At 37.5% G+C, this 72089-nt stretch overlaps 1 protein-coding gene and 1 long non-coding RNA gene across 2 annotated transcripts in view; both read right to left on the bottom strand.

The window, feature by feature from the left end:
* The window catches only part of LOC129266680 (uncharacterized), a 5963-nt gene extending 838 nt beyond the window's left edge, over positions 1-5125 (bottom strand). Inside the window, exons 1-3 of the long non-coding RNA XR_010293911.1 lie at positions 5003-5125; positions 2815-2990; positions 1-1743 (exon numbers count right to left, since the gene is read on the bottom strand). The exon at positions 1-1743 is cut by the window's left edge and continues 838 nt beyond it. This is a non-coding gene — a long non-coding RNA (uncharacterized LOC129266680). The remainder of the gene's footprint in view (positions 1744-2814; positions 2991-5002) is intronic.
* Positions 5126-42218: 37093 nt separating this feature from the next.
* On the bottom strand, positions 42219-57372 carry LOC129263730 (prenylcysteine oxidase 1-like). Its single transcript, XM_064101046.1, has 5 exons — positions 57185-57372; positions 52662-52868; positions 51070-51250; positions 49768-49979; positions 42219-46165 (listed from the first exon to the last, which is right to left on the bottom strand). The coding sequence occupies exons 1-5, from the start codon at positions 57312-57314 to the stop codon at positions 45372-45374; spliced, it is 1524 nt and encodes a 507-aa protein (XP_063957116.1). The 5' UTR covers positions 57315-57372; the 3' UTR covers positions 42219-45371.
* Positions 57373-72089: the final 14717 nt, after the last annotated feature.

Genomic DNA, 72089 nt, shown 5'->3' with positions numbered 1-72089 from the left:
GATGATCACTAACACAGAAAAGCATATGTGGGACAGGACAGTGTATTATGATTGATTTGAAAAATACCTGACATTTGATAGAATTACATGCTTATTTTGCTCATTTCTCAATAATTACACATTTTCTTCCCGAGCTATTTGGCACACATCTTTTAAATATACATACACTTTGCTGGTAATTGTGTTGGATTCTGTTCGAACTCATTTTAAGATAGTTACTACTAGAGGTGGGTTATTAACTTAAGGCAACTATGTAATGTAGGAAAAAATATACTGTATGTAAAAAAAAAATACCTGAGTTGCAAAGTTTTCAGGATTTATGGAAGCTTGCATTTGGGTGAAAGAATCATACATTAATAAGTCTGATGAAATTAGTTTGTGGAACTGTTGTATTACACTATCACTTAGAAGGAAAAGACAGTAGTTACAGCAAACAATTATTTCTTGAGGAAATCTATAAAATCAAAGTTAATTGTCAATATATTGTACATAATCTACATCTGGTACATTAATGTAAACTTGTATCTCTGTAAAATCATGAATTTTTAAACTTAAATCGATAATTCTCATGATCGCTATAAACACAGAAAAGCGTTTGTGGGACAGTGTATTATAATCGATTCGAAAAATACCTGACATTTGATAGAATTACATGCTTATTTTGCTCATTTCTCAGCAATTGTGCATTTTCTTCCCTACATGTAGCTACGTAGGCTTTTTATGTGAGCTCAGAGATTTCATACCAGATTTCCTATGCTTGATAAAGTTCTTATGATAGTCTGTGTATCAGCATAGCATGTGTTCAGTGTTTTGAACCCACTGGAAATTGTGCATCATATCTTTATGTATGGAAGTCATTTTGCGTCTGCGGTCTCCATGGTTTTTTTCAGGATCTATGTGTTGACTAGACCAGTCCCATATTGATATTTTCGTGCTGTGTCACTTTGGAAGGCCGTCTCTAATTGGTTGACTGGTGAGTTGGCAGATGCACAGCCCATCCCACTTTTCAATTATATCATTACGTAATCTCTAACAACATGTCTAAGATATCCACCAGATCAAGAGGCCACTTGCACTCGGCTAACGCATGTACACAATCCTCTGCTTCATCATTAACTGGATCTAAACAAAGCCCAGCATACCGAGATCATATTGATACAGTCGTTCAAAGAGCGGTGGCCGTGGCAATGGAACGCGAGAGCCAAAAACTCAATGATGACATGGATAAGCGCGAAAATAAATTGCGTGGAATTCTTGATGAAAAGCTCACTAGTCTACACGTTCTTGAAATATCTATCGATACCAAATTGAAGCAACTCCGTGATTTCGAAAAATCGGTTTCTGATAACATGACTAACACCATAATGCTTTGTCAAATAGGCTTGACCACATCGAGCAGTACTCCTGTCGCAATAATATCCGTATCCGTATGAGATTGTTCGAAATGTAGCAAAGCAGATTGGTATCGATCTTACTCCATGTGACATCGATCGATCCCATCACCTTCACCGACCAACTAGCAGTCATGATGTTCAACCCCAAGGATCATACCCCGGCGTGGCCCTGTAATGCCAACTTAGCAGCTCCACCAATCAATGTGAAATTCACTTCATACAGGCCGAAACGAACGATAATGAAAAATAGAAAATGCTCAGGAACAGATGACTGGGTGCAGGCAGGCAAGGCAGTTCAGGTGGGATGAAAATTTATTGGCAGGACACCTTCCGTTTCAAATTACAGCATCTGCAAAAATAACAGAAGAGGAGAAACATAAAAACCTTTTCTACATAAACGATTTATTAATCTTCATTAAAAACTAGATGGTTTCAATATTAATTTCCAATTTATTTCAAATGATTAAAAAACGATGTGGGTTTGTTACATAATTTATACTTCAAATATTAACATGTAAAGTCAAGTCGGGGGGGGGCATGATGCCCTCAAGACCTTTAACCATCTCTGTATAAGGAAGGAAATTTTAGAATCAATTTATTTGACACATAAAACATATTACTTTTTTATAATTACGATTTTAATTCATGTGTTTTAAATGGTTATGGGGTAACCAGGACTGAGAATTCAAACTCCGAGGCCAAAATACAGCCATTCCCTATGCCTGATTTGGCTTAAATTCAGGTCAAGGATCAATTAAATATATATTTTGCAAAAAAATCCGACAAATTTTGAGTTGGAATTAGTTTTCTGGCATCGCGAGATTGACCAATGCAAAATATTATTAGCGCCAATTTACCATCTAAACTTGTCATTGAAATTAGAACGTCCAAACCGATCCACTACGTCAGCCTGGAATCTAGTACCAGTACTAGCACAATCAATCAGCTATGTATGTGCACCAATTCTGTATTTCTTGCATACGTACGTCACTCGAGTTAAAGTTCATGTCATTGCGTTATTAGCGAGGGAATTGTAAGAAAGGGATCCTTCAAAATTTTCACCTTCCTACGATTAACATTTTTAAAGCCTTTGTATGCATTTAGAGTACAAAAGCTTACAAATTGGACAAATTAAATGTTTGCCCCAAAATTATTGTGGGAAAGGTGGATTCTCTAGGGAAATCCATCTTAGTGTACAAAGTTCTACAGGCAACTGAGACTTGTCTAGGCTCCGTGAATGAAAATACAATGAAAAAATGATAAAAATATCAGAGTCCTCGAAGTACAGTCAGGACCACTGACAGATTATAAGGTGCCCCGAGTTTGTACACACCCAAATCTGTGTGATTCTGATAATAGAGATTCCCAATGATCCCAAAGAAAAAATAAGCTTTACATCTGAAATAGCCTTCTTACTTACCTACTGCCCGATGCCTCCTAGCATGTAGGGCAGCAACGAAGGATCTCCACTCCTGGCATCCGGCGATTCTGGGCCTTCTTCTGGAAACTCCCCCAGGCCAGGTCATATTCACCGACTTCATCTCCTCCTCATGTGTGACACCGGGACAGGTGGTTTTGTGTCTCCCTCTCTTTCTCCTGAAATGTCAAACAGATCTATTCATTAAAAATCTTACTCAAAATGGTGCTTTTGGTAGAAAAATAATGAATATAGGGCATTTCATGTAACGGCCTTAACCCTTATTAAACTGGGGGGGGGTCAAATTGACCCCCCCTCAACAAATTTCATCACTACGCTGTCGCACAAAATTTTTGATCGCGCCGCTCACTGACTTTTTACTTTCAAGTCTCGCGCAAATTTTGAGACCAAATTTGTGAGGCCCGGGTACGCGGTTACGACATTATAAAGGGGAAATCAGACCCAAAATTGCTCATAAACATGATTTCATGTACAAATTCATTGCAAATTGTGTATTTAGCCAAAATTCATGAATTTATCATTATTTCTACTTTTACTGATTAAACTTAATTAATTTTGCCTTGTTTATGATTATAATTAAGTCTGGAACAATTTCCATCGAAAATACAATAAAAAACAAAAAAGTAAAAAAACAAAGAAATACATAAGAAATAAACAAAACAATAAAATACATTGGAAATCGGTCTTGGTACCAGAATTTTTTTCATTCACAATTGTTAGGAATGCTGCCTATAAAGAATATTTTCACCTAAAAAATAGCATTCTAGGAGCTTTATTCAGAGCCAAAAGTATGATTTCATGAATAAAGTAGCATAATTAATTCAATATAAAATAAAAATATATGAATTCAGTGAAATTTACCAATGCAACTACGTAGATTACGTCATTATCTACCATCATGCAAATTTTTGTTGTGATCGGGCAATCCGCGGCTGAGCCTGAGATCTTATATAAGGGAGGGGGGGCAATAATGCCCCCCCCCCCCCCCGGGGAATGACAAGAATCAAAATACCCCAGGAGATTAAATTGTCAGTATGGTTGGAACTACCCCTTATCGACCACCTAATCTTCTCAGCATCGTATCTGCGAAAATATTCATCAATTTTACCCAGTTTTAGTCCCATTTGTGCAGAAAATTGAGCAGATCAGATTCCCATGTTTCGCTCGGCGACTCCGATTCAATCCGCGTATATATCGACGAACAACGAATACGACGATTTTACATTTGCTCATTTGCACCCGTCTTTTGAAACCGACCACCCGCGATACACTAAGTTTACGGCCGATTCTTGTCGCGGTGGCGAAATATTTTTACTCTTCCAAATCAGTTCTATGATGTCAACATATGCTAAATGATCGTCTCACTACTTCCACTGCGAGCTCCGGCACATGATTCGACGATTGACGACGGATATTTGTTCTAAAGCCGTTTCCTATCGGATTTCTTGGTTTTTCAGCGGGAATTGGGTCTGGTCAATACAATTTTGATTAATTCTACTAAATTTTTACTTTTTGTTGCTTCTTTTTTTCTCGTAAGATCGATTCTTACCGTTTCTATGGACACTGCGCCTACTCTCCCGCGCGTATCGTTTGTAATACGCAATAATTTTAACGCGCGCAAGGTGGTCGGTTTCAAAAGAGGTGGTCGATATGTGGTAGTCTCACCATATATCATCGAGGATCTACATGTAGATCTGGTACAGTTACATAAACTGAACTTTGTGAAATATTCAAATCTACGCTGAAAAATGTTCACACTGAAGATCACCAACACATATAAGAGCACGTGGGACAGTGTATTAAACTATTATTGCTCTGAATGTCGGCCCGACGCTTGAACCGAATCCTGTGCTTTTTTTGCTGATTTCTCAGCAATTACACTATTTCTTCCAGAATCCTTTGGCACATTATAGACAGACACTTTGGTGGTCATTTCATTGGATTCTGTACGAACTCATTTTGATATCGTTACCACAACTGGCATTTACCTTTTAGTGTGCAGGCTTGGTTGGGCCTATAGTCTATACAGCATGCCGGCGCTCGGGGCAGCCACCCCGGCCGGGCAGTGTCAGTGCACAAGATCTAAAGCCAAACAGGCAAGCTAGCTACGGTACGTGGCTGCAAGCCGCGCTCCGAAAAGAAAATCTTAGAAAATGGTTATCTAACTTACTGATTGGTCTACTGCGAATGCCTTCGAAGTCGTTGTCCAAATCTGACCCGTGTTCTTAAAGTAGTAGAACTATTATTAACGGCCATCTTCGTCGCACATAATTCTCGATTCAAAATTAGGCTGCAACATAACACAACATAATAACGGCGAAAAACGGGCGCATGCATACCTTTTTCAAATAATTGCGACTTGCCAGTTGCATGCAGTGCAGCGCGCATGCGCAGGCCCGACGCCCGGCGAATTAAATCATTAATTTTTTATAGGGGGGGGGGGTGAGCTAACTAGTTAGGGGGTTTGCATGACACCGGGGGCATAACACCAATTACGAAAAAAAAGTTTTATAATAGCTAAAAACTTCTTTGACATATAAAGCTTCCTCTTGTTTGGTTTGGTTGGCAACTAGTTAAGAAATGATTATTTTTGCCACTGCTTTTGAAGCTTTTTTTCTTTGAAGAATGATATACTTTACCTAAAAAAGAAAAAAATTCTGTACTATTTTTTTTTAGCTTAACTTTTCCTTATCTAAGTAGAAATAGCCTTGCTAACATGGCAAGGTTGAAAAATTGCAAAATAGTATGTGGCTTTGAAATTAAACTTGTAAATTTCCTCGTCGTTGATTGGTAAATAATTGATGTCATAATCACGTCATAATGTGGTCATATGAAAACGCAAATTTCTTTGTCGTTGTTTGGTAAATAATTGATGTCATAATCACGTCATAATATGGTCGTATGAAAACGCTTCTTTCGTTGTTTGGTAAATAAATGATGTCATAATCACGTCATAATGTGGTCATATAAAAATGCAAATTTATTTGTCGCAGATTGGTCAATAAATGACGTCGTAATCACGTCATAATCTGGTCATATAAGAAAGCAAATTTACTTGTCGTAAAGTTGGTCAGTAAATGACGTCAGAATCACGTCATAATCTGGTCATATAAGAAAGCAAAGTTACTTGTCGTAAATTGGTCAGTAAATGACGTCGTAATCACGTCATAATCTGGTCAAATAAAAATGCAAAAGAAAGTTGCCATTCTAAGTCGTCAAAATGACGTCGTAAGAACGTCATAAATACGACGACATGACGAGTATTACCACTTTACGATCAGTTAATGACGTCATTACGACCGTGTCTGCTATCAGGGAAGTCTTAATATGATAAAGCTTTACAATGCATGGCTTAAAGGCATTGGTTAACATTGTGTTCAGTTTAAAAAATCTGAGTTGCATGTTCTCACGTGTATGCTAACATGTCTATGGGAATATAGAAATGAAACAGAGCAAACAATGCTTTAAAGTGTTATCATTTAGAGAAGCACTCCAAAAAAAGAATTAAAAAAAAAATTACCTGTATATAAGTGGATTATTGTGTCAAATAGTACAATACACAATGTTCAAAAGACTACTTGACCACTATTATTGGTGTAAAACAGTTTAAATATAGTTTAAAACTTGTTAAGTGTGACCATTATTTTTCGTTGGAAAAAATAAAAAAAATCTGATTTAAATCATAAAAATCCGATTTAAATCATAAAAATCCGATTTTTTTTATTTTTTTTTAAAAATCAAAAAAATTGACAACCCTGGTTTACAGCCCAGACCACATGTGCCAGGTGCCATCACACTTTGTCAAAAAAAGAAAATAATGTTCACACGCTTTTAAATAGTGAAATGCGATCAACGCTTATATACACACCACATAAGTCCAGGATGGTATTCTGAAAACGTTCTTACCTCAAACATGTTCTTATTATACGCCACGATCTCAAATTTATATTCTGAAAACGTTTTCTATCTTTTACTCTCTTTTCTGGCTATACTTCTTCTTCTTCTTCTTCCTCCGTTAGCTTCGGAGATCAGCAGAGAGATCCTGCACAAAATGGTATATGTAGCTTAGTATGTATTGTAAGAGAGGTCAGTCAGAGAAGGTAGACGTATTCAGCAGAGAGGACTAGGATTCAAGTGTAGAAGATCTAAACATATGGATTTTCAGCAAGAAATTGAGGGCAAGTGTCGTAAAAGATTTTACAGTGTTTGCAGAGAGGTCTTGGTTTGGGAGGAGAATTTGCAGGGCAAATGCTAGAGGGTCATCCATGTGGAGACTGGCACTCATCCCCAAATCAGGCAGCATCTTGTTGGCATTTGCCATAAAGGCGACTCGCTGAGAATGTAGATGGCTACAAGAGGAGATAAAGTGAAGGGTGTCTTCATCACCATCTTTGCATAGCAGGCAGGAGGCAGTTTGGGATTTGCCAATTTTTGAGAGACGCTTCTGGGTCGGGTATGTTTGGGTGAGGAGCTGAGCTCTGATAATCTGTGCCTTACGGAGATGAGGGGCTAATCCTTCTGGAAATAGCAGAGAAGATGGTGGGAGACTGTCAATATCTTTCCAAAAGGACAGCGATGACTTAGATGCAATGGCATTGGTAGTGTCCTGCAGCACTTTTGAATAGATGGACTTCCTACATATGGCTTTCCACTTGTAATATGGGATCGGGTGTTCAATTAGGCAGAGAAGGGTTGGTAGGTTGTACTTGAAGAGAAGGAGGTTCCAGGATTTCACGAGGGGTACACCGCGGATAGAAGCATGTACAAATGCCCTCTTCTCAAAGCGGTCTTCAGATAATGATGTTAGCTGACCTATGATGAGGAGGCTATCCAGTTCTACTTGTGACATGAGGGGGGTAATGCCCGTGAGAAGAAACACTGATTCATTCGCTGCACTCTGAGGGATTCCCAAAATCTTCTTAAATAACTGGTTTTGGGCGATGTTTATGCGGTTAGCCTGGTGGGATGTTAAGGAGACGATAGAGGAGCCATATAACATCCTGGGGACACAGAATACTGTCCACAGCTTCGCACAGAGGTGTGGAGATAGGCCCGATGTATACGCTCCGACACCATGGAGGGAGTAAAAGGTCCTAAGTCCTCTTGCAATGATGTCTATGGTAGGGTCAGATCGCATTGAAGACTTGGTGATACCTAGGTGGGGCTGTTGTAAAACCTTATTGATGGACTGACCCTCAGCCAGCATCCATGAAGATTGTTGCCTTTTGTCAAGAGAGGTGTACTTCTCATTGAAGACAACAACAGCACTTTTAGAGGGGTTGATGGAGTATTGCCACCTCTTGGTGTACTCATGGGTGACGGATAGCATCTCTTGTAGCTCAACAGCAGAGGAGGCAAGTAGGGCTACATCATCTGCGAGAACGATTATACCTGTATACCTCCCCTGAAAACTGCATCCTAGACCTTTCTCTTTGAGGGTCTTTATCAGGTTGTCGATAAAGAGTGTGTATAGGGATGGTGAGAGTATGGCACCCTGTCTCACACCTTTTTCCAGTAGAATTGAATTAGATGCTCTTCCTTCCCAAAGAACCTTGCTATTAGCATCTTTGTAAGATTATGCAAGGAGGGCCACAATTGAAGGATGAACAGTGGTGTCACGTATCTTCTTGAAGAGGCCATCATGCCACACACAATCAAATGCCTTTTGTGCATCTAGGAAAGCAACGTAGGTAGAGTTCTTGTAGCTACTGTTGATCTCGATGGACAGTTGCAGGCATGCTGAGGTCAAGATGCAGGACCTACCTTTTTGAAAGCCAAACTGGAGTTCATCAGGGATGTTCGAGTCTCGAAGAGAGCTTTCCAGATGGGGTTTCAGAAGCAGTTCAAGTACTTTGGAGAAGGTTGGAGTGAGGGAGATTCCACGATAGCTTGATGGGTCATTGGTTGGCTTACCCTTGCCTTTATGTATTGGTAACACAAGGGCTTGCTTCATAGGCTCGGGGATATGTGTCAAATCCATGCACGCGTTGAACAGAAGAAGGAGGAGACTACGACAGATTGGGCCGGAATGGATGACATGTTCTGGCATAATGTTATCAACCCCACTTGCTTTGCCCTTCTTCAGAGAGCAGATGGCAGTATCGAGGTCACGGGAAGTGAAGAAGATAGGGCAGACATCTTCCTTTGATTGGACAAGGGTACTTGAGTTATCTAATGGAGTATCCCGTGTCCTTGGAGAGCTGTTGTTGTAATCCTTCAAAGGTACTGCCCCCAGGTTCCTAAAGTGCTCCTCGAAACCTGCAATGATGTTTTTGCCATTGTATGTAATGCCTCCAATGTCCAATGATTGTGTACTCTGCATAGACTTCCCTTTCCTACGGTTTTCCTTAACCAGCCTAAAGAACAGAGAGGGGTTGCTGTTGGAGTTGGCAAATTCTATTGCTTTGTGTGTCCGATGACGAAGAATAGCCCTGGACTGCCTTAGGCTCCTGCGAAAAAGCTTCTTAGATCTGATGTATGCTATCCACTCAGGTCTTGGGTACATGGGTCTGTGTGCAGCCTTCCAAGCTATCCATGCCCTATGAGCCTGTTTGTATGATTGGGCGACCTCTTCCGTCCATTCCTTTTTTCCAGTTGGTAAACGCACCTGTAGCTTGTGGGGTAGTGATTGTGATACTGTTATCATGTACTCACTGAGAGTTTCAAATGTTTTGTCAATCCAGGCTGTATCCGAAGTTAATGAAGTTAATGACGGCAGAGTCTGGAAAAGTTCTGCACATAGTGTATCCACTATCCAGGGGGAGAGTATAGGCTTCCTCAATATGATCTTGTGGCCAATCAATCTTTAGACGCTCCAGCGGCGTGGAACTTGAGGCCTCATCTCTGTCACTAGTGCCTTTAGGATGAACAGAATTTGTACTAAAGGTGGCTGTCACTAGTCGATGGTCGGATGTGTTCATTGGGTGTTCATCATGGATGGAGAGAGTATGAAAGCGGCACGAGGTATTAGAGGAGATAAGGAAACCATCTATATTGGACCACTTAGAGCTGTCATCTGACATGAAGGTGTAGTCGCTGGCTGTGCAGTGTTCGACATTGAGAGATATAAGATTTTCTGCTGCAATGAAGTCCTTGAGCACTGCTACTGTTGGTTTCTTTGTGGATCTGCTAATGATGTCAGCATTGAAGTCCCCCGCTACTATGTTGACATGATGGGGATGAGAAGTTAAGATTTCAGATATGGTACAGAGACAGTTCTGATACTCAGCAATGTCACCTGGTGAAGTATTGCTGGGTAAATAGCAGTTTGTGACTGTAATATTCTCCTCACTTGATTTGAGCTGGATGTGGGCAGTAAGCAGTCTTGGGGAGTTACATTTGATCTCGGCAACACTGGCAACAGAGTTACGTGAGAAGATAGCAACACCACCCTTACCTCTACCTCTCCCTGGTATTAGGGATGGTGTATCATCTTGATGGGCTTTGGAAATTACTGAGAAGTCACTATTAAACTGTTCAAGATGATCTAAGGTCATAGGGGTTAGCCAGTGTTCTTGGAGGCATAGGATATCGAGGTTACTGAGAATATTAGAGATGTACTTTTTGTTGCTGTGTACCCCCCTTGAGTTGAAAGTACCTATTCTGAGGGTTGCGAGACTGGATTCGCGTTGGAGAGGAGCTTGAGGCTGGATTGGGTGCAACTGATGGCTTGTTGATACAGCTAGCCCCATGAATCTTGCGGAGAATCATAACGATGCAAGGTGTATATTGGTAGTCGCGCTTCGGGAAAATATAAATCTTGCGATCCAATTTTTTTTTTATATTTAATACCCCATTAGTTGATATCTGTATAAAGAACATTTTATCACATTGCCATTCCAAGTATGTTACGTGCCCCTTGATGAAACTATATATTTGGGCGCCAGTCGTAATGTCAAGATCTTTGTTTTGTTGTTTGGTGTAGAATATACTACATGCAGTTAAATTAAAAATTTTAATTGCGTTAGTATGATGTATTAAATGCCAAGTTGTATTTACCATGTTTCCTCCGTTGTGATTGAATCCTGTAAGATGTGTCGGGTGCTACTTCCAGAAGCTTCAGCAAACGATCGGTTGTGTTCCAATTTCATCCATCCAGGAATTTGTACACACCCTTCATTTACTGGGCGTGAATGCCATAACCAAACAATAATGATACACTCTTGCGTTTGAAGTTAAATAACGCGAAATCGTCATTACGGTGTAGCGTTAATTTCGGTGAAAGTTACGTAATCTTCGCGCAGCGGCAGCATGGTCGAGTGATTTTTGTAGAGTTTTAGGAGTAGTGAACGTGAACGACGTACTAGCAGTCCTCTGATCGTTCGAGTGAACGTCGTCGTCTGCCCTTAATTGTTCACTGCAGATGCGAATACTTTAGATTTCACTCGACGTGTACGTGTACGTACGTCCACATAAAACACCGCGATAACCAGCGGGTCATGTCACGATCCCCGACCCGGAAGATCTGGCGCACCATCGCCTGGCGACCCGGTCGGGTGATGCGAAGGTGCAACTTGTGCACATGTGTCCTTTCACTTGCTTTGATTCCTTTTTAAGCGAGTTAGGATATATATCGATGTATATTTTGGAGATCAGAAAGCAATTTCAAATATGATAAACATAATGCATCGTACAACTTACATTAATTTTGTGAAAAGTCACTGAAAACTGTGTTTTAAAGGAAAGGTTGATCTTCATGCTGGGCTTGAACGGTTAAAATGACGCCACCTATTATCATTCATGACTGTGTTTCCTATAACTATTATTATTGTTACCATCAACACAGCGTTACTTTTAAAAAAAAAAAGGCAAGTATTATTTCATACAATCCACTCTTTAATCTACATGTATTGTTATTCATTCAACATTGGTTAAATATATATTTATGTGAAAATGTTCATTGCCCAAATTGGGCTCCATTAGCTGGAATGAAATTCTTAATTTCTAAGAGCAGAAAACGCTGATTGGAAAGATCGTCTCCAAAGGTCTGCTGTCAGCTCAGCTGCTCACTGCTCATTGTGTGACGTCACTCAGCTGGAGCTCGCAAGAGGACCGGTGGAAGGCAGAAATATGGCATGAAAATAAATCATTTTTGAGAGCTGATTTCTGCAAACTCTGATCACTATTTTGAAAAGTGAAGTTATGTATCTGATTATTAATACTTCCCCTTTACAATGATGACCATATAAAATCATTATAAAATACTTCTGATTCTTCGAATGTGTCCTTTAACTGACACTTTAAGTAGTGGGACACCCTCCCCCCGGCAGACGCCCCCAAATTGGGGCGCCCAAATTTGGCTCCATTAGCTGGAATTAAATTCTTAATTTTACTATCCTTTTCTTTTTGTTCTTATTTGTAGAACCCTTCCATCCGTGTGCTAGTGATATGCGGGTGGAGTCCGGGGGTGGAACCCTTGTTACCTCTTTATATGAAGCCATTTTAAACCTTATAGAATAAATCCCAGGTATATCATTTACACAACACATTACTTCAATGCAGTTGCATAATACACCAAATATTTTGAGGTGGCACATATAGAAAATGTGGGATATTGTTGCCAGCGAGAAAAGCGAGCCAGAAAAAAATGGCCAATTGAAATGAAATTCTAATTATGTGATAGTTTTTTACATTATATATCATAATTATTTATTATACACTACTCAAAAAAAGTTAAGGACCACTTTTTAAAACGTACATAAAGATTTTATACAAGGTGTTTTATTTCTGGAAATACCTCAGTACAACTGTCCTAAATGTCCTTAAACACGCTGTAATCAATTTCACGCATGGGTGGTTTCAGTTGTTGCACAATGTCTCTCGCATCACTGCACATCCTGAAAAGTGGGCCCCGAGGGGTATCAGCTACCGACATGAAGTGGTAAAAACGAATGTCTGAGTGTCTTTCAGGCAGTTCAGTAACGAGTGTGACCACCTCCTGCAGCAATAACGGCTTCACAGCGCTGTCTCATGGAGCTGATGAGGCGATTGATGTCTCTGACGTCCAGTGCATCCCATGCAGCCTCCAGAGCCACACCCAGCTGCTGCAGTCCAAGTGGATGGGCTTCGAGCTGCTCGAGACTCCTCCCCATCATGTCCCAGACGTGCTCTATCGGGTTTAAGTCCGGGGACCTCGCTGGCCACTCCATACGCTCAATCCCCTGGCCCTCAAGGAACTCGGTCACCACCCTAGCTCGGTGGGCACGGGCATTGTCATCCATGAAAATGATGTTTTGTCCCACATTTTCTGCAAATGGCACCACTATAGGTTCAAGGACCTCATCCCTGTACCTCACTCCTGTCATTGCTCCCCCTGGGACCACGTAGAGGCGAGTACGGTTGGCGTAGGTGATGCCTCCCCACACCATGACGCTGCCTCCCCCATAACGGTCATGTTCTGCAATACAGGGGTCTGCAAATCTCTCTCCTGGTCGCCTCCAGACTCTCGAACGTCCATCATTGTGGTCAAGGGAAAATCTGCTCTCATCTGTGAACAGAACTCTACGCCATTGCTGTCTGGTCCATCTGACATGCTCCCGGGCCCAGTTGAGACGAATTCTTCTGTGAGCAGGGGTGAGTGGGACACACACGAGAGACCCCGCAGTGGCCGACCAGTTTCGACAACCCCTAGAGATGATCGCTACTTGACGAATCTCAGCCTCCGCAACCGCTTTCACAGTGCACGCCGCCTCAACAATGACTTCGCTGCAGCAACTGGAGTGATTGTTTCCACTCAAACAATCCGTAACCGACTTCACAGAGCCAATATGCATGCCAGACGGCCAGCTCAGTGTGTCCCACTCACCCCTGCTCACAGAAGAATTCGTCTCAACTGGGCCCGGGAGCATGTCAGATGGACCAGACAGCAATGGCGTAGAGTTCTGTTCACAGATGAGAGCAGATTTTCCCTTGACCACAATGATGGACGTTCGAGAGTCTGGAGGCGACCAGGAGAGAGATTTGCAGACCCCTGTATTGCAGAACATGACCGTTATGGGGGAGGCAGCGTCATGGTGTGGGGAGGCATCACCTACGCCAACCGTACTCGTCTCTACGTGGTCCCAGGGGGAGCAATGACAGGAGTGAGGTACAGGGATGAGGTCCTTGAACCTATAGTGGTGCCATTTGCAGAAAATGTGGGACAAAACATCATTTTCATGGATGACAATGCCCGTGCCCACCGAGCTAGGGTGGTGACCGAGTTCCTTGAGGGCCAGGGGATTGAGCGTATGGAGTGGCCAGCGAGGTCCCCGGACTTAAACCCGATAGAGCACGTCTGGGACATGATGGGGAGGAGTCTCGAGCAGCTCGAAGCCCATCCACTTGGACTGCAGCAGCTGGGTGTGGCTCTGGAGGCTGCATGGGATGCACTGGACGTCAGAGACATCAATCGCCTCATCAGCTCCATGAGACAGCGCTGTGAAGCCGTTATTGCTGCAGGAGGTGGTCACACTCGTTACTGAACTGCCTGAAAGACACTCAGACATTCGTTTTTACCACTTCATGTCGGTAGCTGATACCCCTCGGGGCCCACTTTTCAGGATGTGCAGTGATGCGAGAGACATTGTGCAACAACTGAAACCACCCATGCGTGAAATTGATTACAGCGTGTTTAAGGACATTTAGGACAGTTGTACTGAGGTATTTCCAGAAATAAAACACCTTGTATAAAATCTTTATGTACGTTTTAAAAAGTGGTCCTTAACTTTTTTTGAGTAGTGTATATCATAATTATTTCATTCCCCCCCAATTCATTCCCTGTCCTTGTCATCATTATTTTCTCCCCCCCCCCCCCTGGCTGTGGAACCAAGCCCCCCACCCCATATACGCCAGTGCTTCAACATAAAGCTCAATGCAGGAAGGTCCATACAGGTGCCCCGTTATATAGGGCCCTTTGGAGGTTACAGATGAAGCGCCCCTGCTGCATGAGGTCTGGGGCAAAGTCCCCGGTAGCTTTTGAGATTGTAGACATTAAGAAGCTATTTACGGTAACTCTTGCCAGCGTAAAGCTTACTTAATAGGTAGGATATATAACATATATAGGAGGATGTGTGTAGACCTTGGCCTAGGACCCGGGGGGGGGGCACACTCAGTATATAATGCATACAATGCAATGTGCCACAGAGGGGAGCCCCATTTTTACACTCAAATTTCCGTTCCAAGGCATAGCATTTTTGTCTTATTGAGAAAAAGAACAAAGAAATCTACTCCAAAGCTTCGCATATTTTCCGTTACGCTGTTCCGGTCGCAATTTTGGTGAAAAGCGGCAGCAGCTCACTGTCCGACCATCGCCTCTGCGCTAGCGTGCAAGGCAGTCGTGCCGCCGGGCTAGCTGCATGCACGTTCCATAGGGATGCATATACGCACTCGCATGCAGGCGACCCGTTCCAAGGACCCCCGTTTTCACAAACATTTGTAGTTCCGAAGCCCGTTCCGAGGAACCTCCTTTTTACAATAAGCCCACTCCAAGGCCCCCGTGTGCCCCCCCCCCCCCCCGGGCCTAGGACTTTGTTTGTCCTGGTTGCGACCATTACTGCATTAAATTGATCAAGTTTAAAATAGACTTCATACACAGTGTTATATGGCATACATTTTTCTTCCCGTTTTTAATCCTATGCAGACCGGTCGTGTTTTTAAGTTCTCTTTTTTTTCTTGTCCCTTTTCTTCATTTGCAAATTTAGCTTTTGACTCATTCCATTTAACCTTCATTTTCCGCTTATTTTTGCCTCTTTCTTTTCCTTTTATGTTCAATTTTGTCATTTATTTGACTTTTTTACCAAAAATGCTAGTGTAGCTGTGACAGCATTCGAGGCACATGAATGAAAGACAGACAAAGGCTTCTACGGGAGCTTCGAGACTTTATTCTTGATTTATCTCATTTCGATTAATCATCTTCGAACTTTGATATAGCTCCAAAAGCTCCAAAAGCTCCGTGAAAACTGTATCAATGAAACATACAAAAAAGCATCATAAATACATTGTACACACTTATGGGTGATCATCTGATAATTCACTCTTTCTTTAAGCAACAAACTAAACAATTATTGTGGAATGTGCTTATAATCTGATAAATAAAATATATGTATATTGACACGTTGATTTACACAACAATTAGAGTTGCCACTATACTATCAATAACTTCAAGTGTATCTGTTTTAAATATAAAGCTACCATATCTTGACTTTCAGTTGACCTTGTAACCTTTCTGGTCATTAATTCCACAAAACAAACCTAAATTATCTTATTTCAGTAAACTAATTATATCAAATTCAGTGAACATACATGAAGCTCCTATTCATCACAATATCATTTAATTTCATCTTCAAATGTGAGGATCCAATGTATAAGCTATAGACTTGACCTTATTTCTTGCTTACAGACAATCTTGTAACACATGTGTGAATGTTATGTAATCTACATGCACAGTAGCTGGATTTAGAACCTAAAATAATTCAACTAATTTTCATCTTTAGCATTTATCATTTCATAAAATAAAGACTTCCTATGAGACACTAACCTCTTTGCCTCCTTATTGTATCACAATTAATAACCAGGTATCCCGGATTCACTGGAACTTGGATGATTGTGTCACCTCAAACCTGTCAGTTCTTCCATGTTTATATACAGTGATTGGTGCAATGGAAAACACTGTCCTAGAGAGAACACTAGCTGGCGCTATGTCAATAAATGCCTTGCACAAGCAATATTGGTAATGACATATATGCACTGTGCTATATATACAATCATTTGACCAGAGGTTTTTATAAAACATAACCAGAGAGATATGTTATATCATCATGGAAATATGAAATATATTAAATAATGTTTCTGCAATAGTTCATATCAATATCAAATGAGAAATCATGTATTTCTTCAATCAACTTTCACAACAGTAGCCTATTAGTATTTCACGATAATTTGTTTTTTCTCAAGAGTTTTTCTTTCCTTTTCCCTATTTCCTTTCGTTTTCCCTTTTGTATGTTCTTGCTTTCCCTCTCCCCTTCCTCTTCTCGTTTCATCGTTTCATAATTGTATCATTTTTTAATTATATTACTTACGACTTTTATGTAAGTCATAAGTGAAAAAGGTATCTCTTCTGCCTTTCCGTTTTCAGCCACTTCTCTTATCTAATATTAATTATAAATGTACAGTAGTGCATACAAAAAGAGCTGAACCTCATCCACAATATACATATACCATAACATTTTGGTTATGATCACCAATACGTTCAGGGCATTTTACGGAGAGAGAGAAAAAAATCACTGGTGCCAATACAACAATTAATGATAGCGAGTATACACCTGAAAATTTTGTAATCGTGGTAATAAGATGATTCAAACTGGTATTCACAGGTTATTGGTAAATAATTTATGTTAACCCTAATGATACTTCAACATTCTCAGGCAAAGTATTGTTGAAAATGATTTTTTGTCTACCATATGAGGCTGACTAAAATGATTGGGTTTTTTGTCGAATTGTTGAGTTAACATTTTAAGGATGTTCCACAGTTAAAGTGAAATCCATGTCATTTTTACCACACTTTCCACAGAGATAATTTAGCACATGAATATTCCAAATATGCAACATATAAAGTGGGTCCAGGCGCTTGATTTTCTGCTATAGAGCTTCAAACTTCACCCAAATTAATGTTTTTAAGAATTGCGCATTTAAAAGAAATTGGCATTTTTAGACCACACGCGATCAATACAATCAGTTTAAACCTCTATTACTCAGTCAAAATCCATGAAAATTTCATCAAATTTTGAAATATAGTTAATAATTGTATGCTCAAGATGAAGAATCTATTTATATTGCTATTTGTTTGCTCATTTAAATCTAAACAGCACTGTCAGTTCTTAAAACTCGGTGAAAGATAACAAAAACCCAGTCTGTGAGACTGAGATTTCAATAACAAACTTGAGAAGTACAATAAATGCTGAACTTTATTCAAACCCCCGTGTCATTTTCACCAAACTTTGCATTTGTAGAGGAATTCATACCTAAGGGGTGCAAACATTAAAAATAGGGGTTCATGTGCTTGGTTTCAAACTGTCAGCACTTTTATCAGAGCAAATGTGCTTTTTAAAACTACAAAAATGCGCCAAATGCTTTGTATCTGTGTCAGTAAAAATTTGAAACCAGTCTACCATTTATTCAAACTCGGGGTAATGTTCGTTATACTTTACAGCACTACTTTGTAGAAGTATTTTTAGGAATTGGTCTATGGAATAATTCCAGTTTATTAGCTTCATAAAATAAAACATTGGATCTGCAGTTAGAGTGTATAATGAGTAAAATCGGTTCATACCTACAGCTGATTAATCACCTGTCCATCCATTGTGCGCAAATCAAGATACGCACAAACATAACTGTGGAACGTCCTTAAATTGTATCTACGTAACATGTTTTGATATGTATACAGTGCGTCCCAGAAAAAACGAAACCGAGATTGATCGATGATTTATCATAACTTAATCACAAGTACAATAGACAGATAACATACCATTTTAAAGCTTAGAATCTCCTCTTTCATCTGAAATTAGTTTATTTCTCATTCACGCATAAGTGAGCAAAAACAATTTGAAAAGGGGATACCAAAAAGTCACTTGGCGGGCCGTATCTGGGTTTTCAAAAGAAAAACACATTTCTAAAAAGTTCAATATCTGCTCTTTAATTTGATACCTCAATTACAGAAAATGGTCAAGAAATAACAAAGTTCTGGTTATTTGAAATAAGGCTTGAATTTCAATAATTTCATAAAATGAAAAGGTTTTACAGGCAAGCGTCCAAACTCACTTGACACTCCGTTTTGTTGACGATCAACCATGCATTAAGTCTTTTGTTACCGTGCGATAGCTTCGGTGGGAAACCGGTGAAAACACGTTTATTTAATGAAATTATGGAAAAACAAGCATTCTTTCGAGGGATCATAACTTTTTTACTTCTTGACCATTTTCTGTGATTAAGGTATCAAATAAAAGAGCAGATATTGAACTTTTTAGACATATGATTTTCTTTTTGAAATTCAGATACCCCCGCCAAATGAGTTTTTGGCATTCTTTCTTCGAATTGTTTTTGCTCACTCATGCGTGAATGAGGAATAATCTAGGTAATACCAGATGAAAGAGGAGATTCTAAGCTTTACATTGGTAGGTCATTTGTCTATTTTATTTATGATTAAGTTATGATAAATTTTCGCTAAATCTCGGTTTCGTTTTTTCTGGGACGCACTGTATAGGAATGCATTTAAGCGTTCAGAAAATGAGATATGTTCCTACTGTCTTCTAATGCAGGGCAATATGTTTTATCAGAAAAATGAAATGATGTTTGACTTCTTACTTCTTAAGGTCATGTCGAATTTCTGCTTTATTCGCATTCATTTTTGTTTGCATTGAAGCAATGGAGGTGTGAAGGCCCTGTGTGAAGGTTATTATTTATTATTTTTTGGGTTTCCTCTTATAGTAGACCGGCCAAAAGTCAAAAAGTGCTTTAGATAAGGATTCGACGGCAAAATTTGTTAATGCTTGGCATCCCAGCTAAAAGTCTTGCAAAAATACCCAGAAATAGCGTACGGCCGGATGCCAAGCGCAATTTTGCGTGAAAATGTCATTTTTAGCGTAAAAACTGAAAGAATGTCGAAAATCACGCATTTTGATATTTTGACGGATTATCATCATACTTTTGATTATCTTTGATATGCAATTATTTTCATTCATAGTTTCAAATTATAAGTCTCATAAATATGCATTTCAAATTTGAATATTACACACACACATATGGCACAGGGAAACATTAAACCGCGATTTCCTCAAAATAAAAGTTGGTGAAAACTATCAATAGTTTTATGTTTTTTTACGCAGCTTAAATTCTTCGGTTTAACTGCGTTTATCCATCAAATGTATAGTAAATGTCCTAATGTCACAAATATTAAAAGAATTTTCAAGTAAGATGGAAGAAATTTCACTTTATGTTATCCGAAAGGAGACAATGTGCATTTTACCAGGTGCGCATTTTGAAAGAAAAATTGAAAATACCGTACATTATGTACGTAATTACATGTATAAAGTACATACTAAAGCGAGTTTTTAATTACATGTATAAGTGCATTCTAAAGCGAGTTTTTAATTGGATAGCACAATTTGTCAATTCTTTGCATTAAATTATAAGTCTAGTAAATATGCATTTCAATTTGGAATAATACACACACATATATGGCAATAAGAATTATAAAATCGTGATTTACTAAAAATAATAGTTTGTGAAAACTATCAATAGTATAATGTTTGTGTTCCGCATCTCAATTTCGTCAATTTTAGCGCTAACCGAATAAATACACAATAATTGTTGTCATGGCACATATAGTGAAAACAAATGTTGAAATAAGATGCAAGATATATCCTTTTATGTTATATATGCGAAAGATAACAATGTAAATTTATCGGATGCGCATTTCTGATAAAATACAAACAGATCACAATACTACATCTATATTGCACATACTAATATTAATCAGTGCGATACTCGTCATGATATTATGTAGGATTATGTTTACTTTTGTAGAGTTCGATCTTCTTGCTATTTCCGCGAATTAATTGGTGCTGAACGTAAATCTACCTGTGGCGATATTCATAAATAGGTCTGATATTTAATTTGCCGTTACCATGGTAACATTAATTTTGTAGGAATATCTATATCCAAAATCATAGAAACAGTAGCGTACCTAGGATTTTCCTCAGGGGGGGGGGGGCAAAACCGTCGGCCAAAAAAATTGACAAGCAAAAAAAAGGTCTTCAAGCTCGTTAATGGGGGGGGGGGGCAAAAAAGGTCTTCAAGTTCGTCGGGGGGGGGGGAGTCTGCCCCCCCCCCCCCTTTACGCTAGTGGTATATTATCTTGAAAACGGGATACTTTCAGCTCCATGTAACCCTTTCGGACACTACACATGACTTTAGGCAGCGGGGGAGGGGGGGGGGGAGAGGCAGTTGTGGCCAGAAATTTTGTAACTCGTTTTAAGTATGTACTTATTCATGTAATTATGTTAATAATTTACAGTATCTTCAATTTTACATTCAAAATGCCCCCCCCCCCTCCCCGCTAAATTTTGCATGCCCCCTTTCGGAAAATATTTCTTCCATCTTACTTGAAAATTCTTTTAATATTTGTGACATTAGAAACGATCGATATTCAATAGGTTACTTAATTACTGCCTGCTATGCCTCCATTGGCATGTAGGGCAGCAACGAATGTCCTCCACTTCTGTCGGTCCTGGGCCAAGATCTGTATAGTTGTCCATGTGTGCCTTAAGTGTTTTAGTTCTCCCTCTACTGTTCTGCGCCATGTGATCTTGGGCCGCCCCCTCTTTCTTCTCCCTTCGGGGGTCCAGTGGCCATGGAGAGCTAAACGGGTGATGTTCTGGGCATCCATTCTAAGGATATGTCCAATCCATTTCCATCGTCTTCTGAGGATTATGGTTCCCATGTTCTCTTGTTTACATCGCGTAAGTAATTCTTCGTTTGTGATTGTATTTGGCCATAAAATTTGAAGGGTCTTTCTGAGGCTTTTTGAATGAAAGACTGACAGTTTATGGAGGTCTTTCTCCGTCATTCTCCAGCACTCAGATCCATATAGTAGGGTGGAGAGAGCACAACTTTGATATAGTCTCAGCTTTGTTCTTGTGCTATACTGCTGTGATCTCCAACTTTTGTTCAGCATTCTAAATGATATATATGCTTTATTCAGACGGTTTCTGATGTCATTTTCTGCCCCACCATCACTTGTGACAACGCTACCAAGGTACTTGAACTCCTCTGCTGTAGAAACATCTTTCCCATTCACTTGTACTGGTAACGGATTTGTGTTATTCAATGTCATTATCTCTGTTTTGTTTTCGTTAATTTTAAGGCCAACTTGTTGGGCATATTAACTCAACCGTGTCGTCTTTGTTTGCATATGCTGGTGTGTATGTGAAAATAAGGCAAGATCATCGGCATAGTCGAGGTCTTCCAGGGTGGAAAATATGGACCATCTGATACCTCTCGGGTGATCTTCGGTAGTTTTCCTCATTACCCAGTCAATGGTGATAATGAAGAGGATTGCAGACATGACACATCCCTGTCTAACTCCTGATTTTACTTCAAATTTTATGTCACTATTTCCAACGTTGCATGTAAAGTTAGAGTAAAAGCTCTTAATAATTTGGACAATGTCCTTTGGTATCCCGTACGAACAAAGTATTCGCCACAAGCTTTCTCTATGGATGCTGTCAAATGCTTTCTCAAAATCGACAAAGTTGATATACATTTGTCTCTGCCATTCTGTGCACTGTTCTATGATGTTACGCAGTGCAAATATTTGGTCTATCTTGGCATCCTCTTCCTCTGCGGAATCCTGCTTGCTCTTCTCTGAGATGCCGGTCTACTGCACTTGTTATACGGTTCACAATTATCTTCGAAAAAATCTTACTAGCAATCGATAAGAGGGTGATTCCACGCCAGTTATTGCAATTTCTCAGGTTCCCTTTCTTTGGAATTTTGACAATAATACCTTGTGACCAGTCATCTGGAATTTGCTTTTTACTCCACACTGTTTTAAATAGTGGTTCAAAAAAATTATGCGGTAGCCTCTGAGTGAGCTTTGAATCAAAGCTCAAAGATATTCAATAGGTGAACCAATTTAAATCGAAGAATTTAAGTTGTAAACAAATTTAGAACTATTGATAGTGTTCACAAACTTCTATTTTGAGTAAATCACGATTTTTTAATGTCATATTGCCATATATGTGTGTGTAATATTCCAAATTGAAATACATATTTAGTAGACTTATAATTAGAAACTCTGAATAAAAATAATTCCATATCAAAGATAACCAAAAATATGATGATAATCCGTCAAAATATCAAAATGCGTGATTTTCGACAGTCTTTCAGATTTCACGCTAAAAATGATACTTTCACGCAAAAGTGCACTTGGCATCCGCCCGTACGTTATTCCTCAGTATTTCCGCAAGAATTTGAGCTGGGATGCAAAGAATTGACAAATTGTGCTATTCAATTAAAAACTCGCTTTAGTGTGTACTTATATATGTAATTAAAAACTCGCTTTAGTATGTACTTATACATGTAATTATGTACATAATGTACGGTATTTTCAATTTTTCTTTCAAAATGCGCACCTGGTAAAATGCACATTGTCTCCTTTCGGATAATATAAAATGAGATATATTCCATCTTACTTGAAAATTATTGTAATATCTGTGACATTAGGACATTTACTATACATTTGATGGATAAACGCAGTTAAATCGAAGAATTTAAGTTGCGTAAAAAACTATTGATAGTTTTCACAAACTTTTATGTTGAGGAAATTGCGGTATTATGTTTCCCTGTGCCATATATGTGTGTGTAATATTCAAATTTGAAATGCATATTTATGAAACTTATAATTTGAAACTTTGAATAAAAATAAATGCATATCAAAGATAATAAAAAATATTAAAATAATCCGTCAAAATATCAAAATGCGTGATTTTCGACATTCTTTCAGTTTTTACGCTAAAAATGACTTTTTCACGCAAAATTGCGCTTGGCATCCGGCCGTACGCTATTCCTGGGTATTTTGCAAGACTATTAGCTGGGATGCCAAGCATTAGCAAGCATTAACAAATTTTGCCGTCCAAAGTATAAAAAATCGTTTTGGCCGGTCTACTATTACATGAAATCATGGATGTTACATTTTTTCGTACATGTTCATGTATAAACAGAAAACATGTGCATTATGATGAAATAAATTGCAGCAATAAATAACTATAAATGCATTTATTCAGTTGTCAATCTAATTGTTTTAGTTCTTGGTAGAACATTTTTGAATAAACCTAATTTCATATAATAAAATATAAAAGAACAAGTGGGGATGTGACATCTCTCTCTCTGTGTTTTGATCCTCCGCTCTTCGGAGATTAGCGATAAATCGCGGTCAGTAGCATAGATGAGATGATCATGCACTGGGATGCAATCTAGCTCATTAGTTAGCATGTGAAGAGTACAGGCGATGGGCATGAATTGTATATATACACTACTCAAAAAAAGTTAAGGACCACTTTTTAAAACGTACATAAAGATTTTATACAAGGTGTTTTATTTCTGGAAATACCTCAGTACAACTGTCCTAAATGTCCTTAAACACGCTGTAATCAATTTCACGCATGGGTGGTTTCAGTTGTTGCACAATGTCTCTCGCATCACTGCACATCCTGAAAAGTGGGCCCCGAGGGGTATCAGCTACCGACATGAAGTGGTAAAAACGAATGTCTGAGTGTCTTTCAGGCAGTTCAGTAACGAGTGTGACCACCTCCTGCAGCAATAACGGCTTCACAGCGCTGTCTCATGGAGCTGATGAGGCGATTGATGTCTCTGACGTCCAGTGCATCACATGCAGCCTCCAGAGCCACACCCAGCTGCTGCAGTCCAAGTGGATGGGCTTCGAGCTGCTCGAGACTCCTCCCCATCATGTCCCAGACGTGCTCTATCGGGTTTAAGTCCGGGGACCTCGCTGGCCACTCCATACGCTCAATCCCCTGGCCCTCAAGGAACTCGGTCACCACCCTAGCTCGGTGGGCACGGGCATTGTCATCCATGAAAATGATGTTTTGTCCCACATTTTCTGCAAATGGCACCACTATAGGTTCAAGGACCTCATCCCTGTACCTCACTCCTGTCATTGCTCCCCCTGGGACCACGTAGAGACGAGTACGGTTGGCGTAGGTGATGCCTCCCCACACCATGACGCTGCCTCCCCCATAACGGTCATGTTCTGCAATACAGGGGTCTGCAAATCTCTCTCCTGGTCGCCTCCAGACTCTCGAACGTCCATCATTGTGGTCAAGGGAAAATCTGCTCTCATCTGTGAACAGAACTCTACGCCATTGCTGTCTGGTCCATCTGACATGCTCCCGGGCCCAGTTGAGACGAATTCTTCTGTGAGCAGGGGTGAGTGGGACACACTGAGCTGGCCGTCTGGCATGCATATTGGCTCTGTGAAGTCGGTTACGGATTGTTTGAGTGGAAAAAATCACTCCAGTTGCTGCAGCGAAGTCATTGTTGAGGCGGCGTGCACTGTGAAAGCGGTTGCGGAGGCTGAGATTCGTCAAGTAGCGATCATCTCTAGGGGTTGTCGAAACTGGTCGGCCACTGCGGGGTCTCTCGGAGTATAGCCCTGTCTCTCGGTGTCTTTGATTTGCTCTGCTAATGACACTGTGTGACACGCCCATCATTCTGGCTACTCTTCGCTGACTGAGGCCAGCTTCCAGCATCCCTAGGGCTCTGGCTACATCTGTTTCACTTAGGTGGTGTCTTGGCATTGCTGTTGTAGGCAAGTTGTTGATTGTACAGACTAAAGACGGAAAATGCTTTGGAAGACACTTGTCTTATGGCCCACTGCAATGATGCCAGAGACATCATGAAAGAACTGCATGTGTGAAATTGATGTCATTGTGTTTGATGGCATTCTGGACAGCTGTATCTTGGCATTGCTATTGTCAGCAAGTTGTTGATTGTAGAGACTAAAGACAGAAAATGCTTTGGAAGCCACTTTTGTACGGGCACATTGCAATGATGCAAGAGACATGAAAGAACTGCATGTGTGAAATTGATTTCATTGTGTTTGATGGCATCCTGGACAGCTGTATATTGGCATTGCTGTTGTCAGCAATTTGTTGATTGTAGAGACTAAAGACAGAAAATGCATTTGAATCCACATTTGTACCACTTCACAATGGGCCCACTTTTCAGGATATGCAATAATGCGAGAGACATCATGCAACAACTGAAACCACCCATGTGTGAAATTGTTACAGGGTGTTTGAGGATATTCAAGACAGCCATATTCGGGTATTTCTAGAAATACAACACCCGGTTTGAAAATTGTATACACACATTAAAAAGTGGTCCTTAACTTTTTTTGAGTAGTGTATAATGAAGAGTCATCTTCAGGATGGAATCGTTAACAGAATGAGGAAGGGAAGGGTCATGCGGCAAGAGAATGGCGCAAGTCATTTCGAAGGGATCCTGGGTGTTGAGTAGAGTAATTCCGCATACATTCGTAATTCCGAAGGTTTGGTTATTCCGAAGGCTCGTAATTCCGAAGGTTCGTTAGTCCGAAAACGAAATGAGGTTCGTAATTCCGAAGGTTCGTTAGTCCGAAAACGAAGTGAGGTTCGTAATTCCGAAGGTTCGTTAATCCGAAAAAGAAATGAGGTTCGTAATTCCGAAGGTTCGTTAGTCCGAAAACTAAATGATTAACTAACCTTATTTCGTTTCGGACTGACGAACCTTCGGAACAACGAACCTTATTTCGTTTTCGGATTAACGAACCTTCGGAACAACGAACCTTATTTCGTTTTCGGATTAACGAACCTTCGGAACATCGAACCTTATTTCGTTTTCGGATTATCGAACCTTCGGAATAACGCCACAAATGTTCGGATTAACGAACCCTTTTACGTTTTCGGATTAACGAACATCGAGGTATAGGCAATTTGCGTATTTCGGAATTACGAACCTTCGAAATAAAGAACCTTCGGAATTACGAACCTTCGGAATTACGAAGTGTAACCGAGTAATTCTTGGAGAGGGTTGAAGAGCATCTCGTAAAAGTTTACTCACTTTGGCCAGAAGATCAGTGCGGAGATGGAGGGTTGACGGACAAGCAGCAATAACATGAGTCACTGTATCATCATCATGGCAGAGTGGACATTTCGAATCAGTTTCTTTCTTGAGTTTGGTGAGCCGAGTTCGGGTGAGATATGTTGTCACATGTTGTGCTCTGATGATTAATGCCTGTCTGATGATAGTTGATGGAGGATCCTTGGGGTAGAGATTCTTAGGGTTGATAGTTTTCCCATGCCAGCTAGAGTTTGAGAGAGGACTTAACAGATGCACCATCTAGTGTAGTTTGCTCAGCAGATAGAGAGATTGTATTCTTCACCTTCCGTTTCCATGAGTTGTAGGGAATGGGATTCGTAATGAGGTCTTCAATGGTAGGAAACTTGTATTTGGCCAAGATGTTACTGAAACACTTCATAGATGAAGCACATCATAAGCCCACCTAATGAATATTCATAAAGACATGCCTAGAACTGTTTCACCGTAATAATGCAAATCTTTAAAATGCAATAACTTTGTTATTTGTTATCCGATTTTGATCAAATTTTCAGCATTTTGCTTTGTGAATTTTACTGTATTTGTGCAGTTATGTAATCAAAGTTTGAGCATAATTTTTTTGATATTTTGAGGTGAAAACTAAACGTTTCAACACAAACTCAGATTCCACATCTGTAATTGGACAATTAGGGTCTATAAAGATTATGCAAGCGTGAAGCATGAGCTGAATTTTTTTCTCACCTGCAAAGTAGAGTGAGACTAAAAATAAGCGCCACTTATCCGAACGGCGGCAGCTGCATCCACATCAAATATTAACCGAAGGATAAGTGTTTGAAATGACAGCATAACTTAGAAAGTATATGAACGTAGTTCATGAAAATTGGACATAAGGTTACTGAAGTATTACTGGAGATCCTTCCTGTGTTTTAGGTCACATGACCAATGTCAAAGGTCATTTAGGATCAATGATCTTTGACCAAGTTGTGGGTATTTGGTGAATTACATGTACCATCATAACTTCGAAAGTTTATGGATCTCATTCATAAAACTTGGACATAATCTAATTAAGTATCACTGAACATCCTGTGCGAGTCTTAGGTCACATGACGAAGGTGAAAGGTCATTTAAGGTCAATGAACTTTGACCTTGTTTGGGGGTATTTGTTGAATTAGCATCATAACTCTGAAAGTGTATTGTTGTAGTTCATAAAACGTAAACATAAGAGTAATCAAGTATCGCTGAACATCTTGTGCCAGTTCCAGGTCACATGACCAAGGTCAAAGGTCAGTTAACTTTGGCCTTGTGGGGGTATTTTTTGAATAACCATCATAACTCTGAAAGTGTATGGATCTAGTTCATAAAGCTTAGACATATAAAGAGTAATCAAGTATCACTGAACATCTCGTGCAAGTTCCAGGTGACATGACTAAAGTCAAATCATTATAAAAATTGCTGTCATAACTTTCAAAGTTTATGAAATGATAGTAGTTCGCTGGCAAGTCTTAGGTCACATGATCAAGGTCAAATATCATTTAGTGTCAATGAGCGTAGTATTGTATCATTATATGAATGGTGTTTTTTGTGAACAATTATTTTATAGTAGTTTTCGAAATCAGCACTGCTGCTACATATATGTTAAATTATTTTCATTTTAATTTCCTCATTGATTTTGTTAGATTTTAGATTAAAAGTTTAAAGAGAAATGCCAGTAGTTGCAGTAAACACTGATTTCATGAGAAAGTCTGTAAAACCAGGCTTAATTGTCAGTATATCATCGAGGATCTAGATCTGGTACAGTAACATAAACTGAACTTTGTGAAATCTTGAAATCTACGCTGAAAAATGTTGACACTGAAGATCACCAACACAGATAGGCACACGTGGGACAGTGTATTATTATTGCGGGAATAAAGACCCGACGGAAATGACCGAATCCGCGCTTATTTCTCAGCAATTACACAATTTCTCTCAGAATCCTTTGGCACATATTTTTTATTCATACAAACATACACTTGGGTGGTCATTATATTAGATTCTGTAAAAAGTCATTTTGAGATCGTTACCAGAACTGGAATTTATCTTTAATTTCAAAACTTACACCTTGTTTCATTCTTTAGGTTGTTTTTGCTTGCAAGCATCATGAAGAGGAAGGCTGAAAAGGCAGGACTGTCTCTGTCTGAAAGTCTGCGATGTCCGCTGTGTCTTGACAATCTCAAGTCTCCCACCCTGCTCTCTTGTGGTCATACATTCTGCAAGGTTTGCCTGAACAAGTACGACTGCCAGCTTCTTGACCAGAAGTACATGGAATGCCCGGTCTGTAAGAAACGAACCAAGCTGGGGAGTAAAAGAATTGATGGACTCGTGCCCAATTTCTCGATGATAGGCCTCTGTGACGAATCGCCCTCGAAAGCGTCGAACCCACAGGAATCGCCTAGCAAAGGGAAAATAGAGTACTGCTCGCTCCACAGCCAGGTCTACACTGACATTCTGTGTGAAGATTGTAAGGAATTCACCTGTCTGGCTTGTTTCTTTGATAAACACCAAGGGCACAGGTTTAAGAAGCAGGAAGAGCTGGACTCAGAGTTGACAAAGAAAAGAGAATCTCTTCTAGGTAAATCGAAGGAAAAGCAAGCGGAAATAAAGCGGTCTATTTCTGATGTTGAGCTACACATGGAGGATATGCAAATTCTTCTCGAAGATATCGCTACCAAAATAAAGAACTCTCACCATAAGATGGTCCAAGATCTTGCCGAGAAATATCGTAGTCTGTTGCAAAAATTATGTTCCATTGAGGACCAGAGTAGCATAGTATGTGAAGAGTTTATCGCACAACAGGCAAATCTTTTGCAGACTATTCGGGAGAAGTCTGACTTTATGTCACTAGAAGCTTCATCAGGTCCTTCTAACATTACATACTCTAATGCAGCCCGTTACATGGATTTCCAAAATTTCGAAAAAGAATTAGAGAGAGACCCAAGTGACGTTCTGGTGCTTCTTGCCAAAGAGAGAATTAATGATATCAAGTTTCGTGAAGCTTCTGATACGATTCTTGAAATAGGATATGTTGATGAGGATATCACCAAGAGCAGGCTTCAGCAAGGATCGACTGATCATGATCATGATGGTGCAAGGGATAGGACTGGAGATGAAAGAGGGAGGGACCATCCACAAGAAATCACTGGATGTGACGGCAGTAATCGAAATATGCAGGAAGATGATATACCACGAACTAGTGGGATCCAAAACCCTCCTACACAAGGACAGACAGTGTCTTTGGCCATTTCAAATGAGATTGTTCTGCCAGTTAGCATTAGTGGCTTAGCAGCGGTACCTTATGTTGATGCTGTCATGGTAAGTTACGGCCAGAAACGAGATGGTGTTGACTTTTTTTATGCTGATGGAAGGAGTGAATTGCTCGGGCAAAGACATCTGCTTGGCCCTGTCAGTGACATTGCCTTCCTTTCCGATGGCAGAGTGGCCACATCGGTGAAAGAGGAATGTCGGCTATACACCTTTCAATCCGGGCACTTCAACGGACCTGATGCGACTTTTAAGTGTGGCCGTTCTTGTAAGAAGGAGTACATGTTATGTACAGATCAAAAGGATAAGGTATACGCTGTCCATTCGTCCCGCCTCGATTTGTTTGATTTCGGAGACAAGTCTGAAATGGAGCGGAACACCCCTCGTCTAGTTACATGTATGCAACTTGTTGCAGGCGCCGAACAGGTATGCGTAACAAAAAGGGGTATAGTAATCTGCTCTACGTGTAGCAGTAATTGTACTTCCAAGAGGGTTGTAGCATATGAAGAAATAGGTCAGGCTGGGTCATCAAAGTTTATGGTAGCGAGAGTGGCCAGTGATGACAACGAACACTTATACACTGCCGTTGACAGTAGAGATAGGTTGCTGATAGCCAGCGTACACGACGATTCTGATTCCTTCCAGTTGACGCGATACATCATCAAAGGGAATGCGACCTTTGAGTCAAAAACTTATGAGTCCCTCAGGTTGCCCCATATAATTGATCGCGCAAACAATTGGTGTTACTTAGTCAGTGTAACCCCGAATCTCATTGCCTTTGCCAATGGATGCCGTTTGTATTTCATGCGTCTGGGTACTTATAGTTAATGGTCAAAGATCACCTCAGCTAAAAGCTGATTTCTACATTAATAAACATACAGTGTAGGCCTACTGTGTACAATGTAAGTCAGAAGAGGCATGCCATTTCAAATTTTATCAAAGTTGAATGCACTGTGAAGTGTAAACTAAGAACGATACAACATTTGAAAGGTTTGCCCATTTTCACAAAACTCGGGTGTTATACAAAGTAGATACTGAATATGTCACACTTGCATGTATAGAACCCCCCCCCCCCCCCATTCTCAAACAAGCATCTGTACAGGATGCAACAAAGGCATGCAGTTTCACATGTTCAAGAGTAAGGAAATCTTGTTAATTTTATAATGAGGGAAAGACGGAATAATTCATCCTTCTTACAATTAAAGTTTATATTTCTTTTAACTAAATGATAAAAAAAAACTAAAAATTGGTTTTATCAACTCCCCATTTCCATACCAGCGTACTGACCAAAATATAAAGGAACATAGGGGGTAGCAGTACTTTGCGACAATTGCTCCAGGCTTTTATTTCGTCTAAGAAACAGTACATGTATAGTGTTAGAGTTGCAGTTTTATGCTAGGTTTTATAGGTTATGTTTGGGATAAATCGATGTTAAATCAAGGGTTAAAGTTTGTTGTTCCTGTTGTGTGTGAATTGTTGCACAGTTAAAGTGAAATCCACGTCATTTTCACCAAACTTTGCACATAGATACTTAAGAACCTTAATATTCGAAATATGCAAAAATTAACATTGGTCCATGTGCTTGATTTTTTGCTATAGAGCTTCAAAGTTCACCCAAATTGATGTTCTTAAGAATTGCGCATTCAAAAGAATTTGGCATTTTTAGACCGCCCAAGATTACTACAATGAGTTTAAACCTGTATTACTCAGTCAAAATACATGAAAAAGTCATCAAATTTCGCGAGAGAGTTAATAATTATATCGTTAGAATGGAGAATCTATTTATAGTGCTATTTGTTTGCAATTTTAAGTTTAACAGCACTTTCAGTTCTTGAAAATGTCGTAAAAGATAACAAATTCCAGATCTAAAAATGTAAAATTTCAGCCACAAACTATAAACGTACAATAAATGCTGCACTTTATTCAAAATCCATGTCATTTTCACCAAAATTTGCAGAGTTGTAGAGGAGGGTATACCTAAGAGGTACAAACATTAAAAAATAGGGGTTCATGTGCTTGTTTTTAAACTATCAGCATTTTTATTAGAGCAAATGTGCTTTTTAAACACCAAAAATGCGCCGAATGCCTTGTATCTATGTGAAGAAAAAATCTAAACCACTCTACCATTTATTCAAACTCGGGGTAATATTCGTGATTCTTGGCTGCACTGCAGAGTAAAGTATTTGGAAACTGTAGAGAATTTTTTTTGAATGGTCCATGGAATAATTCAATTTTTTAGCTTCATGACATAACGCATCGGATCTGCAGTTAAAGTGCAGAAGATGAGAAAAATCAGCTCATACCCGCAGCTAATTAATCACATGTTCATCCATTGTGACGTCAGCGCGCAGAGTGTAAACTATGCGCAGATCATAATGCGCACAAACATAACTGTGGAACGTCCTTAAGAAAGGATTTTAATCTTGTTATATTCTAGACTGGTTATTTCTCCTTGTCCGTTTTTCTTGCGAGAAGCTGGTGAAATGTGGCCAGCACCCCGAAATTAACAATAAGTTACCTGAATTGACCTCTGAGATTTTTACTGAGTTTTGAAAAGCAAATCCTAAGCTTTAAAATGATATAAAAGAAGAAATAATCAGTTGTCTCATGATGGCTCAAACGTTGCAATTATGATGTAAAATGTGTTGCTTTCTTGTACTTGTTTTATTCCATTTGTAATAGAGTTTTACTGGTATTTGCAATGCCCCTGGTCATGGTTAAGACTTCTTTTTTTGTACTGCATTTTAATGAATGCTTATTCAAAGCCATGTTTTAGTTTAACAAGTTATTTCAAACATGTTTTGTTTATGCTTAGTTTCTATTGTGTATTTTCATTTTCAATATTACGCTTAATGATATTCTGTGAACTTCTGTTTGGCTGTGGATGGTGAAAAATAGAAACAAACAGATGTTGTACATTTTTTTACATTTTCGCATTGATGGCATACCATCCTGATTCTTAGGGCTGCTGCCTATGATGTAATGTAGCATTCTCAGAAAAATCGAGGAGGGGGGGGGGGTGCTTCACCCTCAATTTCCACGGGTCATATTTAAAAATTGTGATATTGCCCCCTTCTCCCTCCCAGAAACTAGGCAAGTAGGTGGATGTGGTTCTATGCTGTAAAAGTAATTGACAGTTATTGATCTGTTTTATTTGCCCTCCTCACCATCTCTCCCATTTCTTCTACCCATTGTTCTCTTCTTTATATCCGTAACCCCCTCCCCCCCTCTCTTTACATCAGTGTTCTATTTTTTTCTATCTCCAACTCTTATTTAATTTTCTCTCCTATTTTCTTATTTCTCTCCTCTTTCCCTCTCACTTTATTTTTTCCTTTTCCTTAACCCTGACCTTCATATTACTCTCTTTCCCTCTTATTTATCTTCACCTTTCTCTTATCCCTCACTCATTTTGCCCTTTTTTCCTCACTCTCTATTTCTCTCTGCCTTCAGCCTGGTTCGCATTCTCTCTTTCAGCCATCTCCCCTCCCCCGGTCATTAAAGGGCAAGTCCACCCCAACAAAAAGTTGATTTGAATAAAAAGAGAAAAATCCAACAAACACAACACTGAAAATTTCATCAAAATCGGATGTAAAATAAGAAAGTTATGACATTTTTAAGTTTTGATTAATTTCACAAAACAGTTGTATGCACATCCCGGTCGGTATGCAAATGAGGGAACTGATGACATCACTCACTCACTATTTCTTTTGTATTTTATTGTATGAAAAATGAAATATTCTAATTTTCTCCTCATTGTCCTTTGAAACAAAGTTTTATTTCTCACTGAACATGTGGAACTACCATTGTTTAACATTTTATGGTTTAGTCAAGTTGGTCCTTATTTTCAAATCCGTAAAAATTGAAATATTGTGTAATTCAAACAATAAAAAACAAAAGAAATAGTGAGTGAGGGACATCATTGATTCTCTCATTTGCATGTGACTAATTTGTGCATATAACTTTGTTGTGAAAAATAAGCGAAACTTCAAAATGCCATAACTTTCTTATTTTACATCCGATTTTGATGAAATTTTCAGCATTATGCTTTTTGGATTTTTCTCTATTGATTTAAATCAACATTTTTATGAAGTGGACTTGACCTTTAAAGGGGTACTCTGGGTTGAATTATTTATATCTTAAGGTAAAATTAGTAGAGCATCACGCTGAACATTTCATCAAAATCTGGTAACAAATAGCGATGTTATTTAATCTTAAAGTTTAGCAATTGTGAACATAGTTATACATGTTTATGCATGTTGTCATGAATTATAACTCACATCCCCACTTTCCATTTTCTTTAAATCATAATTGCTTCATTTTTTCATACGTGTGTGAATGACATGTCGCCATTATAATGAAGTCAGTTGCAGCAATGAATTTGATGTCAATCCATTTTTTTAGATCTTGGAGGAAAAAAATCGATAATTTAGTATAATAAAATTACAAAGAACAAGTGAGGATATGACATCAATTTTCTCATTTGAATATTAAAAAAGACATGCCAAGAACTGTTTTACCGAAATAATGCAAATCTTTAAAATGCCATAACTTTGATATTCGTTGTCCGATTTTGATCAATTTTTTTGTTTTCTGTTTGTTTGATTTTTCTGATTTGTTTTTTTCAGCCCAGAGTGCCAATTCAATATTGATTTGTACAGTGTAGCACAATATCAAAACCAACCACAACAGGAACACATGTTGGCATATTTATAATTACTACCAATATCTATTTTTTATGTAAAAAATTTTGGGGGACATTGACATTCATTATTCATTAAATATGGTGAAAAAGAAAACCAATTGTGTGCTGAAAGTTTCATTGTCACGCACAATTGCCATCTAAAAATATTCCATGAGGAATATACACGAGGAAGATATCCGTTTACCTTTCAAAATGCTATGACCTGGGCCCTGTTGCATAAAAGTTACCATAATGGTAGCTTGCATGGAATCCTTGATTCTGATTGGCTGCTGATCAGTGTTACCATGATACTTACCACTGGTGGGTGTTTCATAAAGCTGCTTGTAAGATACGATTGACTTTACACACGACTGGAGATCCTTTTACTATGTGACATCCCTATGTAATTGAGTTATGACCTAAGAACATTTGATTTGATTTGATTTTGATTTATTTATTTCCGTTTTACAATTGTACATAATATGATGAACATAACATAGCAAGGTCAAAAATACTACCAGACAAAATATAATTTATATAACATATTCATAAATTTAAGGAACATAATTCAGTAAATAAAGATATCTCAAATGACATTTGTATTTAAAGTAAAACGGAGGGACTTGCCGAAAAAAGCAAAGCTTGTACAAGAGGCAAGCCCCTTTCTTAGTTCCATTACAAAATTACAACAAATAAATATTGGGTCTAAATAATAACTTTGTTTAAAAATAAATACAAACAATTTTATGCACTTGACAAAAACGTAACTGATGGATTGTGTGAGAGAATATTAAGTTTTACAATATTATAAGAGAGGGGGAGAAGACAGGAGGGAAAGAGGGGTGCAGTACAGTAAGTAGAAAGAAAGAAGAAGGCGGGCAGCAGGAGCAGGTAATTTGGCTAATTGCAATTTTAAGAAGAAAAAATAAAACAAATAATATACATGACTTGTGTACATAATATGGGCGCATGTACACAAAAGTCGAGTATAATTAAATTAGTTGTTCACAGCTTGACCTGTTTGCAGCGAGTATTGCAGAATTAACATTTTTTTCAGTTTGCGTTTAAAAATATTTACGTTGGGGGATTCTTTGAAATCTTGAGGCAGAGAGTTCCAGTAGGCAGGCCCGGAGAAGACAAATGAATTCTTTGCAAATAGAGTTCTTGTTAAAGGAAGATGATAATATTGTCGTTGCCTTGTTGGGTAGCAGTGTACGGATGCATTTTTACGGAACATATTAGAGAAAATGGCGGGGAGGTCGTCCTTGCTTAATTTGAACATAAATTGACTAAGTTCGAAAAGATATATGTCACTTACTTTAAGAATGTTATTTTCAAAAAATAAGATATCAGTATGTGATCTAAAGTGTGTTTGAAAAATTATTCTTAGAGCTTTTTTCTGGAGAAGTAATATTCTATTTAGTTGTGTTTGTATTGCACATCCCCAGGCAATAATTCCATAATTAATATATGGTAGAATAAGGGTGTAATATAATGTTAACAAAGTGCGGGAAGGGAGAAAATGTTTGAGTTTATTAATAATTCCAATGTTTCTAGAAATTGTTTTACATATACTATCGATATGAGGCTTCCAGGATAATTTGTCGTCAATAAGGACACCCAAGAATCTTGTAGTGGAAACATTATTAAGAACGTGTTCCAGTCGTGCGTAAAGTCGTTAGTAACTTTACGAACAACTTCATGAAACACCCACCAAGATGGAAAAGTTACCAACATAGTAACTTTTATGCAATGGGGACCATAGGCCTATTCATAAACCTGCATAAGTCTGGTTATTGCACGACTTGTCTGAATGCAAAGAATAATCCTTTCTTTTAGTGATGCAAGGGACCAATCCCTTTGGAGTGAACTGTATATGAAGAGTTTACCCCCAACGTGGCCAAAGTTCACTGACCTTACATGATCTTTGACCTTGATCATGTGACCTGAAACTCGCACAGGATGTTCAGTGATACTCGATTACTCTTATGTCCAAGTTTCAAGAGTCAGATCCATAAACTTTCAAAGCTATGATGGTAATTCGACAGATACCCCCATTACGGCCAAAGTTCATTGACCTTTGACCTTGGTCATGTGACCTAAAATGTGCACAGGATGTTCAGTAATACTTGATTGCTCTTATGTCCAAGTTTTATGAACTAGACCAACACACTTTCAAAGTTATGATGGTAATTCAACAGATACCCCCAATTCGGCCAAAGATCATTGACCCTAAATGACCTTTGACCTTGGTCATGTGACGTGAAACTCATGCAGGATGTTCAGTGATACTTGATTAACCTTATGTCCAAGTTTCATGAACTAGGTCCATATATTTTCTAAGTTATGACGACATTTCAAAAACTTAACCTTAGGTTAAGATTTTGATGTTGATTCCCCCCAACATGGTCTAAGTTCATTGACCCTAAATGACCTTTGACCTTGGTCATGTGACATGAAACTCAGGCAGGATGTTCAGTAATACTTGATTAACCTTATGGCCAAGTTTCATGAACTAGGTTCATATACTTTCTAAGTTATGCTGTCATTTCAAAAACTTAACCTCAGGTTAAGATTTGGTGTTGACGCCGCCGCCGCCGTCGGAAAAGCGGCGCCTATAGTGTCACTCTGCTATGCAGGTGAGACAAAAATGTAAGCAATATTTTGAAATTGTTGGCTTCCCATAATTTTAACACAGGGTTAGACCATGATCTATAAAGTCAAACCTGAATTCAGAATACAGGCCCTTGCCCCACTGCAATAGGAGGGATCAGGGTCCTTCTGCATAATTATGGAAAGTTTCTATAACAATTTTACAACAGCCAATCAAACTTTATGATTTCAGTAGCTTATAAGCTTGCCAGTAACCCAATTTCTCACATGGTGTCTTTAAAAGACAAAGCCACCAAGAAACTAATGAGGGTAATATATCAAAAACTCATAGAGAATGTGAAGATCTGATAGCATCATGTCGGAAAAACAGCAAACTAAAATTAGTATCTTAGTAAAGGTAGGAACTCTCTACTTGAAAATTGAGAGGGAGTTTTAAAAACTATTAATGGAAATTAGCAAAGTTGGTTCATTAGGTTTCTGCAAAAAAATGGACCTTCAAAAGTTCTGACAAGGGTCTAGAAATTCTTCAAATCAAGAGACGATGCCACCAAAGTTCTAGATAGAATGTGATATCAAATATTCAGTCTTTTTCGTCTAATAATGCAAGTAGCTTTTCCTTGAAAGACACCATAGGATCAATTGACTGGCTGACTTATCGCAACTAGCTTCGGGAATTAACACGAAACACACACTTCACTTTATATACCCAGGCATTTAATTTTGGCCGTTGCGGCCACCAATAGAAATTTACCCGAAACCTTAAAAAAAGAAAAAATTCACAAGGCAAAATGCTGAAAATTTGATCAAAATCAGATAACAAAGTTACGTACTTAAAAGATTTGGATTATTCTGGTGAAACTGTTCTAAGCATGTGTTCATGAATATTCATTAGGTGGGCTGATGATGTCATATCCCCACTTACTCTGTTGTATTTTATTGTATGAAATTAAGGTTTATTCAAAATAAATTTCTACCAAAAACTAGAACAATGGGATTGTATTGCTGCAACACACTCCATCATAATAGGGACGCATCATTTACACATGAAAAAAAATAAAAAAATAAAATCATATAACATAAGAAAACAGAAAGGGGGAGGTGACACCATCAGCCCACCAAATGAATATTAATGAAGACATGCATACAACTGGAATAATGCAAATCTTTGAAATTCAATAATTGTGTTATTTGTTATCCAATTTTGATGGATATTTTCAGCATGTTGCTCTGTGAATTTTACTATATTTAATTACATATAAATATCTTCAACCCGGAGTATCCCTTTAAGTGCAACTCACACAGCCTTTTATAACAAGCCGTTACTAACGAGATAGAGTGATTCAAGTAGTACTGCTCAATGATATTGCAAACATGTGAAAGAGAATGGCACATTCAATTGATTAAAAATTATAAAAATCATCTAGATTGTGTCGTTAAAGAAATAAAAAACTGGGTTCCAAAAGGAACAGTTACACTTCGTAATTCCGAAGGTTCGTTATTCCGAAACACGTAAATTGCCTATACCTCGATGTTCATTATTCCGAAAAAGGGTTTGTTAATCCGAACATTTGTGGCGTTATTCCGAAGGTTCGATAATCCGAAAACGAAATGAGGTTCGGAATAACAAACCTATTTTCATTTTCGGTTTAACGAACCTTCGGAATTACGAACCTCACTTCGTTTTCGGACTAACGAACCTTTGGAATTACGAACTTCATTTTGTTTTCGGACTAGTTAACGAACCTTCGGAATTACGAACCTTGTGAAATACGAACCTTCGGAATAACGAACTTTCGGAATATCCGAACCTTTGGAATAACGAAGCTTCGGAATTACGAATGTATGCGAAAGAAACTGACCTAACTTTACCAGGGCACTGAACAATATCCACTCAGTCAAAATGAACAATATTTTTACACAGGATACATGTGTAGCTACAATAACTTTACTAAGCACATATGTCAATATAGTGGAGCGGTTATGTGACAAAAAATGGCCAAGATGCTCGGATCTGGCAGAAAGTGTGAAATTTGGTATACAGGGGTATTTTGGGGCGCTGATTTCAAAAATTGCCGGCCCCAAGCGATTTGACCATCGGGTCGGCCGCCATTTTGAAATCCAAGATGGCCGCCATGAAAAATCATTAAATGTCATTTTCTTGAGTTTTACATAGCATGTGACACTGAAATTTGGCATAAAGTGGTATTTTGAGGCACTGATTTCAAATATTGCCGGCCCCGAGCAATTTGACCATTTGGCCGGCGGCAAAATGGCCGCCATCTTGAAATCCAAGATGGCCGCCATGATATATTATTGCAATCATTTTCTCGAGTTTTATATGAACTGTGGTATTGAAATTCGGCATATAGGCTTAATTTGGGGTGCTGATTTAAAAAATTGCCGGCCCCAAGCGATTCAACCATCGGGTCGGCCGCCATTTTGAAATCCAAGATGGCCGCCATGAAAAATCATTAAATGTCATTTTCTTGAGTTTTTCATGTCATGTGACACTGAAATTTGGCATATAGGGGTATTTTGAGGCACTGATTTCAAATATTGCCGGCCCCCAGCAATTTGACCATTTGGCCGGCGGCAAAATGGCCGCCATCTTGAAATCCAAGATGGCCGCCATGATATATTATTGCAATCATTTTCTCGAGTTTTATATGAACTGCGGTATTGAAATTTGGCATATAGGCTTAATTTGGGGTGCTGATTTCAAATATTGCTGACCCCAAGTGATTTGAACATCGCGTCGGCCGCCATTTTGAAATCCAAGATGGCCGCCATGAAAAATCATTAAATGTAATTTTCTTGAGTTTTCCATGTCATGTGACACTGAAATTTGGCATATAGGCTTAATTTGGGGTGCTGATTTCAAATATTGCTGGCCCCAAGTGATTTGACCATCGGGTCGGCCGCTATTTTTAAATCCAAGATGGCCGCCATGCATATCGAAAAATAAGACCCCAAATTTCTTCTCCCTTTCACTGCAAACATTCGGGTGCACTTAAGCGTATCACCAATACATAAAGACACGTCGATAGGCTTGGTAGATATACATGTCGGTAGATATACATGTTGGGTGAACAATGGGTGCGAAGGGTGACCATTGTTGTATGAGCTTGATTTTACCCACCATGAAATACACTATTCCACCACACAGATTTGTCATGGTACTATCGCCAACCCTTCTTGCTACGAGTCTGAAACTGTGTAGATTTCCCGTTTTACAGGCAAAATCGCATATGATATGATATTTCAACAACTGAACTTCTCTTGCAAATTATATATCGTGGAATTCATAATTTTTTGACAAGAAAATGTAAAATTTTGAGCTAAATAATGTATATAGTCATGGGTTCGATGGCTAAAAATGAAACACAAAATTCGTGCCTGGAACGTGCGGTACGGGCACATTGCGGAAGCCCCATTGCGGAAGCCCCATTGAATACTGTATAAAAACGGGCTTACGCACGTGCATATATTATTGTGGTCTTGGGTGAAATTATGTTATATGTCTTTTGATTAGATGGTAAATAACCAAGTGTTTTCAAGCAATCAAAATATATGTATCATCAGTCGAAAGAGAAGAAAATAAGCTTTATTTTGGCGTCTGAGTTGCTTTCTACACGTGTGTTGACGGCATCGCACACAACTGGGATTTCCCTGTGATCTCCATAGACTTCTCTCGAATTCAGTAATGTTCATCTAATTTATGGCAGCCATCTTGAAATCCAAGATGGCTGCCATTAAAAAAAATCATTAAAAAAATAAGTATCATAATTATAACGTAGTTATTATTTTGAAATTTGGCATTTTTGGATAACCATCGTGTGTTCGACAATCTGACAATGGGAGCATGTTCGCCTCTCAGTCGGGAGATCGGGAGTTCAAGATCTGACAGCATCAGACCAAAAGATGTTAAAAGAGGGGAGTTGCTTCTAACCTTTTTGGCGGTCAACGAATTAAAGGGAAGTTCAACCTGACAAGAGGTTTATTGAAACAATAACATAATAAATAATGAAAAAATATTGAAGGTTTGAGGAAATTCCATCCAATATTTAAAAAACTATTGGAATTTCATTTGGTGTATTTGTGACGTCAGATGCAAGCAGTTCCCCCATGTTTCTTATAGTAAAAAATCAATAAAATGTAGCCTCCTAAAAAAAAATGAAAATGTTTTTTATTGAAGCCTTAGTATATCAACAAACAAATTATTTCACACCCGCTCCAGAAAGAAAAAAATACCCATGATGAACCATTTATGCATTTTATATCACACAACATAATGGGGCAGCTGCTCGTACAGTAGTCTATATGACGTCACAAATAAAAAAACTAAAAATTCTAATATCTTTGATGGATCCACCAATATCTTTTTTATATCATATTTTCTTTTGTTTTCACAACAAACTTTTCTCCGGGGTGAACTCCCCTTTTTAAGGGATAGAGCAAAGTCCGATGTGGCGCTGCTAAGTTGCTGCCGGTCTCACGATCTACAGGGTATGGGCAAAATAAATTTTTGGAGCATTTCTGTTACTGAATTCTATTTTGAACAATAAAATGTGTATTATTATCATCCATCATTAATATTAATTTCATCATCATCATCATCATCATCATCCTCATACCACTATTACCATCAGTACTTCAAGTCTGGAGCAGTTTTCTTCATGTTGATTTGTAATAAGATATTGCAATTATTGGAGCAATATTCTAAAACCAGCAGGCCAAAAACCTGCCTGTATGTCTAAAATGCAGTGCCTCAAATTATTTAAAACCAAGAAAATTATTTTTATTAATTTTCATGACAGTCGATTCTCTCTAGATTTCAAGATGGTGGCCATTTTGCAGCATATCTATTGGACAGATTACTGGGGGCATTTTCAATTTCCCTAGATGCCAAACTTTAAAATAGTATGTTACGTGATATTAGATAAAGTGATTTTTTTTCAATGATCTTTTTTCATGGCAGCCATCTTGGATTTCAAGATGGCTGACATTTTGCTTCTGACTCGGGATCAGATCAATGAGGGCCAGCAATATTTGAAATAAGCACCCCACACTCCGTCGATATGTCAAAGTGCAATACTGCAGATCATATGAAGAAATAATTTACAGCCTCTCAACAGAAAGTGATTGTTCCGGATGGTTATTATTCAACCAAAGCCACTTCAAATGTGTAACTGCAGAAGAAGCTAGCTGGTTTGTGTATGTATGGTACTTCATACTTACGTAACATCTATATCAGCAATTAAAGGTGCCAAAGTATTGTAATCCTTGCAATGGACAAATATGTGGTTGTGTTGGATTTGTTTTCAGTGCCTATACAATGGGTTTTACTCACCATTATAATGTTGTACATCATTCAAACTTGGTAACCATATTGAAATTCAAAATAGCATCTATTTAGTAGGTTCTTTTCATTGATCAAGGATGCAAAGATCAAGTTTTTCTCCAAATTTAAAGTGTTACAGGCCATTTGTAAGACTTGAGAAAATTATCTTTCATGGCGGCCATCTTGGATTTTAAGATGGCGGCCGGTTTGCCGCTGACCTGGAGGTCAAGTTGCTGGGGGCCGGCAATATTTGACATCAGTGCCTCAAAATACCCCTATATACCAAATTTCAGTGTCACATATCATGTAAAACTCAAGAAAATGACATTTCATGATTTTTCATGGCGGCCATCTTGGATTTCAAAATGGCGGATATTTTGCCGCCGACCAAATTGTCAAATTGCTGGGGGCCGGCAATATTCGAAATCAGTGCCTAAAAATACCCCTATATGCCAAATTGCAGTGTCACACGTCATGTAAAACTCAAGAAAATGACATTAATGATTTCTCATGGCGGCCATCTTGGATTTCAAAATGGCGGCCGACGCGATGGTCAAATCACTTGGGGCCAGCAATATTTGAAATCAGCACCCCAAATTAAGCCTATATGCCAAATTTCAATACCGCAGTTCATATAAAACTCGAGAAAATGATTGCAATAATATATCATGGCGGCCATCTTGGATTTCAAGATGGCGGCCATTTTGCCGCCGGCCAAATGGTCAAATTGCTGGGGGCCGGCAATATTTGAAATCAGTGTCTCAAAATACCCCTATATGCCAAATTTCAGTGTCACATGACATAAAAAATTCAAGAAAATGACATTTAATGATTTTTCATGGCGGCCATCTTGGATTTCAAAATGGCGGCCGACCCCATGGTTAAATCGCTTGGGGCCGGCAATTTTTGAAATCAGCACCCCAAATTAAGCCTATATGCCAAATTTCAATACAGCAGTTCATATAAAACTCGAGAAAATGATTGCTATATTATATCATGGCGGCCATCTTGGATTTCAAGATGGCGGCCATTTTGCCGCTGGCCAAATTGTCAAATTGCTGGGGGCCAGCAATATTTGAAATCAGTGCCTCAAAATACCCCTTTATGCAAAATTTCAGTGTCACATGACATGAAAAACTCAAGAAAATGACATTTAATGATTTTTCATGGCGGCCATCTTGGATTTCAAAATGGCGGCCGATCCGATGGTCAAAACGCTTGGGGCCGGCAATTTTTGAAATCAGCGCCCAAAAATACCCCTGTATGCCAAATTTCACACTTTCTGCCAGATTCGAGCATCTTTTTCACATATCTACTGGACTAATAATCAAATAGAGTGGTTGTTGAATCACAGAAAGCTATTATAGCCCCTCATATCAACTGGTTTCAAGATCCAAAGTCACCAAATGGCAATTTAAGAAAAACCAATGAAAATGCATGGGATTAAACAAACTTCCGAGGTTATCACACATAGTGTATCGTCCTTTGGGCATGATTCCAAAGTGAATGGCTTAATTACAAAGAGGGTATATATAGAAAGTTAAATCAAAATTTCAAGTGATCAAGTTTCCATACATGTACAGGGTACACACACAAAGGTATCATAGAAAAATCATATCATGTACATAAAACAATTTTCTATATATCATAAATCATTGCGGATTGTATCCTACAGTAATATCAACAATGTACTCTTACGAATAAGGTGTGAATTGGAACCCATTTTCCTGTATTTTGATTCCTCAAAAAAAAAAAAAAACCGTTCCCAAACATGCTCAAGAATCTGAAATGGTTTTATGAAGAACCTAAAAGACTCCAACGTGGTTGTTTATTATAATTTAGAACCTCTTAGGAAATCTTTTAAATGTCCCAAATATGGGAAAAGCATAGAACTCTCTCAGAAAATTTCTTTATCTAAGAGTGAACAGGCTTATTTAGACATTCTCCCAAAGAATGTATTGATCAATAACATAGACCACTTGGCCATTCGGAACAGCTACAGATGATATACATGTAAATTGCTAGTTGGTTTGAGACACAGTCTCATGCATTATGTACAGGTACATCACATACATGCATAGATCAAGACATGAATAAAGAAGGCATCCCCCCCCCCCCTCATTACTAATGTTCCCCAAATATCACATGCCTACATGTAATATTCAGCTTAATATCAAAGCATGACATTATACTTTAATATTAAACCTTTTTCAGTAATAATCATCCCTGAGTTACAAATTCTTAATTATTTCCATTAAATGTTTATATCAAACCTTTTTCAGTAATAATCATCCCTGAGTTACAAATTCTTAATTATTTCCATTAAATGTTTATATTAAACCTTTTTCAGTTATAATCATCCCTGAGTTACAAATTCTTAATTATTTCCATTAAATGTTTATATTTCAGTTGCTATGATTGAAGGTTTATGGCAAAACCTTATAGTATGGTATGTCAAAGTATACATGCAAAGTGCACACAATTTTGTACTTGAGACCTAAAAAAATATAAAAAATCATCCTGCTGAATCAGCCAGGATGCAAAGGCCGTATTCTGAAGTCGGGTTTAACTTAAACTCAGGTTTAAAGTTGTCGTTTAAGTATGGAGACCAATTATTGTAACATACATCACTAACAGTGGAGATATCATATTTCAGCTCATTTAACTCTCAAATCATTCATAATTGTCTAGGAAGTATGAATAGATGGATTGTCTTGAAGAATCAGGAAAGAGCACAGTAAACATTAGAAACATACAACTTAATAAATATTTTGACACTTTTGTCTTCCTATAATTTTAGCACAGAGTTAGACCATGGTCTATTAAAGTTAAACCTGACTTCAGAGTAAGGGCCAATTTTTATAAAGGTCAGCTATTACACAATCTACACTTTGATATTCAAGAGCAATTGAACTAAATATCGACAAGTGACGTTTTTGCCTAACTCTAGAGTCATAATTCTTGCCTAATTCTAGAGGTTCCCACTTTCCCTTTGGGGGATTCCCCATGCCAATAATGGTAAGCCAATATGGCACTGTTCCGGCTTCCTATAACTGCCATCTCCATGGCACTAGCGGCCCATTCAATAGCATTGGGGTAAAACAACCCTTCTGATAAGACAAAGCCAGGGAATGTATTACGCTCATGGTAGTAGGGATACGCTAACCAATCATGGTGGGTTGCTTCCGAATATGACTCGAACAACGAATCCATTTGCGTATCGTTGAGGACACCAGTGGAGAAGATCTTGTAGACTTGTCTTGATGCGTTGAACGTCTCTGGGTTGTAGTCAACAGGGTAGTTCTTGGCAAGGGTCCGGATGTTCAGAGGCACTTCTGCGTTCGTGAAAATCGAGCCCGGGAGTTGGCCTTTGGGCGAGACTCCAAAGGTTGATGGTCGCTGATGCCCCTCGATAAAAGAGGCAACTGTGTGACGGTAATCTCCTGTGAAGTTGGCAGTGATTGGATGATCAAAGCCACTGAAAGCGATACCTGAGAGATTGTCCTCAATGGGTGAAGCAATCATGACAATGTCAAAGACAATGCTCTGGTCACCTTTGGCAGGCTCGTTCCATGTGACTCTGAAGATTGGCTTTTCTGCAGACTTACCAGTTACACGCTCAACAGATTGTACCTGAGACTGCATTAGCGTTGCGCCAGATCTTTGAAGGAGTTGTTGAGGAACACGCTTATTACCACCCTCGATAGACCATAAACCAGGCATAGCACCAGCCAGGGACACCATACCTGGCAAACAAACAAAAATACCAGGAGCTTATTTTAGAAAACTTGTATAACAAATTTGCAATAACAGTTTATAGCTACTGGAATTATCGAATATGATTGGGGACCAAGAATATGAAGGGAAATGAAAGAAGTATCATTCTCCTTAAAGTTGGGAAACTGCTGAATGGTCGACGTCTGCTTGTCATTTTGTCTCATCCCACATGGTATAATCCTACTTTGTCTCCATCCCGGAGCACAACCTACAATTCATTGCGATCCAAATTTCAAGAAATTGTAACAGCATTTGACATCATCATTCCAATCAATAAAGTCTTAGTGATCAGAATAGGGGTAGGTATGATGAAATCAAATTCAGTCTAGTTTGGGCCTTCCGGTAGGAATGAAAGCAAAATCCAATTCAACTCGTCATGACGTCATCATCGGCTGCAACTTGAAGTCAATTTGGACTTTACGCCGACCACAGGGCTCACCGCAAAGCAAAATCATGATTTTATTATATTCTAAAGCAATATGCCAAACTTCAAATAAAGTCATTTTACTTTTTTAAACTTTCACAATCAATGCAAAATGTGATTTTTTTTTTTTCAATGTATTGTATCGGTTCACAGAGTGTGCGCTGGCCTTTAAATAAGTTTGACTACACGTCCTTACTATTTGGTGCAAATGTCATTAGCCCATTTATCAATTTGTCTGATATCCAGTAATAGGTTACACCCATTTTGTATAATATTCACTTGGTCTAACACCATTTGTTATAAATGAAACGGTTTATGAACAAAATTTTCATTTGGCAAATTAGATACAGCATGCAGACAAAGTACACATTAGACCGCGCGTCCCCCAAAAAAATGTCCCTCTGACAAAGGACTGAATTAATTCTAAAATGTGGTAGTATTCTCAAATAAATTTTCATGAGTAAAATGCTTACTTCATGATCTAACTTCTATGAAAATTTCATTGATCGCGCTTCAGTGGTTTTGAATACACCCTCTGTTACGTAACAGTGGTGCATTTTAGCCCATTCCAAGTTTGCAGCATTGATGCATATGTGCATTGTCTATTACAGGTTGACCCCCATTTTTACATCCAGCATCTGAGCAGGGACATTTCCCTAATCATATCCAGTCTCATCAAATCATAAACTTGGGCATGTTCAGAAGGACAAGAAACATAGGAAATTAAGTTTGTTTGATGATTGATCAGGGGAATCAGTACACCAACTTGAAAGAAAATGTGAAAGATGGATGAGTAAAATAAGCTGAAAAATAAAAGAGAATCCACAAATTAATCACCCTTTGCGAAAAAGGAACATTTCCAGAGAAAAATTTGACCTTTTTTCTTTTAAAAAGTTACATTGAATTAACTTGACCACAGTACCTTAACTAAAAAAAAAAAAAAAGTTGAATGCCTCTGGCGGTCTCACCTGCATCACGCGATTGAATATAGCAGCAGTGCTGACTTTGAAAACTACTATCAAATAATTATTCACAAAAAACACCATTCATATAATGAAACAATACTACGTTCATTGACATTTGACCTTGAACATGTGACCTAAAACTTGTCAGTGAAACTTGATTACCCCTATATCCACATTTTATACACTATATCTATAAAATTTGAAAGTAATCACAGCAATCTAATAATTACCTCTAAAATGGCCAAAGTTCAATGACCTTTGACCTTGATCATGTGACGCAAAACTTGCACAGGATGTTCAGTGATACTTGATTACTCTTATGTCCAAGTTTCTTGAATCAGATCCATAAACTTTCAAAGTTATGATGGTAATTCAACAGATACCCCCATAATGGTCAAAGTTCATTGACCTTTGACCTTGGTCATGTGACCTGAAATGCGCACAGGATGTTCAGTGATACTTGATTACTCTTATGTCCAAGTTTCATGAATAAGGTCCATAAACTTTCAAAGTTATGATGGTAATTCAACAGATACCCCCAATTTGGCCAAAGTTCATTGACCCTAAATGACCTTTGACCTTGGTCATGTGACCTGAAACTCAGGCAGGATGTTTAGTAATACTTGATTAACCTTATGGCCAAGTTTCATGAACTAGGTCCATATACATTCTAAGTTATGCTGTCATTTTAAAAACTTAACCTCAGGTAAAGATTTGGTGTTGACGCCGCTGCCGCCGTCAGAAAAGCGGCCCCTATAGTCTCACTCTGCTATGCAGATGAGACAATAAAAACAAAAATGCAGTATTAGGCATGAATTAGGTTTGAAACAGGCATGACCTGTGGTCTTGATCATTGTGCATCTCCCGTTTTCAAACATGAAATGAACTGTCAAATATTGTTTTTGCCCTTCTGAACATGCTCAAGGTTGTGATTTGATGAACCTGGTTAGATCAAGGAGATTTCCCTGGTCAGATCAGGGAATTCCTTGGTCAGAATGGTCAAAAGGGGTTGACATGCTAGAAAGTGCAGAACACTCAGTAGTGCTGCATGCATGCAAACCTGGAATGGGCTGAAAAGCACCACTGTTACATAATAGACTGTGTATTCAAAACCACTGAAGCGAGACCAATGAAAATTTAAATTTTTATAGAAGTAGGGCAATGTTTCCATACATTTCATTGAGAATAATTTTTATTTTTTGGAAGTAATTTAGCCTCATATCAGAGGGACATTTTTTGGGACGCACTGTACAGTACTGTGCATGTGCTGCACGACTGGCTGATGATTGATAGCGTCATGCAATTTATGTTAATGATCTTCGTCATGAAGATGGCAGCGAGTACAGCATGTGACATGACCATCCAACAGCGCCCTCTTGAATCCCGGGAATGCATTACGTCAAACCCCCGTTTGAGAATTTACCGCAGTTCAGATTGCAAACTGCGGTATTTCACCCCATTTTGCATTTGAAAATCTAAAACATCATTTCCAAGCCCAGGGGGCCGTTTCATAAAGCTGTTCATAAGTTAAGAGCGACTTAAAGAGCGACTGGTGATTATCGCCAATGGTGTGTACCATTTACCGCAAGACAGGATCACCAGTCGCTCTCAACTTACGAACAGCTTTATGAAACACCCGCCTGATCAACCCTGCTTGCCCAGGTAATCCCCGCTGTCTCAATTTCACCTCCACAGGCCAGATTATGAGCGTTGAGCCAAGGACGAAATGATAAACAACAGCTGTGCTATTACGTAAGACTTCTCTGCCTGTAGTAGGACCTTCTGAATGAAATTATTGTATTCGATATTTAATCACGTTTTCAAAGGCATATTGTATTCAGAAATTCAATGTTAGTCCTTTTTTAATTTCGAACGAAGAAAATCGACCTCGAAATAAGGAAAGTAAGCGAAAAGAAATGACGGCTTGCTTACCGGGTCCGCACTCAGCACTGCGCATGCATCCCATCGTGTGTGGCCCCCTGCTGTGACTGTATATGCCGGGCTGTTGTGTTATCTTCGGACCGAGGTCAAGAAACAGGTGTTTTGATACTTAAATTGCATGCTTGGGGCAGTAGGGTTTGTCGTACTTGGAGAAGAGAATTTATTGCAAGGGAAACTGGGGTATAGTGTTCTCAAATGGAGGTTTTTCGTCATGTGTACAATATGTACTTAAAATGTTTACCTGCAAACCCCATCATATCCAGGTTCTGACCATAGTTCGCTCTCGTCGCTATGGCAGCCAGCTCTTGGATAAATCTTTCTGAGAAGCCTTCTTCTCTGAGGACAACACCAAGGGGCTTACGAAGCCATCCTATGAACTCCTCCCCTCCCATAGCATTCATGATGCCCTCGATGTCAGTGAAAGATTGTCCGCCATCTTGGAAATCATATATCCTGAAAAATTACAATGATGATTTATATCAAAGCATGTCTGTAACTTCAACGCTCAGTCCCCCAAAATGTGGCTATGACTATCCAATTCATTACTACATGTAGATTATATAAATACCCTGTTTAAAACAGGTAGGTGTTTCATAAACTGTTCGTAAGTTACGACCGACTTTAAGAATGAGTGGTTAACCTTTATTACGCGCGTAACCATCGCCAATGAATACAACATTTACCACAATAAAGGATCACCAGTCGTTCTTAAAGTCGCTCTTAACTTACAAACAGCTTTACGAAACGGCCCCCTGTTATAATGTGGACTGTATCAAACGAAAACGTATACAGGATAAATTGAACAATTTTACATTAAAATGTATTTTGATCAGGTGTCCAATTAAAATAGAAATACACCTGGGGTCCGTTTCATAAAGCTGTTCGTAAGTTAAGAGCGACTTTAAGAAAGACTGGTGATCATTTTTACGCTCTAAACCATTGCCAATGAATCTACCATTTACCACAAGAAAGGATCACCAGTCGTTCTTAAAGTCGCTCTTAACTTACGAACAGCTTTATGAAACACCTACCCTTATCTGCATGATTCTGTATGTGATACAAAAACCTATTCCAAGGCAAGAATTGGACTGAAATCTTCAGGATATAATCTTATATATAACTTCTTGATATCCCTATCCAAAATTTGAAACATACAATATGCTCAGAGAACTTTTCATGAAAAAACAAAAACATTGCCGATAGAGGCCGCTAGATTTGAACATTTGAATTATCAGAGAAAATCTGATTGAAAGAAGAAAAAAAATATTGAAAAGCTACTTCAAGACTTAAAATTTGCATGTTGTATGAAATTAAAAGCGCATTATTACTACTACTGCTACTACTACTGCTGCTACTGATAATAATAATTTTTAAGGTCACAAATCAATTTCAACCTAGATGCTCAAGGCAATCCTCAATTATTGTCCAAATGATAAAATAAGCTAGACAGGCTTAATGATCATTACATTACAATGACAGTTCCCTTTAATCATAAAATGCAATTAGTCTCTAATAACTGTTCAGCAAGACGCTAATTCGATACCTTGCAAATTTGTCAAGTACTTTATCGATGGTCCAATTCAGCCGAAAGATATCAAATCCATATCGCCATAGCATCTTTATAAGTGTTAATATGGAATATCGGCTGGATTTAAATATGAATTCCTCTCCATTGAAGATGCCCAGTGTACCATCCGTTCCTTTGGTTTCTCTCTCTTTCAGTCCTGCACTTATTACAAGAGAGACAGGGAAAGAAACAAAGAGAGAGATATATACATGTAGAGAGAGACAGACAAACACAGAAAGAGGTAAAGAGAGACAGAGGGGGAATAAAGATGTGGGAGAGAGGTTGAGGGAGAGAGTAAATGATGATGACCAAGGTTCGTGTTAGTTCATTTCAAGTAAATCAAGAAAATCAAAAATTGTGTTGGTCAACCACAATTTTCTTTTTCATTTATACCAGACATTTGTAGGCAGAATTTCAGGGTGGGTTTGAATATAAGCAACAATTCCCCATATTATTCAAGTCAACATAGCCAACAGGAACCTGCAGACATTACAAGCTCTGCTTTTTATGCAGGTTCCTTCATATTTCACTTTATCTACTGCCATTATCTTTTGTATTTTGTATGTAATCATATGTATTTTTTGACTTATTATTTTGCTATCTTTTGAAGTATGAAAATAAATTCAATTCAATTCAACAGATGGATTTTGCTCACTCTTATTCATATGAATGTAGAATATGATTTCCTCCTCATATGGCTAGGAACTGTGTGTTTCTTTGGAATAAAACTTACTAGGTGGGTGAACTTTTTTAACAACACGAGTACTGAGTAAAAGTAGTTACTCCTCTTCCAAGTTTTTTAATCAAAGTCAATATCATCCACATCTATAATAAAAACTTAAAGGGGAATCCCGCCTTGGCCATAAAATGTTGTGTTGGGAAGGTAAAAATGAATTAAACAGAATAGTGAAAGTTTGAAAGAAATCGGTCAAGCAATAAGAAAGTTATAGCTGCTTTAAAATTGAGATCACTAATACTATGTAGATTTCAAATTGGCAACTGGGTAAGTAAATTATGACAAGGGGCAAGGACAACTTTCCCATAGGCCATGTACTTTATTATCAGGGATTTGTGGTTTTTCCCCAAGTACACATTCCCCTGGGGCTGTAATCTAAATATAACCCGGGTAGTATATTGTTTTATGTCCTCATGAAAGAAAAATATAATTTGAAATAAAACTTTTGGGAAAAATGACATTTTAGCCATAATATGTATTGGAGTACATGGAAGAGTAGTCCTTGCCTTACATCACTATGACATCCCATATGCGGCCAATTTGAAGTCTCCATTGGTATAGTGATTACCAATTTTTACAACTTTTAAAAATTCATATCTTTCTTGTTGTTTGTCCAATATTGTTCAAACTTTTACCTATCAACTTGTCCGATTTTTCTTTTCCTTAAAAAAAAAGTTTTTATTTGGGTTGGATTCCCCTTTAAAATATTCATAGTTTTGTATCATTTTGAAGACATATCTTTATCTGTTATTTTCATCTGTTTTTATAAGCCAACAATTTTTCTTGTGCTGCTATATGTATGCGGCAAAATAAATAATTATATGAGTCTTACCAAAATCTTGCAAAAATTGTTTCATGTAGAGATTGCGCGGATGGACGATTGATCCGCCCATCTCGTACTGGGCACCGGCAATGGAGACGGTTGCTAGGCGACCCCCGATTGTACCCTTCTCGAAGAGAGTGATGGCAGCATCTTCACCGAATAGATCTCGAAGGAAGAACGCATTAGATGTACCACCAATGCCTCCTCCAACAATTGCTGACAAAAGAAGAATAATCACATATCAGATAGAAGCAGTCGAAAAAGAACTTGCCAAAACATTTGGTAATTTGCTTTTGTATTCTGTAATCACCTCTTGACTACACCGACTCACATGCATACTTACCAACAAAGACTGCAAAAGCAGTAGACTTTGCGAGGGAGCAGGGGAGGGTCTGGGAAAGCGGCCCGCCCAAGGCTAGAGACATTGGAAATTTCGAAATCTATCTCACAGCGCTTTTAGTTCTTGATTTAATGGCTAAATAATTATACCCTATATTTATGTCACATATCAAATCAAATTTCAGCTCTTCAGCTCTTGGTTGCCGTATTGTAAAACTCTATCAAGAAAATTGTCAGCTTGCGCTACATGCCGTCCATGAGAAAAATCTCCGAATATATACGATTTGTTTGCGATTACATAATTTAGGTAAAAATGTTTTTGTTTTTTGTATTAACTCAAAACATGCTTTCCCTGTTCAGTGTGCAAAAGAAGGGACTGATTACATCACCAACTCACTATTTCTTTTTTATTTCATATATGGTTTAGTTATCCTCATTGTCATTTGAAACAAAGTTTTATTCCTCCTGAGAATGTGGAATTGCCATTGCTTTAATATTTTGTGGTTCAATTAAGTTGTTCATTATTGTCAAATCTATAAAAAATTTAGATACCGTACTTCATACAATGAAAAAAAGAAAAAGTGAGTGAGGGACATAATCGACTCTCTCATTTGCATATCACTGAGTGTGTTTATACATATAATTGTTTTGTGAAAAAAAGCGAAACTTTGGAATGTCAAAACTTTCTTATTTTACATCCGATTGTGATGAATTTTTTCAGAGCTATGGTTCTTTGAAATTTCTCTATTGATTCAAATCAACATTTCTCTGGGGTGGACTTGACATTTAACAATTTCTTACAGTCAACTTTCTATTGAGTCCCTGTCCACTACATTTAACAAGTATAGTGTTTATATTGATGAAAAGTATTTTGTTGAATGCAATATTCAAAATGCTCAGGTGACCAAGTTTTTCTGACCCAGTTTATGATCTAACCACTTCCCCAGGGGAGTATGATGCTTTTAATATCAAATTTGGTAGTCAGTTTAAATTATGCATTATGGCGACAATGCTGCATTAATATTTTGTCACAAAGAAGGGTTTCATTAGTTCACAAAGAGTTTCAATGTGGAATAAAAGTTTGTAAAATGGATTTGACAATAAAATTATTGTATTAACCTTAAATACAGAAAAACCTTTGCTGATTTACTTTCTGTAACTCATCAAAAACTGAATAATGGAAAAATGAACACGAATCAATTAAACAAAATAATTAGTTTTAATATATTGGTTTGATAGTTGCCAATAAACTTGGAAATTTTAATTCTAATTTTTTTATTTCTAATTTTTGTAATGAGTTGTAAAACCCAAGCGAGATTTATTTAATGATACATAATAATCATATTTTAAAGAACATTATTAAATTGTAACATAATATGAGGGCAAAGTGCAATATAGAATGGTATAAGATCAAAGATTACAAAACCTGTATGCAAAAATAATTTTTATTTCAGTTTCTTTGTACATGCATGCCTATCAATGTTTTCTGAGCTTTATGGCAAACAGTAACATAGAATTATTTATCAAATCCCAAAACTATCGAATGCGGTTCGCCTGCATATTTAAATCATTCCGAGAAAAGTTTGTTCGTTTCGCTTATTCTGCTATAACTCCCCACTATTTTTAACAGCACCGAAACTGACTTTCTGTTCCTAATGGTTAAATGTTGCTAACTCCCCACTAGTTTTTTAACAATTGTTACCGAGAACTAAGTTTCTGTTTCTACCCGCTATGTTACTACAGTATCTCCCCACTATCTTTAACAATACTGAGAAAGTTTTGATTTTTTATAACCTACGCTCCTAACTCCCACCCAAGGGTTCATTACATGCCACCGCGCACAGAAAAATCAAGCCATAGAAGTCGTGTGTTGTGGACCCAAGAAGTGAGATCCCAGCACGCGCGATCCACTAGTTAGAAATCCACTGCCAAACGCGGTTCGTGGTGCGAGGTTAGTATACTAATACTAACCTCGCAATACGTGTGAGTGCCTAACTCCCCATTATTTTTAACAATACCAATTAAGAACCGAGTTTCTGTTTCTACCCATTATGCTCTAAAAAAAGTCTAACTACCCACTGTTTTTAACAAAACTGAAAACTGAGTCACTGCATTGTTAACAATTTGGCATATGTGCAATAACATTTACGAATTACTGTAGGCAAAAGTAAAGGATTTTTACTCTAAGTTTTTCAAATGACAACGTTGTACCGTATGGGCACTAGTATTCAACCCGGCATAATTCAAAGATTTTGCCAAATTCCCCCAAATATTTAGAAATAGGGAATTTATCTTAATTTCATACCTTTGTTATTTCAAGCAGGGGCGTAGACAACGGGGGGGATGAGGGGGATGCATCCCCCCCCACCTCACAAGGTGGGGGGGATGGCATGTACAATCATCCCCCCCCCCCCCAGGTTTTGGGGAATGATATTTGGTTACTTAATAAGTCATAATGATGATAATAATAGTAATAATAATAATGATAACAATTATAATATTAATAATAATAATAATTATGATGATGATAATAATAATCCTCATCATTATTGTAATTGTGTTTATTGTTATTAGCCGTTATGGTTCCGATTTATTCACAAACTTACAAAGCAGTATTGTTACTCCATGGATCATAGTGATTCTGTTTATGTTTTTTGTATCTGTATGTTAATGAGCCGCCAGCCAATATCCATCTATGGATACTATGCCTGTTTCTTTGAGGTAAAAAAAAAGCATAGTATGTACGTATTCATTATGCTTTATAATGAACAGACATATTGTTATTTCTTTGTTGTTTATGTGTTCTATTCACAAATGGCCACAGAGGCTGTTTTCATTCATAACCACATACCCATATCAAGACAACAAAGACTATACCTGCGTGTACACAGTTGACATTGGTTTTTTTTCTGAAGAGGTGTAACAGCAAAATTCACAGAGATAAATAAATACGTAGTGTGGTTCAATATGCAATACTATGTGTCAGTCCATTCTGTATTCGTATGCCACGGTGTGTAGATCTTGTCGATGTATGTCTGTCCATTCAAGGCGTAGTATGTGTGTGGTGCGCGCCCCGTGTGTGTGTGTGTGTATGTGTGAGGGTGCGTGCGCGCTTGTGTGTGTTATTTTACCTCATTAAGTATGCATCAGATTGCACGATTTCAAGTTCAAAATTGCAAAAGCTCCCTACTGTGGGAGGGGGCACACCCCCCTCCCACACCCTCCCCCCGCTCGGTCGCTTCGCTCCCTCGCTCGGGCGCTTTGCGCCCTCACTAGCGTTGGCAGCCCAGTCATCACCCCCAGGTGTACGAACCTGTCTACGCCACTGATTTCAAGGGTAATCTGTTGTCGGTATTTTCTTTATCAATCTGTCGACTGTATGCGCGGAGGATCGAATTATGTGGCGATGACCTTTTGCACTGAATGGTACTAGTAATAGTAATTCAACCTAGTCTAGTGATGATAGATAGCGAATCTCAAAATGGTTTAAAATGCTAAATCAGATCTAGGTCTATATAAGTCTCTGGCTTTGACTAATTCCCTGTTTGGTCTCATCTCAAATGGTCCAGTCCATAGTCGGATGGAACAAGGGCAGATCGAGAGACAGGGCCATCTTTTATCGCTAGGTTGAATACTAGTGCCAAAAACCATCGCTGTATAATTCGATCGCCCGCGTACAAAGTCGACGGGTTGAAGAAAAAAATAATGCAAAAAGAATAACCAACATTTGCTCTTGGAAATAAGGCAGGTCTGAAATTAAAGTAAATTCCATATTTCTATCAATTTGAGGAAATTCTCCAAACGGGTTGAATACTAGTAGCCTAGTAGTGCCCTTACGGTACTGTACATAAAAATTACAACAACAAAAAATTAATTGTTAACTTCTGCTCAGTTCCGCCAAAAAGAGGTAGAGTTGGCAACTATGCACTCACTGACTCTCAAAACACACACACACGCTGCCCACATGGCACATCGCATTTAAAAATAAATGTAACTCTATGACTAAGGAAATTGGAAAGAATCACCGGAGAGACGCGGCTCGAGCTTTGCCTTTGGTACCCCGAATCGGCGCGGCGAATGGCCGGCCGGCCAGCGCCAACCTGCCTCCCGACGACAGGAATCCGCACCTGCTACGGTACAGTGCAAATGCAATGAAACAGCAAAAGGCCAAATAACTCAAATCATAAACTCACCAATTTTCACGGGACTTCGTTGTTCCCTAAGATTTTCAACACTTTCAAGTGTCTGTAAAGAGTACGACAATGAGCCCACATAGGTACAGAAAATGAACGCTAAAATAGACCAATATGGTATTGGTGACATTTTGACTGAAAATCGGAAAACAAATAAGGATTGATCGCGAGAGTTAGAGAACACGCCCACAAATATTATTCTCAATTCCAGACGCTATCCGCTCACGTCACGTCAAGGAGATTCTTTTTTTTTAAACAATGCCGCATAGCATTTTCATTTATCTGAATGTAGGATAAAATAGCATTGTGGATTAAATGCCTTGCTCACGGGCATAGGTGCCGGGGCCAGGGATCGCACCCCGGACTTTCCATGTAATGATATGCAGCTAGGCGCCTTGACCCCCCCCCCCCCAAAAAAAAAAAATAAAAAAAAAATAAATAAATAAAATAAAAAATCACGCACACCCACTGTAAAAACTGCGGTGTTAAAACTGACACCAGTTGGTGTTAATAGACTCAGAGGACCACACCCCGAGGTGTAAAAATTACACCCTAGAGGTTAAAAATAACACCAAAGCGTGTAAATTTAACAACCAAAGGTGTTGTAATGACACCACCAATTCAACACCGGTGTAAAATAACTGACGTGGTCCTCTAGATACACCGGCCAACACCACAGTTTTTGCTGTGCCCCCTCCCGGCCCACACATACATAGTAGGCCTGTACAACTCACTATTCACAACCATTGTGGCTATAAACGATGTTTATATTTTTTTATTCGAATAAAACTACATACATGTGCTATATATAATCAGCCCTATCCCCTATTTAGAACGTGCGAGTGCGCGAAGCGCGGGCTATTTATCCATAATGGTTAGTCGCGTGTATTTGAGTGTCCGAAAGTCCACACACACAGCTTCACTTGGCAAAGGGAACAGTGGTTTTCATGAACGTAATATTGCAGAAATCTGGATATATCTTTATAACTAATCTCACACCAGATTGATATAGTATGAAAATGTTATCCAATTCCATTAATTTGATGTACAAGTATTATTACAATTAATTTACTATTCAGTTACGTCTCGCTGTTCATTTGAAAGTGTCCATGTTCACATCTCTTGCTATACTATGGCAAACGGTCTGAAAGCGCCCATATTTTCGAGACACCGCGGCACCTTTTTTTTCCCACTAGCTGGAGTATCCCTAAGGGTCAGAAAGGTCGAGATTGATTGTCATCTCTGATGCTAAATAAATTACGTACAGTTTGATGTATAGTGCATATATGACTGGTATAATGGTTACATCTCATTTTTCTCCCAAACTTCGAGATCGAGCAGGCAGAACATGTCATATTTCTGTGTACAACGTCACGTGACTAATGTAAGATAGTTTTTGTTCCTAGACCCTTGATCATTTGAAACAATTAATACATAGTCCATGCAAACAAACTTAATTAACGCATTTAATGTTGAAAGTAACAATGTTCTTGTACTATAAAGCTTTGCCTACTAATATTTATAATATAGCTACAGTTTGAGGAAGCAAATATCGAGTCCGGAACTGATTTTGATTTGCAATAGGGTTTGTGGAAGTATACTATATACTAGCAGGCTAGTATCGTCTGCTACGTAAACCGAATGAGCGAACATGACCGAAACTAACCATTATGATTTATTTATAATTTCATGCATTTGTCCTGGATGATATTTATTAAAACAACATATGGCAGCCCGTAGGTTGAAGCACAATTATATTAATTCAAAAAATCAAATTTGATTACACATTTACATTTGGAGAGTCGAACAATTATTATTAAAAGTAGTGACCTGAAAATATGAAAAGCTATTTTTGTCTCATTCCGTCAGTTTGTGAAGAACCTTTATCAAAGTTACCTTCTTTTGTTTTACTTTTTTAATCAATTAACTGCATGTATTTCTATGACTCAGGTTTATCTGTTATACCATTCATGTCATTTGCCATTATTTTACATTTCGTTCGTTTAGTTGCATGCTATACAGTCAGGTATATCCTATTTTCCTTTTTTATCCGAAAGTAGAGGCCTCATAATCAGGTCACAACCGTGATCCACTTCTTATCGGAGCAGACTATATGTCTTAAAGATATAATCCGGGCTGAAAATATAATATATATATATATTGTTTTTTTAATTAATACGTATATTCACTTAGTAAAATGATTAAACTTCTTCACTGAATCTGACCAAAAGATACGAGGTTCCTGAATTTGAAAGTTAAGCAATAAATTTGATAAATAGAGTTCAATTCACCAAACGCTTAGGAGTTTTGATAGATGAAGAACTGAAATGGTCAAAACAAATTGAAAATGTATGTAAACTTACTCAGAAAAGCATTGGCATAATAAAGAGAGCGAAAAGTTCTTTGCCTGTGCTGTCCTTAAAGTTGCTTTATAACAGTTTAGTGTTGCCAAGATTTGATTACTGTTCTGCTGTATGGTCGAATAGATTTCAATCCCATACAATTAAGCTGCAAAAAATTCAGAAGAGGGCTGCAAGAATTATATTGAACAAGACATACGACACACCGTCGGCTGATTTGTTCACAAGTCTTAAATGGATGACACTAGACAAACGATTTGAGCTCAGTCGCGTTTTGATGATATTTAAATGTGTTCATAATTTAGCACCTTCTTACCTTCAGGTAAACTTAACCAATCCAAATGATGTACATGAACATCATACCAGACAGAGAGACAGTGGATATTTACGCGTGCCCAAGTTTCGCACTGATTGTTATAAGTGTAGTCCAATCGTATCTTCAATATTTGAATGGAATAAGCTTGATAATTCAATTAGAACAGCTCCTTCTGTCATTTCATTTAAGAGAATGTTTAAAAGAACTTGTAATTTATAAATAACTTGCGGAACATCCACTGTTGTGCTTATTTTGTGTTAGCATGACCTTGATGATTTGGTGTATATTATCAGTATTTTCAAGATGTCCTTCTTAATTAATTTGATTTATTGATATTTTATTATACGTCAAACGAGTGCCCGTCTGCGTTTTGTTTGCTGCAAAGTTTGTTAATGTTTCGTTTTACATTCAAATCCTAATGTGAATCTTAATGCTGTAACATTCTGTACATACGTTATGCATTTTGTAAATATGTTTATTGTTATTCAGGGCCCCATGGAAGACCACTACTTATTGGTGAATGGGCTACCCTGTCAAAATATCAGAAAAAATAAATAAATAAATAAATAAAATACATGTATTCTGTGAAAATAGTAATATGCATATTATCATGAATATTCACCAGCGGGTTTTATCATGTCCCCATTTTCCCTTTTCTAATGTTATTACATGAAATCGATTATTTCTTACTTTCATACTTTGCATGTGTCTATGATATGTCTCCCTTAAATCAAAATAAGATGTTAGTAGCAATGAACGTTGTGGCCCAGTGGATTAGTCTTCGGACTTTGAAACAGAGGGTCGTGGGTTCGAATCCCAGCCATGGCGTAATTTCCTTCGGCAAGAAACGGATCCACAATGTGCTGCACTCAACCCAGGTGAGGTAAATGGGTACCGGTAGGAAGTAATTCCTTAAAAAGCTGTGTGCGCTATGAACGCCTAGCTTAGCCGGGTAATATAGGAGCGCCTTGAGCACCTAACAAGGTGGATATGTGCGCAATATAAATACCCTATATTATTATTATTAATAAATTTGAATAAACATATTTTGATAATAAAATACAATAAATGGGAATGTGGCATCAAATTGCTCATTGAATATTCATACAGACATGCATATAACTTTTCTTTCACCGAAATAATGCAAATCTTTATAACAAAACTTTGTTTGTTTAATTATTCTTTATCTGTTCAAATCATAAGATTTTCGACCTGGACTAAACTTTTAACTTTGTATTGCTAAGAAACCCAATGTATCAAGCTAGGATGTCCAGATGATTTTTCAAATACGAGCCGCTGCCCCGTTATGGCTTGTACTTTTAAGTATATATTTAATGCCTAAATTTCAATATTTTTTAATGGTTCATGACTATTTTTTAAAGTGAGGATTTCGTTTTTTTTTTTTCATTTTTCTTGTTGCTAAATTATTTTCAATTTCCTTTCAATCTGCCTGCTAAAAAGATTATTGAATGCCATGAGGTGGGGGAAACGATAGGTCTATTCCACGGAATGAAACAACCTTATCCAGAATACATCATGTTTTTCCAATAGTTTGTAGTGATAACATCAAACAAATTCTAGGAAATACTAGTAAGGAAGTCTGTCAAACCAGGCCACCTTTTCATATTCACAAACTATGTGGATGATTGCAATGTAAAGCGCGTATAAACAAATAATTGATAAGCACGTTATAAATTCAACTCTTCTTATCAGTATTATTATAGCTAATACTGTAATTATTGTCATTATCATAATTATTGCTATTATTTTTATTGTAATGACTATTATAATTATTATCATTATTATTATTATAAATGTTATTATTATTATTAGATTATAAATATTATTATTATTGTTATTATTATTACGTTCATTACTATTTTTTGTTATTATTATCATTATTAATATTGTGGTTTATTTCATCCGGTTTACCATTAGCAGCAACTAGGAGAATCATTCCTTTTGAATGTATATTTTTAAAGGGTTCTCTCAACCTAAAAAAATTGTAAACAACGCAACCGATCCCTCCTAAACTTTGCTGGTAACAAAGCCTAGATGTTGTGATGCTGTGGCCGAGTGTTCTTAGCCGCATGACACCGTGCAAGTCCAGAGTTCGGTTCTTGGCATGCCGCTGAAGATTTTTTTTTTAAATCTCCATCGCCCTTTTCCTATGCATTTTTTAATCCAATATGCGCTCGTGCTAAAAATAATATTAAAGATAAATAAATACAATAAAAGAGAACGACACAGTCCGCTGATAAAAAAAACAGTTCCGAGAATATGCTCACGCCATGTATCTTCCTGTTTCTGGAAACAAGCGTTCTCAGAACTGTGACGCTTTGGCGTGCCCTTCCCTGGCCAGCCGTAAACGCATACGGAAAATAAAAACGCCCCTCATACTCCATTATCCAATCAGGGCGCGCTGATAAACACTGTTCTTCTAAGTGCAATATGCTTTATGCTGTATAGAGTACCGAAGTGTGACGTCAGTTACCATGGTGTCACGGCGGACTGGTTCTAAACAGAGTCGCAGCTGATGACGATCGTCTGAACACATTTGTATTTGCGAATGACTTTGGCTCGTCTGAAAAATAGGTTGCAAGCGATCAATTTCCAATAGCAGCCATTTTCTCCTTTTGAGAAACACATGCACGCTTTCATTCCTGGTTCATTTGCTTAGAACCAGGCCGCCATGGACACTATGGCAAATGACGTCATCGCTTCGGTACTCTATTCATAACTCCGTATTTATGCTCACACCATAGATGTTCTTGGTTTTTTATTGTGTTTTGTTTTGTTTTTGTTTTATTTTGCACTGTCACTTCTCTCACTTTCCAGGGATAGAAGTTAAAAGAACAAAAATGCTACCTGCCCTATGTGGATTGAGCATCACCACGCCTCTTACGCCAGAACGATCATGATAGGCAGTTACTGTAGACCAATTAGAGCATATGTGTAAGATAGATCCGGTACCCAAAACTAATTATATAGAGTGTACTTCATGATTGTTAGAGAGACAGATCGAAACAGAGAGACAAAGGGAGACAGAGACTGACTTTAAAATTTCGACAAAAACTTGAAGCTGCGTAAAACTGCAGTAGTATTGTATTCACATCCGTTTAACGTTATCGGAATTGTAAGTATTTGTTTGTTATTTTTTTGTAAATGTACGTCTTTAAATGGAAACTCAGGGCTCAATAAATAGAGTGAAACTCAAAGAGCAAAAATGCTGAAAATTTGATCAAAATCGGATAACAAATAATGCAGTTATTGAATTTTAAAGATTTGCATTATTCCGTTGAAACAGGTCTCGGCATGCCATGAATATTCATTAGATGGGCTAATGATGCCATATCCACACTTGTTCTTTTGTATTGTAATAATACAAAATTAGGTTTGTTAAAGACTTTTCTACCAAAACCTAAAACAATTGGATTGGCAAGTGAAATAAATTCATTACTTATTTCTTGCTGCAACTTATTTCATCGTAATGGAGACACATCTTTTACACATTTATTAAAAAATGAAACAAATATGATTTCATGTAATAACATAAGAAAGGGTAAAGTTGGGATGTGACATCATCAGCCCCCCCCCCCCCCACGAATATTCATGATGACGTGCATATAACTATTTTCCCAAAATATTGCTAAACTTTGAAATTCTTTAACTTCGTTACTTGTTATCCGATTTTGACGAAATTTTCAGCATCTTGCTCAGTGAATTTCACTCTGTTCATTTAAATATAATCATTTTCAGCCCGGAGCATCCCATTAATGTCTATGGGTCTCACTCTGAAGCCTTCCAAATGTCGTAGTTTATCTATAAAAGTGGTAGTGCGCATACCAGTGTTCCCTTTTTCCTTGGTGATACAATCATGACGAGAATAGTATCCGTAAAAGACACACCTCATAAATTCTTAGGCCCACACATGTCGTTTAGTGCAAAAACAAGTGATATGTACGAATTCGAAAAAACTTGAATTTAGAATCGAAACTGAAACGATTAAACGATGATATATGATTCGTGCAGAATACTTACTTCCTTCAATCCGGTTGTTGTTGACAGTCCACTTTCTCCATTTCAATGTTTTCTTTCATTTTTATTTCCATTTTAAATAACAGAGAAAATGTTGTTCTAAATTTGATTCTTTTTTTATTACATGAAATAGATCACAAGGTGATCAGGCTATGCAATTGTTAAACCTTTGAGCAATATTATCAATCTTGCCAATGAGAAAGGCGTCTTTCCTGACTCGTTAAAGATTGCAAAAGGTGATACCTATTTTTAAGAAAGGAAACAGATTACTTTTAACTAATTATCATCCAATATTAGTTTTATCAGTTTCTAGCAAAATATTTGAAAAAATAATTTACAATAATTTGATATCTTTTATTGATCCAAATGACATATTATATCGTCGGCAATATGGTTTTAGGCAAGGTTATAATACTTTCCATGCACTTATTGATTTTACTGAAAAAATTGCTCAATCTTTTGAAAGGAAGAATTTTTTAACTGGTATATAGTTTAAGACCTTTTTAAGGCATTTGATTGCATTGACCACGATATTTTTAATAATTAAAAAATGTATTTTTACGGTATAAGGGGTATTGCTTTAGAATTAATTACAGATTACCTAAATAATTGAAAACAGTTTGTAAATATTGATAATTTTAATTCTTCTTCTTTAGACATATTTCCTCAAGGATCAGTACTAGAACCCTTATTGTTTCTTTTATATATAAAAATGACTTGCCAAACTTTAGCAATATCTTATCTTTTATCTTATTTGCTGACGATACAAGCCTTTTTCTTGCCAGTAATGACCCTTCAAACGTAGGAGTTTTAATCAACTCTGAACTAAGTAAAGTGCATTCCTGGTTTCTTGCCAATAAATTATTGATAAATCTTGAAAAAATTATAAAACAGGAAAATTAACGAAGACTTGATTAAATTGCATATCAATAACAAAGAAATAAATAAGGTAACTTCATTAAAATTTCTTGGTGTTAAGATTGATAATAACCTTACGTGGAAAGATCATATTAATGAAATATCATATAAAATGTCATGTGCTGTTGGTGTTATGAGTAGACTAAAGTTCACATTGCCATCTTTTATTCTCACTAATTTATATGATACAATGATTTTGCCTCATATAACCTATTGCAATATAATATGAGAAAGCACCGCATCTTATTTATTACATTTTTTTTAATGCAAAAACGTGCAATAAGAATAATCACCAATTCAACATTTCTTGCCCATGCAGACCCATTGTTTCGGAAGCTTATAATTTTGAATATATATGATTTACATCGCTATTTTGTTGCTTGTTTTATGTATTCTTATGTATGTATTTACCTGATATTTTTAATGATTTTTTCACCCTTAATAGTAGTATAAATATGTATTCAACAAGAAATATCAATGACTTTTATCTGCCAAAATAAACATATAATTTTTCTGGAACTGTTATTGGATACGAAGGACCTGTCATCTGGAATTATTTGCCATCTGAATTAAAACTTGCCCCTCACTATTGACTTTTAAACATAAATATAAATAATATCTTGCCAATTCACCATCAGTTTTTAAATGAAATGGAGCCTTGTGGTTTTTTCTTTGTTTTTTTTTTCAAAATGTTTTTCTTTTGTTTGTTTATGTTGATGTTATAACTGTTTAATCACCATTAATTTGTTTTATTTTAACCAATGCGCGGAACCAAGGGGGATTGGCCTCGATAGGTCTTTGGCCTTGCCAATCCCCTACATCCACTGCATGTTGGTTCTACTCTTTCTATTTGTCTTTATATTGATTTGTTTATGTATTGATTGTTTCTTATCGTTCATATAATATTTTATGATGTATATTTTTCATGGATGTGAATAAAGTGAATTGAATTGAATGTACAATTTGAAAAAAGGGTAATAAAAACAAAATAAAATAATAATCACATGTCTTGAAAATTCAGTTCTGAGTTATTCCAAATAATATATACATGCAAGTTGGGTGGCAAAGATTCCTTAAATTAAAGTCCACAATGCTGGCGATGATGAAACTGACGTTGAAACACGATGAATAACAAGAGTCACTGTAACGAGTTAAAATGTCCGTGAAGACGATGTTGATGATGACAAACAGTCGATTTCCGTAATCCACTGGGTGACAAATGTTCTTAAAAGTCGGTTTGATGATCTCTATGAGAATGCCCCTCTCAAAATAACTGCAAACAGTTCATTGATGGTGTGCAAATAATTCCACAAAAGTTATATGTTGTATAAAATATACTCCTTCATGAAGTGTAGACTGAAACTGTGAGTTCTGATCTGAGGATGATCTCGAAGAAACTGTGAGCTTATACATGTATACAGTGTACGTAAATTTTCACTACACTGGAAGCTTCTAGTATTGTCTTTAAAAGGAATATACTACTTCTTTCTAGAACAGTCCAAAGCTAGAAGACTCTAGAATGACCTCAGTAAAATTAACAATGGAAACAACATAGCTAATCCTATATTGTCTTTTTCCCTACCGGCAGCAGGCCCTATTGTCATGATTGTCTGCCAAGAGTCATTGTGAATGATACAAATACCAATCATTACTCTGCCTCATGCCTACATACCAAAGCTTAAATGGGTCATTCTGGAATATTTTATCATGCAATGAACTTCCTTAGAGGAAAAAAACTTACTGGATGAATGTAATTTATCTTACAGCTATTCTTATATATATCAACATGCTTGATGATGAAGACGAGAAGCCCGTCACTTACTCAGTAGCTTCCGCCACTGGTGGAAAGAAGAGGCCAACGGTGAAATGCTATGATCCTTCTGATGGTGATATTCAAAAAATCATCAAGAAGGTTTTGATGGCCATACAACCGGTCATCATACAGACAGTGACGCAGACTGTCAATGTGGCCGTGACAAGTGCGATGGAACAGATGAAACCAACGCCCTTGCCATCTCACACACCTCTACAAGTGAAGCTCGAAATTGACATCGAACCACGGAGCTATAAAAAACGCTTAGAGCAGCACGGTCGGCGGGAAAATGTACGGGTTTACGGTTTACCGGAAACAGATGGGGAGAGTACCACCGACAAGATAGTAGCTCTGGCTAAGAAGATTAATGTTAATATATCCACAGACGACATCAGCGTGAGCATCGTCTGCCCACAACGAAGCGGCGAGGACCCTCTACTCCCATCTCCAACAAGCAAGAACGACATAGGCCCATCATCGTAAAGTTTGTAAGACGAGAGCGGAAAATTGAGCTACTGAGGAGTAAGCGACGCTAAAAGGGATGGTCCAGGCTGGAAATGTATATAGCTCAATAAATAGAGTAAAATTCACAAAGCAAATGCTAAAAATTTGATCAAAATCGGATAACAAATAACAAAGTCATTGAATTTTAAAGATTTGCATTATTCCGGTGAAACAGGTCTAGGCATGTCTTTATGTATTTCATTATATGAAATTAGGTTTATTCAAAAATTTTCTACCAAGAACTAAAACAGTTGGATTGACAACTGATTAAGTGCATTAGTTATTCATTGCCGCAGTTTATTTCATTATAATGGAGACACATCATTTACACATGTATGAAAAAATGAAACATTTGTGATTTCATGTAATAACATAAGACAAAGGAAAGTGGAGATGTGACATCACAAGCCCACCTAATGAATATTCATGACGATGTGCATATAACTGTTTTCACAAAATATTGATACACTTTAAAATTCAATAACTTTGTTATTTGTTATCCAATGTTGATGAAATTTTCAGCATTTTGCTCTGTAAATCTTACTCTATTTATTTAGATATAAATATTTTCAGCCCGGACTATCCCTTTAAGAGAGAACGACCAACTCACAGAGATCTACATTGAGGAAAACCTGTCCAACGAGTCAAGCTTTTCCACGCAATCCGAAGAGCAGAGGGCACCAATAAAGTTTGGACTGTCTATGGCCGCATTCATTGCATTGTTGCAAAGAATGGGAAGGGTGAGAAATACATAATGGAGACAAGTGATGACCTCTTCCGCCTTGGATGGACTGAAGATCACTTTAAAGAACTTTTCACTTTTAAAATAGGACTTTATTAGCAGGTACCATTTAATCTGATGATTTGGATTTGGGTTTGAATAATAACTAAGATATTAGGGCTAAATATATGTGGTCTGAAAAAAAAATGAATTGATATACAAGAATGCTATATTTTGATTTTATATGTTTATTTGAAACTAAAAGTCAATATATTGACCTGCCGCTGATTGACTATACGATGATTTGTAAAGAGAATAATGACAGATCCTCCCCACACCTTGGTGGACACCATGGCTTATGTATCATTTTCAAACAATGTCTGAGAAATTATGTTGGACAACTAGATGTAAATGTTTTCAGAAGTGAATCTGTCTTTTGGCCCAACATGCTCAAAGAGAAGAACGTGCACATGGCATTGATTTTATAATTGGTGCGGTATATATGCAACATGAACATTCTAAATACTATGATGAGGATTTATTTGAAGATATTATATATGATTTAATGAAAATTAATGGTACCTTATGATTGTCAGTTTGTTTAGTATTATAATAGTAGTATAATATTTATTCAAACCAAATCAAGCACAAATAGTTGTACAAAGCACAACATCATATACGTCAGAATGATAGGTTTGGGACCCAAGTGAAGCACAGTTTGTTGACGGGGCCCCTCTACATAGTGGTATATCACAAAAAGTAACATATTTGCAATGGGTATACATTAAAAACAAATGATGTAACAATATAATAGTTGGGGTAGGTTATAAAATAGGTGATGTTTCTGTTTTCCCAGGGTACCAGCTTAAACGAAGCAGGGCGTTCCCCCGAGCATCCCACTAATTCATTAAAATCGGTCCAAAATTGTGAATGCATCAGAAACGCTCATGGAATGACACCGCATGAAATAAGCAGGCGCCCTACGGAAACCGAAACACCACCCTTTTTACCCTTGTATAGACAACCTCTAATAATAAATGCACAAGATGTAATCCCCCCTTTATACACAGGCGTACTCACGCACACACCGGCCCACACACATATATAAGTGTGTGTGTATATATAGATATGTATATATATATATCTATATATATCCATATATAAATGTGAGAAATATACATACACACCCTCTCACATATATTATTTTATATTTGTGTGTGTGTATAATCTATACGTTACAGTGTGTATGTTCATATACATTTTAATGTATTGGTTTCAGTGATAGCGAAATAATTCCGAAAGTTAATGCGTTTTCCCCCGAATCAAGTATTTTCTTACCATAGACACTTAATTGCCCCCCCCCCCCTAAAAAAACGCAATAACTTTCTGAATTATTTTGTTTTATATAATGTATTATGTATGTCTATATATATATAATTAAACATAATATACAAACATATTATAAATGTACAAATACCCGAGTCCACTATATTCATAGCGAAAGTAAAAGAAAAATCGTTGACAATTTATGCGATATTAACTTGAATAACAATAGTATCTAACATGTTTCTGCTATCAAATTTCTTGGAATCACTCTTGACGAAAAATTGTTATGATACTTAAAAAAACCCACGGTGCTATCAGTGTTCTATTCAGGATTTATAGACACTTTATAACACGTCAATATTCGATATATATCCATAATGCTACCATAATTTGACCACATGTATTTTTAATATAGCGCGGTGACTTTTGGTAAACTGCGTTCAAACAAATTTGAATAGAGTTGTTAATTTACAGAAAATAGCTTTACACCTTCTTAACCACTGTTCTATGATGTCATAAAAGTTATATATATAGAGAGATAATCTAAATATAATATGCTTCATGTAAATCTTCCCCGTCGCACGAGCCAGTTTACAACTGGAAGGCAAAATATATTCATTTGAGCCAATCCATTCTCTTTTTTTTTTACTTTGACAGAATTGATTGACAAAAGTGGATGAATGAGTAGCATTGAAATCGATCATTACATAGCACATATGTATATTTAATGCATATATTTGTGCTGTGGGTGTACACTGAGATTTGAAAGAAAATCAAGGAAGAAAAAATTCCTTACCAACCCATGTACAGTATTTGTATTAGCTCCCTCTCTCTCTATCTGTTATATATTGATTATTTTCAGGTTGTGGGAGCGCGATCAGCCTTTGCAACGCCATTGGCCTACACTGTTAGAAAAAAAACAGAAGATTTTACAGAAGAAAAATTAAAAAACAGATTTTACAGAAAGAAGTTACCAAATCATTCTGTACATTGTTAAAATAGGAAAGATTTTTTACAATTTGTATATAATTTTACAGATCTGTTTTATAAAGGGGGAAAACAGTTTTTTACAATAAATTTTTAAGGTTACATACACCAAACATCTATTTTCTGTAATTTTACACAAATGTATGTAAGTTTACACAGTGCAGTATTAAAGATTACAGGTGTTCTCGAGACTCTGCTGCATTATTTTCAGTTTTTTAAGTAATTTTTTTTAACAGCGTATGGCGGCTTACCCATATTCCCATTTGTCTTTTCTTATGCATTTCTATGTAGTGCCTTTACCTGTGTCAAGTGTTTATTTCAGTTTAAATTATATGTTATATCACAACATTTTTCTTTTCCTGTCCTTCCTTTCTGTTTTTCTCTAGCGCTTTATTTCGTTAATTGTTGTTAAGTCATGCTACATGCGTATCCCGACTCAGGCATCTGCTTTCTATACGCCTTATTTCATATACAGTGCACACTGTATTTACAATCTTTATTTTGTAGTATATTTCGTGTGAAAATGGATGAAATGTCAATCAGAAAAAAATAAATGTTTAATTGATTTGAATTGAATTCGGGCGCCTATATAAAAAAAAATGGCAAGTAACATTCCTATTTTCTAGATTGCTAAAATAAGAGTTAGATTGTATTCTTTTATTATAAATCTGTCTCCTTTCTATAGTTAGTGTTGTTATATACTATGTAAACTTACTTTTTTTTTCTTATTTTCTTTCTCCCTGTCTTGGCTTCGTTCTCCCTCTTTCCTCTCTCTATTCCCTTTTCTATGATGATAGTACTATTCTCTTTACCTATTTGAGTCCTATTCATTACACTTTTATAATTTTATTTCCTTCTCTGTCCTTTCTTTCTTTACAACCTTTCTTTAGCTTTCTATCGGTTTTTGCAGTATAGGCCTACGTATTTGAAATGATCACAGTTATTGTCTTGCTAAAATGTATTATACTAATTGTTATCATGTTGAATGTATATATATATATATATATATATATATATATATAAAAAGTTCATTTTGTATCTCATATAGCAGAAGGATATTCATATCTTTATGTAGTGTCAATCATAATTGACAATATTTTGTCTTCTATGTTCTTCATGTCACCTCTTCTTCACCACTTTCTGTTTCTCTCTCTACCTCACTCAATTTTCTCTTTCTATTTGGAGGTCATACCCCCTCTCCCTCTCTTTGTTTCCATTACTCTCATTTTTCTTCTCTCTCTCTCTCCCTCTTTCCCCTTGCTTATTTCTCTCTTCCTCAATCTTCTATGTATGAGATACATCTTTTAATTTGATCTAAGTTTTGATTTAATACTGTAATTACGTTTCTGTTCACTTGCTGTGTTATATCGTACTTCATGAGTTTTTGTAAATTGACCCTTTCAACATGTGCTGCTGGTCATTTGTTATGTGCATATAAACAAATAAATAAATAAATAATAATACATTTCAAATTCTTTATCAATACAGTCGACAAAATGTGTAAGAGTAAAATTGTGCATCACCATTTAAAATGGACTCGCCCATCGTAATTTGAAGGATCATTCTACTTTATCTGATTTGGTCTGAGGGGCTTATATTTACTGTAACAATTGCATATACTTTATCACCTTTATATATTTCAATACTAATTTACATCTCAAGCAGATAGCCACACGACTTTTCCTATATTGCATATATACAAACAAGCATATTGCTCATATACATGGGGGTATATTAAATTTATATTTTTTCGATTACGTGTGTGCCTCTAACTGATGTAAGATTTTCATTAAAGTCATTGTTGTACATGCCTTTTATATTATATCATCATATTTGGAAGCGCCGTGGTGTAGCGGTTCTGACTCTCGCCTTGTAATCAGAGGGTCGTGTGTTCGAATCCCATCATGGCCTAGCGCCCTTTG

This window comes from Lytechinus pictus, chromosome 6 (genome assembly GCF_037042905.1).
Source record: "Lytechinus pictus isolate F3 Inbred chromosome 6, Lp3.0, whole genome shotgun sequence".
NCBI classification, from domain to species: domain Eukaryota; kingdom Metazoa; phylum Echinodermata; class Echinoidea; order Temnopleuroida; family Toxopneustidae; genus Lytechinus; species Lytechinus pictus.
The sequence above is the reverse complement of the archived record's forward strand: the minus strand, read 5'-3'. Positions and strand labels throughout refer to the sequence as shown.

Bases quoted from the DNA above. Each gene is read 5' to 3' on its own strand.
- LOC129263730 (XM_064101046.1), bottom strand. From the start codon at position 57,314: ATGTCACCAATACCATATTGGTCTATTTTAGCGTTCATTTTCTGTACC. The intron at 52,869-57,184 runs GTGAGTTTATGA...TTCTTTTGTCAG, and splicing joins ACGAAGTCCCGTGAAAATTG to CAATTGTTGGAGGAGGCATT. The intron at 49,980-51,069 runs GTATCGAATTAG...GTAATTTTTCAG, and splicing joins GTACTTGACAAATTTGCAAG to GATATATGATTTCCAAGATG.